Source organism: Molothrus ater, chromosome 3 (assembly GCF_012460135.2).
Source record: "Molothrus ater isolate BHLD 08-10-18 breed brown headed cowbird chromosome 3, BPBGC_Mater_1.1, whole genome shotgun sequence".
In the NCBI taxonomy this organism is placed as follows: Eukaryota; Metazoa; Chordata; class Aves; order Passeriformes; family Icteridae; genus Molothrus; species Molothrus ater.
The window spans coordinates 9929093-9998612 of NC_050480.2; the positions used below are offsets into that span (position 1 = coordinate 9929093).

At 51.6% G+C, this 69520-nt stretch overlaps 2 protein-coding genes across 4 annotated transcripts; one reads left to right on the forward strand and one right to left on the reverse strand.

Moving 5' to 3' along the window:
- The first annotated feature begins 4767 nt into the window (after positions 1-4767).
- DSTN (destrin, actin depolymerizing factor) lies at positions 4768-16318 on the forward strand. Its single transcript, XM_036381083.2, has 4 exons — positions 4768-4902; positions 13276-13583; positions 13825-13901; positions 14966-16318. The coding sequence occupies exons 1-4, from the start codon at positions 4900-4902 to the stop codon at positions 15073-15075; spliced, it is 498 nt and encodes a 165-aa protein (XP_036236976.1). The 5' UTR covers positions 4768-4899; the 3' UTR covers positions 15076-16318.
- A 4180-nt stretch (positions 16319-20498) lies between these two features.
- RRBP1 (ribosome binding protein 1) lies at positions 20499-37402 on the reverse strand. 3 transcript variants are annotated; one of them, XM_036380959.2, is made up of 21 exons: positions 36721-37402; positions 33783-33931; positions 33452-33574; positions 32522-32674; positions 31914-32032; positions 31000-31153; positions 29221-29359; positions 28709-28896; positions 28508-28545; positions 27302-27392; positions 26653-26745; positions 26220-26312; positions 26037-26117; positions 25851-25940; positions 25328-25420; positions 24344-24415; positions 24111-24206; positions 23573-23656; positions 22010-22093; positions 21459-21557; positions 20499-20618 (listed from the first exon to the last, which is right to left on the reverse strand). In XM_036380959.2, exons 1-21 carry the CDS (start codon positions 37400-37402, stop codon positions 20580-20582), a joined length of 2760 nt encoding a protein of 919 aa, XP_036236852.1. In that variant the 3' UTR covers positions 20499-20579. The 3 variants fall into 3 exon arrangements, with proteins under 3 accessions (XP_036236852.1, XP_036236853.1, XP_036236854.1); XM_036380960.2 differs by lacking the exon at positions 24344-24415; XM_036380961.2 differs by lacking the exon at positions 22010-22093.
- Positions 37403-69520: the final 32118 nt, after the last annotated feature.

Below are 69520 nucleotides of genomic sequence, written 5' to 3' on the forward strand. Positions count from 1 at the left end.
GTTATTTCCTCCTTTGTCTTTCTAGTGGAGAAAATGCCCCGGGGGTAATGAAGCACTGAGCTAACTTCCCCATCCCACTCAATCCAGACCAATTCTGATGAGGCTGAAAAAATTCACCCAGTTTTACAGCAGCAAGCAGGGTCAAATTTTAGTCTGGCTGCTTATGGCCTGCAGTTCTTATCATGCAGAAGTCAGAAGGACTGCAACCTGCAGCAGTTGTGGAGGTTGACAGCAAATTAAAGGGAATACGAGTTCTGGCATTCATCTGAAGCAATTTAGGAACAGCCTTTTCATTACTGTAAAAATAGGAAGTATTGATAAGCAACATCTAGCTCTGATCTGCACTAAATCTCAAATTGTAATACCATAAAAAACAGGAGACTGATGCAAAGGGGAAAAGCAGCTTGTCCAGACTCACGCCATGGGCTAGGACAGGGCTTTGGACCAAATACCAGGCTCTGGTTCCTGCATCCTGTCTGCTGCACCACCTCCTCAGAAAAGGGATGGAGAATCACAGCAGTGATTTCTGGAAATCACCCTTAGATTCTCCTGTCCCCAAATTTCCCTTGAAATTTTTACTCCAGTGCACCTGCTAAGCAGAATGTTTCAGCAATGCACAGCCATGGGGGTTTTCCTGCCAGTGAAATAGCTATGACTGTAAGGTTTACAGAGACTTTCTGTTCCTGTCTAAAATTATCTTTGCTGATCCTTGCGACGCCAAGACCGCAGAGCCAATATTCCACAAGCCCTGAGAAAAAGGCACTGTATTTCAGGCACACTCAGCTAGTGTTGGTACAGCAGCATCCATCAGCCACGACCAAAGCTCCGGGTCACCACCGTGCACCAGGGGACACTGCCTGCTCCTTTGCGGCATCAGCAGCACAGAGAGTCAGGGTCTGGGTGCTCTGTGGTTCTTCAGCCAAACAGGAGCCTCTGCGATCCCTGCTCAGGGTGAAAGTGGATGAAAAGACGGCAGGTGGAGGCAGGCAGATGGGGGAAGCGGGGCTAAGAGGGAGACAACAGCAATTAGCATAAGCAGCGGCAGCCTCAGCTCACCAGCTGCTTTGCCGATTGTCTGCCTCCCCGATTTCCAACAGCAAAGCAGCAATTTGCCGACGAGCACAGTCAGTAGCCAAGGCTGCCCCTCAGGACTGAAACTATCAGGGAAAACAAACGATTTCCATGGTACAAAACCATGGCTTGCAGGGCTTTGATGTAGGAGTTTGCCTAAGTAAGGCATGGAGCATGCAGCTCAAAACAGACACTAAATACTTCAGAGTGAAAGGCTAAAAAAGGAAGGTTTTAGAGGAGGAAATGAGTCAGTAGCTTGGAGGACGGGAGGGGGAGTTCAAATAGCTGAGGCATATAAAGTAAGCAAGTAGTCACCATCTCAAAAGCTACAAAGTCAGCAAAGTGGATGTATTGATCTCAGGTTTTTGTTGATGTCGGGTCTCATTCGAAAATGGAGACCACGGGTGACTTCTTTTATTGACCATGATGGATTTTGAAGCCATCCTTCATTGGGCAGACATTTGCCAGCTGCAGTTCACACTGGTGTTTCTGACAGGAACCTAAGTGGTCACCAGCAGCTGCAGGATTGCTGGAATCTCTCTGGATCTCCCCCCTGGCTGAGGGATGGATTTTTGGGGGGCAATGTGTGTGAGGGGGAAGTTTCAGGCTGATTGCAAATACCATTTGCCTTAAGAGCAGAAGGGGGATTCACCTTTCATGATGGTTCATCCAAACGTGCAGCCTGAGCTTCCAGTCTAGATGATGTATAGTACTAATACTATGGAAAAAAGGGCAAAGCTGGTTCACTGTTGAAAAGCAGAAGAGCTAGTAAAAAAACCTTCTTCTCCACAATGTATTCACAGCATTCCTGTCTGTCATTGTGACTAGCTCGTATTGCACTGAGAGGCTGGGGACAAAGGGGTCTCACCCCGAGGTGGCTTTAGCCTCGCTCACCACACACCAGAGGGTGAACAGGCTGTGCAACACACTAAGCCAGAGGTGTTGGTGTCGGAGGGGCAGCAACTTCCTCACCTCTGCTGGGTCCTGGTCCCACCCAAGGGCTGGCACTGATAGAGAGGGGAACTCGGAAACAAAATTTCCTCCTGCCCTCCCCAAACCAGGGAGCTCCCCCTGGGCTCAGGCACCAAGGCAAGAGCGACACAACAGCTTTGACAGGAGCCTGCTGCAAGCCTGGGCTGAGGGAAGGCCAGCACTACACAGGGTCAGGGTGATGCTGAGGGCACATGAGGAGAGAGAGGGCTGTCAGGCCAGGGAGAGCACAGGGCTGGAGAGGCCGGCTCCCTTTTCCTGCAGAAGCAGCAGCAGAGGATTGGCATGCAGCAGGGGTTCCCAGCCATGTGTGCCATGCACATTGCTCATCCCCAGCAGGCAGCTTTGGGGCAGGGCTGGAGCTCCCAGTGCTGGAACAGCAGGGCAGGGGCTGTGGAGCCCTGGGCTAAGGCAGGCACCACCATAAGCACACACTTGTCCGTGTATTTTGGTGCACAGATCCTGCCTCTCCTCAGTGAGCTATGCTCTTTTGTCTTCTGGGGAATGAAACATTTCAAAAAGCCGTTGTGGTGGTTGGTGAGTGAGTGCCCTTCCCAGAGCAGGCTCATCTTTCTCACCAGGCAGATTAAAAGTGAGAGTTTTCTCTTACTTTCCTGGTGAAGGAGTTCTTGTCCCCGCTGAATTTCCTTTAACTGGTTAGATACTTTCTCAACCTACTGCAACATTTCCAAAACCACCTCTCAGAGCAGGCTGAGCCAAGAGGCCAGTTCCACCTCATTTGCCCTTATAAGTACACAGCATGAAATAGCCCCAGCCCTGTTCTCATGGCCTTGCATCATCTCCTCCCCTCCTCCCCAGGATGTCTCACTTCTGTACCCCTCTGTCACAGTGAAACCCATCTAAGAAGAGCAAGCCTGGAGCAGTAACAGACTGATTACCCACATCAATTTTGATTAGAAAGCACGGCTGCCCCAGGTTTCTGCCACCCACCACCAGAGAGGGAGGTCTGCTGTGGCACTGCCACAGGGCTCTGACCACCACTGCCTTGATTTCCTCTGCAAGCCACAATCACAGCTTGTGGAGGCAGGACCAGAAGTTGTCCAGAGAAACTTACTGACAGGACTGAAGCTCTCCCTACAACACAGGCACTTTATCTGACTTGTTTTAGAACTACATTTCAAAATGGAAAAACAATTATCAAACACGTTCCTGTTCATTTCTTGGTAATAATTCCAAAGTAAGTCAAGATTTGGGGTCAAATTTAAGCATCCCTTGATTAAATGAATGAGAAAGTGGCCTAGGGAAGAAGTATCCTCTCAGGCCAATTAAAGTCTGAGTTGTGCTGGCTGGTCTTTTTGCTAGTTTCATTACAAATCTGATGCAAGAGCTTTTGCAAAAAAAGGAACCCCTGGCAGGCCTAAGTCACCCAGCACAAGAGCCTAACGAAACAGGATGGCTTTTTCAATGCACCCATCTTCAGCATGGGGTCTTTCAGCAACTTCTCTCTCATGTGAACATCTACAAAGAGCATCTACTGAGGTAGCCTCGAAAGAGGGGATAAATCAAATAAAAATTAAACCCTTTTAACTAGAACAGCAATATGGATGAAAACTGTAAGGTGTGTAAGCATTGCCCGCACCTTTAATAGTGAAGCTTCGTGATAGTTGTAATGAAGTACTGTTCCCTCATACCCCAGCCCTGAAAACGCCGCCATCGAGGCTTGTTTTTGTTTCCTTCTTACAGGAAGGCACATACACAACAAATAAGCTTTTGATGCTGGGGGCTTTTTGCTCATGGACTCAAGCCGGGAACATCACTGCAGTCAGGATTCGGTGATAAAAACCTAACTTCCTATCTATACATTTTGTACCATCAGCAGATGCCTTTGTACTCTGATTACAAGCAGCCCGAGCTTTGCCGGCCAGGAACATTAAGGAATGAGTACTTTCGTCAGTCAGGGCGAGCAGGACTGCCATGAACACGGAGCAGCAGCTTCTCGGAGCTGCCCCGGCCTCGGCAGCAGTGTTTCCTCAGGGCCGCCTTTGTTCCGAGGACAAGCCGCCCGTTGTTCCGGCGCGGGGATGAAGCGGTGCCGGGATCCGGGATGCGCGGGTGCCGGCGGGAAGCGCCGGGCTCTGCCGCAGCAGCGGCCCGAGCCAATCAGCACCGCCTGCCTGAGATCGCACCAAAGTAGGTAGTGAAAAACCCTCGGAGGAAGAAAAAAAAAAAAAAAAAAAAAAGAAAAAAAAAAGAGAGAAAAACTCCCACACTTCCGCCTGGCTGCCCGCCCCTCGCCGCTCCTGCTGCTGCTGCGGCCGCCTCCTCCCGCAGGCTCCCCGCCCGCCCCACGTCCGCTCCCCGCTGCCCTCACGGCCGCCCCAGTCCGTTCCAGCCGCGCTCCCAGCAGCCCAAATCCCGCTCGTGCCCCCCGCGCTGTCCCTCACGGCTCCCCGAGCCCCCCAGCTCTGCCCTCAGGACCATCCCCGCACCCCACCCGGCACACCTTCGAGCAGGTAACCCCGCCCACCCGGCCGAGCGCGCGCGCCATTGGCCGGCTGGCACGTCAATCAGACGCGCTCTCCCTGTGATTGGTGTACTCCTCAGGGGCGGGGCCCTGCGTGGCGACGGGGTTGCCGCCCCCCGCCCCGCCCGCGCGTGCGCACGGGGCTGGGGCGTCGCCACGCGGGGCTCCCGCCATAGCAACCGCTTCCTCCTCCTCCGGGCACGGCGGCCGTGACGTCGACAGCGCTTCCGCCCGGCTCGCGCCCTCGCAGCTTCTCTTCCTGCCGCCGGAGCCCGCGCCGCGCCCAGACAGCCGAGGGAGCCGCCGCCGCCGCACCGCGCTCCGCCGCCCGCCCGCCGCGCCCCGCCGACGCCATGGTAGGCACCGCGCGCCGCCGGACGGGCCTTGGGCTTCTCCGTCTCCCGCCTCCGCCTTCATCCCTGGGGGAAAAAGGGGGAGGGGGGCGGCGGTACCGCCCGCCGCATCCCGGCCGGTGCTCTGGCTGGCGGCGCCGCTGTGCCTGGCCGTATCGTGCCCCCTTTTTCTTCTTCCCTTTCTCCCGGTCCTTCCCGTTCGCCTTTGAACTTGACGCGGCGGATCCGTTCTCCTCCCTTCCCCCCCGCCCCCATCCCGCCATGAGGCGACGGAAGGTTACTCCCACCCCTCCTTGAAGCGATGGAACTGTCCTCCCTCCCTTTCCTCCCCCCCACCGTAAGGTAATGGTACGCTCCGCGTCGCACACAGGCGCTGGGGGCGGGCGCGTCCATTCGGCCCTGGGAGGGGGGGGTTGGTGAGGAGCGAGGGCGCGGCGGGAAAAGGCCGGGTGGGAAGGGGGGGGGCTGTGCGCGGCACCTCCCCGCGCCGCAGGGCGCGGCCGGGAGGGGACCGGGAGGCGGCGACCCCGCCGCTCCCCACGGGGGGCTGGCTGGCTGCGAGGGGGTGGCAGCCCCGCAGGAAGGCACCGGGCGGTGTCGGTGGGAGGCCGGGGGCTGCCCTGCTCGGGAGGAAGCGCGGCCGCCGCCGCCTCGGTCCCGGCGGGAGCCATCTTCGCACGGCCCCGGGGTTCGGGCCGGGCCTGGCCTAGAAACCGGCGGCGGCTCCGCAGGGCCAGCACGGGCCCGGCCAGGGCCGCCCCCCGCCGCCCGGCCCGGCCGGAGCCCGCAGCGCTGGCGGCGGACAAAAGGGGGAAGCGGAACCCGCGGAGGGGAATCGCTGAGTGTAAAAAACAGGGTGTCGCAGCGGCCGCTCGAGGAAGCTGAAATTTTGAGGCAGTTGCTGCAAGGACTTGGTTTTGTTTTTTGTTTTTTTTGTTTTGTTTTGCTTCTCCGCACAGTGTTGCAAACCTTTATCCAAGGTATAACGCTGGAAGCAAAGAAACAAAAAAGTATAAGGATCCGCAGTGATTTGCTTGTGCTTCCTGGCTTCCAAAAGAAAAAAGTGTTAGGGCTCTCCTTGCATAAATGGGGCAGAATAGACCAAACGTGTGTTCAGTCTCACGTTGGCTCATTCTGTTTGCTTTGCCCGTGCTTAGAGTTTGCATCCCCGTTTGACTCAGGAGATGGAATTGATGGCAAATTTGCCTCAATTATTAGCTCATGCAGTTTTAACTGCTGCCCTGTTTTTGCTTGAGTCATGCACAAACACTTGTCCAGCAACACACACCTGCCTGAGTTATTTACCTGTATTAGAGGTGTTAAATATTGAGGCCTTCCCTTGGTATTTACCAGTAGTTCATTGACCGTGTGATATATCCAGGGAAATAAATTTTTGGTCCGTAGGGTGGCAGACGGGATGTACCACTAATGTCCCTGCTTTCTCCAACACCCAAGCCCTGGAGCATCTGTGGCTGGTCTGCAGCGTGGAGCAGAGCTGATGGGAGCTGCAGATGAAGCTGCTAAAAAGTCTGATGAGACTCGCAGCTCTTGTTTAAAAGAGGCTTGTCTCAACAAGCCAGCTACCACCTCTGCAGTATGCAAACCTAGTTAAGTGTGACTACTCAGTGTGTCAGGCTTCATCTTGCTTTGCAACCCAGGGAATTCCCAAGTCAGTCAAAACTACTATTTCTCATAGTGATCTCCTTTTTGCAACAGGGTTTAGGTTGGCTTTTTTGAGAGGCTGCAAATGAACTTGGTTTTGGGCAGAGCGGAGGCCCTCTGGCAAAGTTTGGTAGTGCCAGCAGGAGGGCATCCTTTGCTATCAAAAGAGCTTGGATTTCCAGCTTTTGTGCCTTGCCACAATGTTCAGTTTCTTTGCTACTGGATTAAATGAGTCCAAGGTCTTTGGAGTACCGTGCAAATGATTTTTCTTGGTTGTTAGTCAGTGCTATTCCCAGATCTGTGTAATTACAAGGTACATATGCCTCATATACAAGATAACAGCCTCATGACAATTGGTGCTGTTGATGTCTGGCATGTTCCTACTCGCCTTGGCAGAATCACTGTCAAGAGGCTCCTGCTGGGTGCAAGGGCTGACCTAAGCAATCCCATGTGAGAGTGCCTGACTACAACCAGGACTTGTTGTGAAGCTGTTCTCAGCCTTTTCCTCACCTGGCTGTTCAGTATTCACAGCAGTCTCCTCGTGAGAGGAGGGTCCCTCAGTAAGAGGTATCAAGGATGCCCAGAGCTGGCCTTCAAAGCCTCATTTTGAGGGTGCCATTTAAGCTTTAGGTTGCTGTAGGTGCCTGGAGGGCCACAAGAAAATTCTTACAGGCATTTAGGCTCATAGCAGCTGATCTGTGTGCTGAATGTGTTTCTGAGAAGCTTTGATTTTCTGCAAGAGTCCTGTTACACACCAGCTTCCACCTGCATTACCTTAAAAACTTACATTTCAACACAGGAATGGGTGCTGCTCAAAACTTCTGCCCTGCTGCTACTGGCCACTGCAGTTCCTGTTTTTCAGTGCTGTTGCTGGGATTGCCTTTTGTGGGTATTGCTTGTTCTGTCTACCTTGATAATTAAATTGGGAGTGAACTTTGTGGTGGTTCAGAGAAGGAGATAATTTCCTCTTTGGCTAAAAGCTGAAGAAATGACCTTCAGGAATTTGAAGGATAGTATTTTCTTTTTTTTTTTTTTAATAATTGTTTTTATACTCATCTCATCTTGTCAATAACCTTTCTTCTTGGGGGTTGGGGCAGGAAATAAAAGCTGAATAGAGTTTCAGTTCTTTCCCTCACACCTTCCCCCTGCCAAAAGAGACCAAATAATGCAAAATAAAAACTTGAGTCTAGCTAGCAAGATCTTTCTACAAGTGATATGCAGATGACTCTGTACTTCTTGCTGGTTTATGGTGTGCAAATAATGGCTTCTTATACAACAGTAGTAAAAGGTTGCTAGTTCTGTTTCCTGTCAGGCTTCAGATCAGAGTTGAAACCTTGGCCTCTCAGATGTACAGGCTGTCCCCTGTAAATGGAGGTGTCTCTCTGACCAGCTGTAGGTAAGCAGGTGATGTGGGCTTTTCCAGTCTCCTGAAGTCACTGGTGTTCCCACACTGTTGCTGGTCTCTGGGATGAAGTTAAAGTAGCTGCTCCTTTATTTCCTCCTTGCATTGCTGCCTCTCCTGCTCAGTAAAGGGGGGATGTTAACACCAGATGTGTTTTCTTGAGTGCTCAGATAACAGATTGGAAGCCAAGCAGTATTTAATATCTTTATGGTTTTGACTGCCTGCGTTTTCAGTTGGCTTGTTGGCCTTAGGTGGTGACACCTTTCCAGAGGCCTGATTTGGCAAAACTTCCTTTCAGCCAGGCTGTTACTCTCCCTTTCTGCTAAGTGCTCCCACAACTACCTTGGCTTAGTTTTCCCCTCAAGTTTCTGCTGATGGCCCAGGAGACTCCACTGTGGCAGTGCAGGGGACAGCTCTGTCCCTGAAGGGTGCTCTCCCAGACCAATTGGGTGGAAATAAGTTTAATTGAAAAAGTATTTATTGCAGAGATGTACTATGACACATGAGTGAGTCAGAAGGAAATGCCACATGGCTCCACAGGCAGCTCTGGCAGTGGCAGGGAATTTCAGAGGTAGATAGGAGGGAGGGTAAGCCAGGCATGAGGGAAACAGGGTTTGCTGAAGAAACTAAGAACCAAATACATGCCAATAATGTGACCAGCAAACATGGGAGCACAGTGTTCTCACATCTGCCCTTGCAATTAAACAAGGCGTGCTTTAATACATTCTTGGTGTCAGATTCTGGAAAAAATTGATGATACTTTTCCAAGAAGCAAAAGTTTCCACTTGAGTAGTTGTGGATAGTTCACCCTGATGTGTACAATGTTTGTGAGTGGTTCCCAGACAAAACAAGTCAAGAGCTGTATCTTGGAATGTCTCTGGAGATAATGCATGCCCAGGCACCACTGTGGAGAGTTCTTGGGCTCTAATCACAGGAGAGAAAACCAACAATCTGAAATTCTCAAGACTTAAACTCAAATTTAGTCCTTCAAACTTGTCTTGAGGCAAACTAAATCATAAGTTTAAGGTCTTAGCTGTCTTAGAGTTGGGGAAAACAAAGACTCTTCTTAGGTAAAGTATTTTAAGTATTCAAGAAAAATACTGGTGCCCACAGTATTCACTTCCTAACAAAAGAGATGTGGAATTTCATTGTGTCAAAGTTGTGTTTTAGTGCAGGCTTGCTGTGAATCCAGTTTATCAGATGTCTGGCGTGTCTCTCACTCCTGAAATGGCTTTTCTGTATGTGGGGATTTTCTTCAGAAAGCTTTGGGTTATTCTTCAGTCTTCCCCAATTTAGATTAAATTTCAGTTTGGTACTCAGCAATGGAGGCAAAATGCTGGGAGCTCTTAGCGGAGGCAGCTGGGTCTGGTTCCTGCAGTGGAAGCTGGCTGGACACAAGGCTCCCTCTTTGGGCTGCCTGGTGCAGGGAGGGCATTGTGCTGTCTCTCCCAAGACTTGTGCAGAGCTTTGCACTTGAGGCAGGAGCGAGGCTCTGAACAAGAGCTGCTGTGTTCCTGCAGTGCCTGCTGACAAGGCAGCGAATGCAGTCCCTGCCTCAGGTGACATCCAGTGGGGACACTGCCACGAGTGCCACGGGGTAATGGGTGAGGGGCTCAGCCCCCAGCATGTGCTGTGTCTGCAGCAGCTGCGTGGAGGTGCTGGGGGCAACTCAGTTGTGCTGATTGCGTCAGAGAAACTTGTTCTGCCTCTTCTTTCCTGAATGTCTCTCTGAATGTGCTGTCCTGGCATGATTTTCCCATCTGGTAATTAGGTGGCTTGCCTGCTTGCTGCTGCCTTGTTGCAATTAAGGGTCTGTCCCCTACAGTGAAATGTCACCAGCTGGCTGATGGTCGTGGATCCCACAAGTGCCTGCAGTATGTGCTGCTCACTGAACCAACCCCCTTGTGCCAGTCCAGAGCTGGATAACTGCTGCCATCCTGGAAAAGGAGCAGGACCAGGCTGGCTGCTGGAGCTCTACAGCATTCAAGCCACAATGCACAAAATAATAACCAATGTGCTGCACTGAGTCCTCAGAGAAGAACCATATCTGGCCAAAGAGGGAAAATCCAGACTAACGAGTGTTTACTCTGTCATTACTGGGAGGGTGGAGGCTTCTCACCAGCTCTTCTGCTGGACAAGGCAGCAGACACGAGGTTAAAATGTCACTTGAGGACACATTTTTAGAGTCTGGAGTTTCTCCCTGTTCCAGTGCTCTTAGCAGTTATCCTGTTGTTGTTCTACACAGAGTGCTTGCAGCTACCTTAAAACAAAAGCTGCCTGGGGTTTGAGTTTTTTCCTTTTTAAGTATGTTTGTGAGGCCATTTGTGGCTGGTGCAGGCCCAGGGTTGCAGAGGGAGCCCTGCAGTTAGGACAGCAGATCCTGTTTTCAGAGGGAATTGGTTTGTTGCACTGTCTCATCTCAGCCCATACTGTAACACAGCTATAGGGTGTTCTCAGATGGAACAAATCTGCATTGTCCCTGGCAGCACAATGGCTGCTAATGTCAGCTTGTGATGAATCCAGGGGTTGTACAGCAGCTGTGAAAAGGAGCAACACCAGCTGCTAACAGCCTTTTGCTTTGGAAAGCTACAAAATCCAGTTGTCACTGTTGGCCCTTCAGATTCTGGTCAGTCCTAGTTATCAGCTGAAGTTTTACAGTGAATTTTGAGTTTCCAGACTAAATACTTTCTACATTTTTGGAATCTGAACTGACTTGCCAGCAGTGTTCAGTTTCTTTTTAAAGAAACAACTTGTCTCCTGACTTGGAGACATGTTTCTGGCTGTGTAGTAGCACAAGCAAATGCACATGACTGCACAGTCTGCATCAATCTGCAGCTCTATTGCTGCTGCTTCTGGCTCTAAGCTGAGCACTAACCTGTGCTTTCAAAGTTAATATGACTTGATGCAAGGGAATTATTTGTTGTAGTGTTTGAGCAAAGCTCAAGAGTTGACAAAGGTAGAGGTAGGTGACATGCACTGCATTTTCATTATAAATAGCCTCATTTCCATGGCAGTGCTGGACTTTCTGTGCATTTTCTAAGAACCTTGCCGGGCTTTGTGACTAAAACCTGAGTCTTGCCACCCATTGCCAGCTATTGAGGTACCATTAGTTAGAAAATAAACCTTGGGGAGGAGAAGGCTTCTCTTGAATTCACTGTGGATTTGTCCTTAATGAATGATGAAATAGCTGCAGTTGCTGCACTGTTTCCTTTATTAGGTTAACTTTGTGTTATTTAAAGTCTTCCCAAAGAGGCTCTTGCCCACACCAAACACAGGGACAGGAGAAGACCTTTATTCCTCATTAGCTCTCAGTCACACTCAGTGCAGCGTCTCTGTATGGAGGAGGTGACACTGGAATGAGTCACTTTGAGTCCATGTTTGCACTGTAGCTTGAATTTGTCCTGAAATAGGCTTTCTCCATGTATTTCCCTCACCTTATTGGTGATATGCAGAAGGATGGCTGCCTGCCACACAGCTGAGGCACAGTGACTGAGTTGCTGTTCTCCTGTCCCAAAGTGCAAGCAATTCTGCATAGGTTACCACTTACAGACTGACCATGCATTGTAAATCTAGAGGGAGATCCCATTGTATTTAGGTAAACCCTGAGAAAGCACTGCTCTCCACCCTAAAGAAAAGCTGTCTCAGAATGCTGGTGTATGAGATTGTCCTGGTTTTCTGTGGCCAGCACTTGGATACCAAACTCCATGGCAGTAGATTCTGCCAGCTGTGCCACCTCTCCTCACTGGGTTAGCTGGCTGTGCCTGCCACCCAGAGTTATAGGAGGAGGGATGTTGGAAGAAAGAGGAGAATCTGGGCTTATCTGAGGTCCTCTGTGGTAGGCGCTGGTCAAGGCTTTAGAAAACCCCCACACATTAAAGTAGGTGTCCATTCCATAACCATCTCTCAAGGACAGCCTGAGCACTGCACCTCGGTCCCCCTGGTTTTGCAGCTGAACTCTGCTCTTCCTTCAAAATGCAAAAGAAATCCCTTGAGCTCACATTTTGAGGCTGAAGATAAATTTTAAAAAAATGAAGAGCAGCCTTTATCCTTTTTGAGTTGTGTGTCTCACCTGCTGCTGTACCCGACTGTTGGTTCTGCTGACTGTGCTCGCAGCAGTGACGTGTCGTGGTTTGCACAGAGGGAGGAAGGCAGCTTTCCTTCTGATAGATGGATATGAGTAATGTCATTTGAATGTGGAAGACACAAAAGCAGTGAGGGAGGAAGCAGGATTCTAAAGGAATCTCATTGTTTATACTGTGTGTAGCATTTTGAACAGATAGAGTTGTTCAGTACTGGGCAGGCTTCAGTTTGGCCTTTACTGCTCTGGCCATGATGTCCTTCCAGCAGTGCCTGCTGGCTTCCCACATTTGCAATATTCAGTCTTGCACAGCTGCCTTTAAACTCTCCAGCTTGGTGCAGTCTGAGAACAAAACTCAAATGTAAATGCTTCTACTTCCCACTTTTTTTTGTCTCATTCCAGAAAAGCATCAGACTGAAAATGCAGTTCAGCCTTTTGTCATTCTTGCTAGGTCTTGTCCTCTTTATTCTGTGCAGCTGCTTTTAACATCAGATTGATAATGCTGCATGTGCACCTCTTGTTCCAGCTTACACAGGGGAACACGATACCACTCACTACAATTTCCCAGTTGACTCCAAGGTAGGGAAGAAATGTTGAGAAGGGTTGAGCTTGCTTTAAAAACTGCTGGAGTAGGTGTGAGAAGAAGAGACTTTTAAGACTTGCAAATTCTCTGTTTGAAATACTGAATTCAGAGCAACTTCCCAAAGTTGGTTTGTTCAGCTAAAAGCTACCACTGCAATCCCAGTACCCCACTACATTTCCCTTGATCTCTAAACTAAGTCCATGTGACAAGTGTGGAATTTGGCCAGTTTTACCTCTGTTCCTAAAGCTCCTAGCAAGCATGCTGGAAATGGCTGGGAAACTTTGAACAGAAGATCCTTGTGGGCTTGTCCAGCCAGCCTGAAACGGGGAAGAAAATTAAGCTGCTCTAATGCCAAAGGATCTGCCACAACTGAATCTCAGAGAACAAGGGGTTGGCATGCCTGTAAAACTCCCCCAAAACAATGTTCCAATGGTGGAAGTGGGATTGTGCCTTCTTTGGAATAGTTTTTGGGTTGGCAGCCAGCTGTGGGCAGCAGCCAGACTCCAGATTCTTTACTTGGCTTTGGAAAAGAGGGGCTGCAGTGACTATTGCAAGAATCTGTTGTCTCCTAGGCTTGTCTTTAAGGCAGTGCCATGTTGTAGCTGGAACAGGAGGGTGGAGGGCTGAAGGTGTTTGCTGTGGTCTCTGCAGGCCTCCGGAGTACAAGTGGCCGATGAGGTGTGCCGTATCTTCTACGACATGAAAGTGCGGAAGTGCTCCACGCCGGAGGAGATCAAGAAGAGGAAGAAGGCTGTCATCTTCTGCCTCAGTCCAGACAAAAAGTGCATTATTGTGGAGGAAGGCAAAGAGATTCTGGTGGGAGATGTCGGAGTGACAGTGACCGACCCTTTCAAGCACTTTGTGCAGATGCTTCCCGAGAAGGATTGCCGCTATGCCTTGTATGATGCAAGCTTCGAGACCAAGGAATCCAAAAAAGAAGAGCTGATGTTTTTCTTGTGGTAAGCCAGCTTCCCAACTCTCTCATTCCTAGCATGCAGTCCAGGCTCTGTGGGTGAGGTCTCTGAGTGTTTGTACTGCCCAGGCTGGGAAAATGGCAGGCTTAAATTGAGCTGGGCAGCCTGATGCCTGTATTCTGGAGCCATGAGATGTTCCACTTGTCCCTGGTGGGTAGGATACTGCTTCTGTCTGGGGTGGATAATCAGTGTCACTAATTTCACTCTCTGTGGTGTCTCCCACTAGGGCACCAGAACAAGCACCTCTCAAAAGTAAGATGATCTACGCAAGCTCCAAGGATGCAATCAAAAAGAAGTTTCAAGGTATGTAATACAACTAATGTTCCTAACTCTGCTGTGTCCCTGGAGTGCACAGCAAGGCTGAATTGGGGGTTTTTTGTTGATTTTTTGAGATACTAGTGAGAAGTGAAGTGTCATGTGACAGAGCTAAAATGAGCTCTAGCACAAATTTACATTATCTGACAAAATTTCAGAGGCACTAGGACAGTGCTCAGGACCAAGAGCAGGTTTTGCAATGTGTGATGGACCTTATGGAGCAGCACATTGTACCATACAGGCTAGAAACCATAAGATTCATAACACAACACTGGGTTTTGTGCAGAGCTGCCTCAGTGGCAGAGCACTTTCATCCCTGTGTCTGTTAAAATGCAGACTCATAAACTTACTATGCTGTAGTAAGCCAGTCTGGCTGATAGCCAGGTAGCACTCTTCAGCTCCTCAGGCTGCACCGGGCCAAAATCTTGCACTGTGCAAGACTGACAGGATCTTTGTGCAGCAGTGCCAGCCTTCAGAGGATAGCTTGCCCAGGGACTGGAACTGCCATGGGAAACTCCTGTGTGCTGAGAAAAAGAAATCCCAAGGAAATTCTGCTTTTCACCATGTAAAGCAGACATGGTTTAGGCTCTCCAGCCCTAAAAAGGAAAGCAAGCACTGTTGGTTGGGTAGCCCAGCTCTCAGTCTCTGCCTCTCAGGTTTGCAGGGTGATGCTTTCAGCCACCTCTGCAGAGGCAGTGGGAGCTGAGCCAGCCCTCTCCATGGGCTTGCCTGGAGCTCCCTCCCCTGCTGTATCCAGGGCAGCACAAGAAATGAATGAGGGATTTGCTCTAGGAGCCTGCTATGAAAGGCCAACAGCCTGAGCACTGAGCTAGTGACAGATTTCTGCTTCGTGTCCCTTCAGTGACATTTGGTGTGCAGCCAGATGTCTCCTGGGACCAGGCAGGGAAAAACCATCAAATTCCCTAAGCTAAGGCTTAGTCTGCTTGAGTGACTGGATTGCTTCTTCTAATATTACTACCAGGTATGTTTCTTTGATTGCTTACCAGCATGTTGAAATACTGCATTATTGAGTGTTTTGCCTCTTTTTTTAGGCATAAAGCATGAATGCCAAGCAAATGGGCCAGAGGACCTGAACCGAGCTTGCATTGCTGAGAAGCTAGGAGGCTCCCTAGTCGTAGCTTTTGAAGGAAGTCCCGTGTAGATGTCATACAGTGCCACAACTCTACAAGCATTCCATGTTTTAATAGATCAGTTATATAAAGCAAACATTCTAGGCAAGGGTTTCACTAACAGTAGGGAAGCTGTCTTGTAGAATAAAGTAGACTTTGGAGATGTAGCTCATATGTACAAATGACCCTAAATAAATCAAATTAAGGATTTATCTTGGTGTATTAATATTTGCATTGGTTGTCCAGCCCAGTACTGTCCCCAATGGATTAACACTAAAGGTCTCTAAAAATTGGAGCAGTGTATCATGAAAGGTGGAGAGGTGAGAATGATCTGGTTCCTGTTCTTGCTTTTCCAAATAGTAACAAGCAAAATTCAAAAACTTTCCCCTGTAACCATTTAAGACAAAACTTAAAACCTGTAGTTTAACTTCAGCTGAAACAACCTGTGAGCACCAAAACTGGGTTAAATTCTTAGTGCTTGCAGTTGCAGAGCTGTACTAAAAAAGCCTAATTATGAAGCTAGACATAAAACAGACACACTTTTTCTGGAGAAGTAGTCCTAATCCACTCTCTTGTAAAATCACAGTGAAGTAATAATATTTAAAGGTTCACTTGTTCTGTAGGTTCAATTTTCTCGTTATGAAGTGTCTTGAGGTCTCTTTCCTCCTGAGTGATTCTATAGAAATTGCTTTTTCTGTTGACACAGTTTAATTTAGAACTGCCTTTCTCTAATATACACTTACTAGTGGATCAGATGCTTCTGAGGCTTTTATAAATGCAGATTCTTATATCAGAGCTCTCCAGTTATGGGTAGTAAAATGAAAAGGAACCACAACTTTAAAAATGGTATTTTCAACCCCAGTCTTTGGTCACTTGGTCCATTTGTCCATAATTACTATTGATTTAACTTAGTAGAACCAATCAGCCTGACTAATATGGCTTGATCTGGGCTTTTTGTCTGTTAGCTTCTTTAATTCTGTAGAAATGCATGGAAATATCACCTACTAGAAAGTTTGACCTGAAATGCCTTTTGTATGGGGGGTAGAGAACATTCCTGTGCCAGCTACAGAGAATCTTAAAAGCTTCCATGTTTCATCAGTGGTTGATTAAAGCTGTTTCCTTTGTGTAATGTGTACATGGGAGTTGCATAGAGTTTTCTTGTATGTCTGTAGAGAAAAAGAAAAAAAAAACCAAAACCCTTAGCCTCCAGTGCATTACTGTGATATGTTCTGTGCGTGCCAAATTTGAACAGCCTAAATAAATGGGCTTTCCCTCCCCTGGGTCAGTGACTGATTGCTCTCCAGCCTCGGGATCAGCCCTCCTGCAGGGGGCTGGCTCTGCTGGATCTGGGTAAGCACTTAGGGACCTGCTGTGCCTTCTGCAGCGCCTGCCCTGCTCTGCTCTGGGAGCTGGAGTGGGGGAAACAGGCTGGAAGGAAGAGCTGGTGAAGCTGGAGGGATCTGGGGGAAAGCAGGTTTGTCCCTGCAGTGTGTTCCCCTCTTTGGCTCTGCTTGCTGCAGGCTCCCAAACCTCTCTCTGCCTTTAGGCTTTGGGTGCAAATTCCCATCGGCTGGGCCTGTCCTGGGGGCAATTCCTGTTTGCAGTCTGAGCCCAGGAGCCCAGCCATGTGTTGGGTGTTGTGCACTGCCTGCCCCGTGAGGACTGAGGGAGCTTTCTCTGGCCAGGCCCATGGAGCCAGGGCAGAGAAAGGCCCTTCCCCCTGAGCTGTTGCCAGCTGTGCAGGGACAGAGAGCTGTGGTGTCCCCTCAGCTCCTGGCAGAGCAGTGCCAGCGCTGTGCTGGGGGCCAGGGCAATAATGGGCCATTACCTAACGCAGCTTGTGCCCTCTCTGGCCAGGCTGAGTGGGTCAAACCCTTCATTAAAGACAGGCATTGACTGACTGCTCTGACTTGGCACCCACACGGGTCACAGGGCTGGGAGCACAAGCTTCTCTGGTGCAAAGGGACCCACTGGAGTGCAGCTTCCTGATTCTGACCAAAGCAAGCTGGCCTGGATTCTGCTGGGGCTTCCAGCCTGTCTTTCAGTCATCTGGGGCCTCACCCAAGTGTGTAATGATCCTCATAAACAGCTCCTCCTTGCCCAGGTGTCTGCAGTTCTGATCCCTGTCCAAAGTCCACCTGGAGATAAGGAAACCACTGTGACACACTGGGAGTGGTGCTGCCTGACAAACAGGCAGCTCCTAGCCAAGATCCAGCTGATAGCTGGTGCCTCCAGGCTGCAGGCATCTTTATCTAGCCCAGGTGATGCTGTGGACACTTCTGCCTGGGCTTTCCTTCCTTGGTCAGAAAATGGAGCGGGAGACACTGCAAAAGAGGAAGGATGTCAGACCTGTAAGGTAGGAGAGCATTTCCCCCATTGTGAAAGCCCTTGGGTTAGGGATTTGGGTTCAAAGTACCTTAGTCCCAGGAGTGAGTGATAAGAAGTGACACACTGGGCCTTGGCTGGGTGTGGTGCTGTAGCTTCAGCCCACTGGAGAGCTTTTAGGGCCCTCACAAGAAGTCCCAAAGTGATCCTTGTGCTGCAGAACTAACAGTAACTTTTAATCCTCAGAGCTGCAGTGCTGTGGGCTTGTCCACATCGTGGGGTTTGTGGCCAGACTTCCCCTCTCAGGGTTGTTCTGCTTTTTGAGGGGATGAAACTCTTGTGACTGTTTTTAAGATTTCTCCCAAGTCACCCAGACCTTCTGAAAAGGCAAGACAAGAAGGGATAGACAGCATGAATGCTTCCTATAACTTGGCTGGTTGCTGGTGGGAGTAATCCCTTCCTGGCAGGGGCACATGAAGAAAAAGGGGAAGGAGTTGAGGTGAGGGAGGCAGCTCAGTCACACTTGCTCAGGTAGTGTGAACATTTTGAAGTACACATGCAGGCAAGGGTTTCCCAAAAGCCATTTTTGGTCATTTGGCCTGTGAGAAAATGAGAACAGGAAATAGAGACTGATAATTCAAGCCTAAGTGTAAACAGCAGGCAGTGTAAATGTAATTTACAAGGAGGGTTAAATTGAGTCTCTTCAACTGTATCTTGATAAGCCCAGGTACCCAGGCTGAAAGGTAATTCCAGGCATGGCTGAATCAGCAGAAGGATCCAGTGTTCTTATTCCAAGTCACTCCAGCTGAGCAACTTGTTGATCTTTATCAATAAAGGTACCTGCCTGCAGTGCTGGGGCTGCTCTGAGTCATGGGCTGACAAGCACCAAGCCTGGGTGGCTCTCCTGGAGGAAAGGAGGTGACTCTGGGTGGGCACATGGCAAAATCCCAAATCCCACCAGCTGGGGGGAAAGAGGGGCCGGCCAGGCCTCAGCTCCGTGTGCTCTTGGGCAAGGTGTGGCTTTCTCTGGCCCCTCAGGAGGTCCTTCCCCTTCCATCAAGGTGCCAAGGGAATTAAAACATGGCAACAGTACCATTCCAGGTGTAAAAAACTGACGAATGTCTTTCCCCAAAAAGAGTTCTTTTATTTGAGCTTTGTTTCAGAGGAACAGTGCTCCTCTCTGTGTTCCTAAAACAGGCAGCTGGGTGTTGTGTGCCAGCAGGGCGTGGTGTGCCCTGGGGCTGGGGACACTGGGACAGCCCCCACTGGAGCCAGCCTGCTCCGTGGTGGCACTTGGAGCACGACTGCCCTTCCTGCCCTGGCTGTGCTGGCTCTGTCACTGCTTCTGTGCGAGGCCTGGGCCTCTGCTCTCTGTGCACAGCAGCTCACAAGAAAGGAAAGAATTGTTGCAAAAGCCAAAAACTGCAAAAACCAAAGGAACTGCGTCACTTCCCGGCACCTGCAGCTGGCAGGGCCCTTCCTCCCCGTGGCTCTTGGGGGTGAGAGCCACCCTGCTATGCTCCACAGCTCCCTCCTGCCTGTGGCTTGGGTGGGGGTTTTGTGCAATCCAGGCATTGCCTCGCTTTTGGGGAGCTTCCATCCAGCAGGTCAGGCATGCTGGGCTGGGGCAAGTGACAGCGCTGGCAGGCTGAGGTCACCAGTGGCCCTTGATTCGTGTGTTCCTCCACATGTGACACAAAGTCCAGGACGATAAACCACAGGCTCACCCTGGCTCTGGGGCAAAAGTCTGCTTCCTTTGTGGCTCCAGGATGGGGAGAGCAGTCCCCTGTGCCACCTGTGCTGGGACAGGGAGTGGGGGGACACACACAGGGGTGGCTCTCAGCTCCCCATTTCCTTGGCCCTTGTTCTTACCTGGTCCCAGCTGAGCCACACACAGCCCTCCCCCAGCTTTCATCACGGCCCCAAAAGCTGCAGTGCTGAGGGAGGGACAGGATGTCCCAGGCCTGTGGAGTCTCAGGGGTGCAGTACAGGGGTTGGTCACACACTGGCCATCCCCAGGAACAAAATGGAAGCAGCTCTGCCCCTCATCCTCCTTCCTGGCCCTGGCTCTCTGTAGGCACTGGAGGGACTGAGGGGCCTTTTTTCCTCCCTCTCTCAAAGCCTGCTGATGTCAGCACTGGGCTCAGCAGCTTTATTGTGGGGAGACAGCACCAAGCTGTCACGTGGCCTCTGCCATTTCCTAAGAAACCAGCTTGAAAATGAAAAAGAAAGGAAAAAAAAAAAGAATAATAAAAGAACAATAAAAAAAAAAAAAGGAAAAAAAATTAAAAAGGAAAGCAACAAGAAGGGAGAGCAGAGGACTAGAGAGCCTGACAGTAACCCAGGGCCACCACCACCACACAGCACACAGGGACAGATTACAGGGGAGCACTAAGGTTTAAAGCAAGTAGGAGGAATGGTCCTGTCCCCACCATGCCCCTAGTGCCATGGCAAAAGTGTCAATCCCACTGCCAATCCCACACAGGGAGGCCAGCCCTGGACCAGCAGCGGGAAACAGTGGGAATGAAGTTTCTCTCCTTTGCTTGTAGTGAATAAAAACCAGGGGATGGCTTCTGTGACACAGCTCCTGGCCAAAGCAAAGTCCTTCTTCAGGGACCCCCAAAGACCTACCTGGCTTGCAAACTTAAAAAAACCCAACACAAACAAACCTCCAAGAAAAATAAAGCAAGGACAAGCTCTCTCCACTACGTCATTTTAATTGCATCGACACCCAGAAATAAACGTGCCAAGAGCCACCCAGCCAAGAGGCATCCTTCCATGGTGGGTCTTACTTTCACACTCCTTTCACTCAAAAAAAAAAAAAGAAAAAAGAAAATAAAAGGAAAAAAAAAAAGGAAAAAATATATAATTATAATTGCACTGGTTGATGTACAAGCACAGTCTCTTCCCTTTTCACACACTGGTGGGTTCTGCTGGAACAGGAGGGTGAAGCCCCAGCGTGGCCACAGCAGCTCCCCAGGAAATGAAGAGTTGTACAAAACAGTATGAAGATTTTCTTACAAACTGCAGTGTTTACTGGTTGGTTTTTTGGATTTTTTTTTTTTATGTTTTCTTGTAAGTTTCAAAACTAGGTTTTGGGTCACTAATGGCCTGTATCTTTTATCTACAGTAAATTTAGCATAAATTTTTATTTTTAGGAATGTGTAAGGCATTTTGGTAAGTTAACTGTAAGGTCCAGGGTGAAGACTCATCAAACTGAAGTCCCTTCCTTTGAACTGTCCTCTTGCCCCTGGAGAACAAAAAAAGAAGTGGGTTACTCAGCTGGCCTCACCCTTATTCTCATGGCAGCTAAAGGCCCAAAGCATTTCACAGATGGGCCAGGTCCTTGACCAGCATCTCGTGTGGTCTCAGCCTTTCCCAAAAGCCACCCAAAAATGGTTTCTGGCAGCAAGGACCACCTTGCCTCCACTCTTAAACCCCTGCCTGCTGCACACTGCCCCAGGGCCTCCACCAGCACCAAGGGGAGGGACATGGCCACCACCAGTACCATTTCATGAAGCTGTTCTTTCAACTTCTTCACCATTTCTCTCTCTTTGGCCAGTTGGTCCTGGGAAACCTTCAGTAGCTCCTGTAGCTTGGTTGCTGCCTGGCCCAGGTCCTTTGTTAATTTTTTCTCTTTTTCAAGTCTTTCCTACATGGCAGTCAAAAGAAGGCACCTGCCTGAGCCTCCCTTTGCCACCTGGTGACCTTCCCCATTTCAAAACACCTCAGGTCTGCATCAAGCTGTCTCAGTGACCATAGGCCAGAGGAACACCCAGTTCCCACCTCAGCAGGGAGAACAGGCACCTCCAGAGCTCTCTCTGGCTCCCTGGAGATGCTGTGGGCCAGGACTGGATGGTTTCCCAGTGTGTGGAAAGCCCAGCCTGTGACTGTTTGCTCAGAGCACCACACTGATCTCAGCCTGCAGGGATGCAGTGGCCCTGCTGTCCTTCTGCCACACTGGAGCTCTCAGCCCTCTCCTGCAGGGTGACCATGGGATGGGCCTCACTCCCCAGTCCTCAGAAATGATCAATCATGCCCATAGTCCTGCTCACACGTGACTTTTGCTGTGGTGGCACAGCCAGCTCACCTTGAGATGCTGGGCCTCCTCCTTGTCTGAAGCTGCTGCATGTTCAGCCAGTCTCAGCTTTTCCAGCTCTGCTTGCAAGCTGCGTGCCAAGCTCTGGGCCTGCAAAGGGACACACTCAGTGAGCACAGAAGCCAACAGTGCCAGCATCTCCCACACACCCAGCTCCAGCCACCCCAAGTGCCTGTGCATGTGTCCTGCTGAGGAGCTGGGTGCTGCAGACACACAGAGCATTGCTTCCAGCAGGGAGATGGCATTTCTCACTTGGAGCAGCAGGAAACCCAGCTCAAGCCCGTAACCCTCCAAGGAAAAAGCTGGCACAAGACATGGGGGGGTTGGGAGAGCTGAATTTGAGGGGCCAGTGATGCCACATGGCTTTAGCACAGCTGCTGTAAGAAGTCCTTCAGATGTGGGAGGGAACGTCTCACAGGGATGTCTGAGGTGTGGACAGTGATGGGGAAAAGCCTTCAGATTAATCCTTCAAATTAATTCTTGGGCTTCATTAGCAGCCAAGAAGGCTTTGCACACCCTGGTATCCTCTCACCCACACCCACCTCCTCCAGCTCCCGTGCCAGCTTTTGCCGCAGCATTTGCTCCTTCTCTGCCAGCGTTTCGTTCTGCTCCAGCTGGGTTTTCAACTGTGTTGAGAAGAGGGGAAAACACCCAGAAATAGCATTTAAAAAAGATTCAAGAAATGAGCTAGCAGGGACAAGAGAGCTGGGCTGGACACAAGAAATAAAACCAGAAGCTTTCCCCACAGCTCCAAAGGGCAATAGGTACAAGCATCCCCCCTCTCTGCAGGAAGATTGCTGATGGCAAGCCTGGGGCCTGGCTTAGCACTGCTCAGTTTTGCTTGCTCCTCAGGCAGCACCAGCTGGGATGTGGGATGAGAGGCATCCCATAGAGAAAATGTGCCTGGCAGACCCCCATGCCTGGGAGAAGGCTCCACAGCTAACAGGATTAAAGGAGAAAGAGCCCTGCCACTGGTGAGAGGTGTCAGCCATGAAGGGAACAAGCTGCTGCTGATGCCCTCAGCCCAGCTGCAGCAGGATTTATGGAGCCTCTGTAACCCTAATCCTCCCTGGCAGGGAAGGGATCCTGGCACAGCACTGTCAGGGGTGTGTCCCCTTCCTCTGAGGAGACTCTGAGCCCCACAGGGCACTGTCACCATCCCCCAAAGCTTGCCAGAGGGCTCCCAAAGGGAACAGCCTGCTGAAAACCAACTGCTATGGGAAAGGACACATGGTTAATGCATTCCCAGCATCCAGGATTCCAACAGGGGGGTGCTGGGCTGGCTGCCCCCCAGCACAGGATGGGACACAACACAGCTGAGAGAGCCCTGAGCAGAGCTGTGTGCAGCTCTCCATGCGGTGAGACGGTGACACAGGACATGGGACATGGGTTAGGGTCAGAGCCTGCCCAGGAGTGGCCTCAGCACCCTAACCTCGAGGGGTGCAGCCTCACTTGGCTCACATGGTGACCCCACCACTCCTCCCTCCTGTAGTCAGCTGCTGCCTGACCTGAGGGATGAGCAGCAAGCCTGGCTCAGTGACACATCCCTGTGCCACAGCCTTCCCACGAGCCTACAGATAAAGCCTGCCAGATTTTTGGCTTGCACACCAGCTGGAATGCTTGAGAAACCACCTCAGTTTCTGCCAGAGCAGGACAGTGGTATCTGAGCTGGGCAGCTGCAGGCTCAACAGCTCCCAGGGGTGCAGAGCAAATGATTCTACCTGGATGGATGGATGGATGGATGGATGGATGGATGGATGGATGGATGGATGGATGGATACCCAAACCCCTTCCCCAGGGTGGTGTTGTGGTGACCAGTGTCCAGTGGTGGGGCAGCTGGGTTTTTCTGCTACACACCAGCTTGAGCAAACCTTGCTGCTCTCCCTTCCCACCCCATCACAGGAGGAAAGACAAGCAAATAAAAATCTCCTCCTGGGTCCCAGCAAGCCCCTCTGAACATGTGGTCCCCAGCAGCACCAGGTGTGCCCATGCAGAGGCTGTGATTTCCTGCACTCCCTCAGCCCACAGGAAGGGCGCTGGCCCCAGAGCTGCTTTGCAGGCCAGCCCCAAGGACCCAGCAGGGCATTCCCAAAGTCCCTCCTTACCAGGGCCAGCTCCTTGCTCTGCTTCTGTGTTTCAGTCTTTGCTGCCTCCAGCTGCTCCTGGGACTCTGACAAGAGCAGCCTCAACTGCCAAAGAAAGGAAAAGAACCCAACTCCTTTTATGCACTTGGTTTAGGAACTCTTTGGCCCAAGGAAGCTTTTTTATGATGCAACATCTTCCCAAAGAGGTCATGGTGTCATCACATGCTGACGTGCCTGCTCAAGCAAATACAGCCATGGGACAGGTCTGTCTCACCTGAGCCACAGAAACCACACAGGCCACCCAGGAGCAGCAGACAGCACCTCCACAGAGATCTGTGCTGTGTTCCTGACCCATCACCGTGCCCATGATTCTTGGCTTTAGGAGTCTACAACCCAGACTGGACCAACCACCTCCATCTGTTTTCCTCTTTCTTTGCAAAGCTGCAGATCCCTGGGGCACCTCCCAGATGCCCAGGGCACTCCTCAAATCCTCAAAACGTGCATGGATGGGGAGTCAGGGTCAGAAAAAGCCAAAGAAGGCAGCAGCCTCCACACTTACAGCTTCAACTTCTTTTGTGTAGTTCTGGCGCTCGGAGCTGGCTGTCTCCAAGTGATTTTCCAGTTGTGTTTCCAGAAGAGAGGTGTATTCCTTTAGCTGGAAAGAGAGGAAAGCAGGAGGGGGTTGATTGTGTGAGGTCCAACACATCCCAAACATCCTGTGGCTAAAGGCAAGTCAGGAGATGGGGCCTGAATCAACCCGTGCAGAGACCTCCCCTCCCCAAAAATCCTCACCTGATCTGTGCTCTGCAGATCTGCTTTCAACTTCTCCACCACACCTTCCAGGGATTTCAGCTGCAGGTGTGACTGAAGCAGAAAGGATCGGAGAAGGACACTGAGCACCTTTGGCTCAATCAAAAACTGGCTGCTATGTGATTCCCACCTTTCCCACTTCATCCTGTACCCATTCAAGGGGAGCTCCATGGAAGAGCTCTCCTTCCCAGGGAGGACAAGTCTAACACACACAGGCCATAAATGGTGGAGAAAGGCAACAGCTGTTGCCTGCAGCACTTCAGGTGGCTGCAGTCAGGTTTCAACACCCGAGAAACCATCATGAGACTCAGCACAAGCTTCCTGCTGAAAGCACTTTTTGGTCTGGAAGCAGCAATTTTCCAATGAGGTGGCATGGACTTGGTTATTAAGAGAGGCCAAGCTGCCAGAAAAAGCACTTAAACCCAGGCTGGTTTTTGAAGAGGACTCTGCAGAAATGTTTGGAAAGGAGGAATTCCTTTCCTCTCCACCGGGAGGCAGGATTGCTCTGGGAGCTGCCCTAGGCACCAGACATTCTTCCCATCAGGAACAGCACCAGCAGCCACGTCACCCTGTGCAATCCCACAGCAGCCCTCAGCAGTGCTGGCACTGCAGGAGCCAGCAGTGGGCTGAGAAATCAAACATCTCTTGTACAACAGCCTCCCCCAGCTCCCTGCAGTCCCAGTTCACTCCAAAACCCCACGTGATGGATGGGGAGCAGCCAGACCATGGAAAACAGTTCAGTCTCAGTTCTCCATTCAGGAGGGAAGATTCTACATGAGGTGGGCTTTTTGTCAGCTGGCTTGGTGGCAGGAGGAGTAGATTTGGGGAGAAAAGGAAGCTCCTGTGTCTCAGTGTTCACAGCTGACAGACCACTGAGGGCTACCAACCAATTTACAGCCAACAGATCCCCTTCTCCTGGAAGTCCTGCTCCAGGAGCACCAAACCCAGCTGTGTAGCAACACACACCTTTTGGAGCTCCTCTTCAGAGGCTGTGAGCTTTGCCTTCCACACCTGCTCCTCCTCCTCCACGCTCTTCTGCAGGTTTCGCAGCATCCCCTCCTGTGGGCAGAGCCTCAGCTGAGCCCTGCAGGGGCTGAGCTCCTGCAGCCCCAGCAGGCTGAGCAGCCTAAGGGCTGGAAGCCTCAAAAGCCTCTCCAAGGATTTGGGCCAAACAACAGGGGACAGAATTAGAATCAGGTGGGGCTGGGGGCTCCTAATCCCCATTCTGGCTCAAGCAGCTCATCAGAGCCCTTGCTGTGTCTCATTCCATCACAACCAGCAAGGTTTCCAACACAATCAGGCTGAAGAAGAGCTCTAGAAATTCACCTTTATCCTGTTCCTCTGTCTCACTGACAAATACTCCACCACACAGCAGCTCCCCCAACACACCATGCCCACCCTGAGCTCATGGGCAGCCTGGGCTGACAGGAGACCTCTCCAGAGGGGTTTCCAGTGGGAAGCCAACACAGTGCAAAGGGCAGGAACTTACAGTCTCTGCGAGGATCGTTCTGTACTGCTCACACTCTGCCTGTAAAGTGCTTTGCGCTTCCTCTGCTTCTTTTAATTTAAGAGCTGAATCCTAAATGGAGAGGGAAAGGAAGAAGAGAGAGATGAAAAGAAGAAACATGTGACCCTCCAGCACACCCTCACCCCTCCACTTTCAGCCATCACTTACTGGTGGCTCTGTTGTGATCATCTGCTGCTTTAGCACACCCACGGTCTTCTCCTTAAACTCCTGTAGCCACGTGTCATAGTCCTGAGTTTGGGAAAAAAGAGAACAAGAGAGAAGGAGGATGCTTAGACCTCTCTCCTTGCCATGAGGAGAGGCTCTGGGGAGGGCTGGGGAAGGCTGTCCCACCTGCTGTGAGGACACAGTGACTCCTGGCAGGGCAGAGAGCAGCGTCTGCTTGGTCCGCGTCTGGAGCGCGTCCAGCTGTTGGGCCAGCTCTTCCTGAAACAGGGACAAACTGCAATGGATGGAGCTCCTGGGCACTGCTGGCCAGGCTGACAACACTGGCCCTGCTTTTCTGTGCCTACAGGGCTGGGGAAACCAGCCAACACAGAAAACTGCTGGTGCTGGGAACCACTAGAGCATCACTTCCAGTTCAACCATGTCCCTGGTTCCCCAACCATGACCAGTACCAGGGATGCACAAGAAAAATCTTGGAGAAGCTTGCTGAAGAGTTGGACCAGCACTCTTCCTAAGCAGGCAGGAAACCCAGGGCAGGCCTCCCTGGTGGCTTGGGAAGCTGAATGCCTCCCTTCCAACACCAGGGCAATGCCAGGCTCACCTTTGCTTTGGTAGCAGCAAGCAGCTTTTCCTCACACGCCTTCTCCACCGTGGTCAGCGCTTCCACCGCCTTCCAGTTCTTTTCCCGAAGGTCCTGTGGAGACACCACCCACAGAGGGCAATGAGCCACACAAAGCTGCTTGCTGGCACTGCAGGGGATTTATTTCCAAGCCACTGCTTAGGGCTTTGGTCAAGAGTCTGTCCATAAGCATTCCTTTCTCCCCAGTCTTTCCAGTGGCTCCACACACCCCATTGCTCTGGCAGTGCCCTGGATGGGACAGGAGCTGCAGAAGCAAGCTCAGGATGCCTGCAGGGGACACAGGCCAAGTGCAGGGATGCAAGGTGGCCTCCACAAAAGTGACACCACCTTGCAGTAGAGGGATAAGGAGCAGAGGAGCAGGAAAGTGTGAAGGAGCCTCCTCAGAGATTGCCTTGGCCCTACCAGGGTAGGAGCTCTCTGGCTTAGCAGGTCCTAAACCTTGCAGGAGAGCAAGGGACTGACATGTCACCTCAGACTGCCCACCAGGGGTATTCCTGCTCTCTGGCAGATGAGGCAAGGCCTCCAGGGCTCCAAGGGGCTGGAAGAGCCTCTGGCCACACCCTAGAGCCATCAGTAGGTGACCACGATGAGCTGTCTGTCATTCACTCACGTTGTTTTTCACCTTCTGTTGCTCCACTGCCTCCCGCAGCTGTGTGGCTTCCCTTTCCAAGGCTGAGAGCTGGTCTGTCTTCTCCTGGAGTCTGGAAGGGCAGGATGCAGGAGTGAGCCTGAGCAGTCACCCCCCTCACGGGCAGCAAGCTCCCGAGATGGAGACACAGCCCTTCCTATCCTGGTCTGCTCTGGCATCTACACACAGCAGGAGGAAGAGGGAGCAGGACTAAAAACCACAGCCATGGCAATACTGGAGTGGGATCTGGTTTTCTACCCCCTTACCAGCAATAAAATGCAATCACTTAACATGCTGGCTGTACACACACAAAAAGAGGAAGAAGCAACCTGATGCAAAGGCCAGGAATCCTGGCTTGCACCACTGGGGCTGCTCCTATCTGTGGCTCATTAGGCTGAGAGAGCCCACAGCTCTGCATTTTGAAAGTATCATCCCACTGTCTTGAGTAACCCTAAATCAGGGCTGCCAACCAGAGAGCAGACAGCTGCAGGTTCCCTCCACACCCTCAGATCCCCCATGTGCCCTGAAGGGACCCTCAGCTTGAGCAAACCAAGGTCCTTGAGAAGAACTACACACATCTCCTGGGGTCTCAGGACAACTCAACAGCTGCCTTCTTTAGAGAGATGCTGGATGCTTGCTGGCAATGGGGGCATCTGAGAAATCCTCCCCCCATGCAGAGCCTTCTTGGAGGTGGCCAGCACATGGACAAGGAATAACAGGCAGGACTCATGACATGGGAAACTCCAGTTAAACGCCAGGAAACGTTTCTGTGCTAGGGGGTGGGGGAAGAGGTTATCAAACACTGGAACGGGAACCCAGAGTGGTGATGAATCTCCATCCCTGGAGATACCTGGGAACATCTTTAAAAATCTTCCTCTGGTTGGCCCAGCCTTGAGCAGGGACTTGCACCAGAGACATCCCACACCCAGCACCAACACCAGCAGAACCTCCTGTTCTGTAGGAGTGGTCAGACTCCATGTGCCTGCCAGCAATTCAGTCCTGCTTCAGAATGGACTGGCTGTTACATGGGGCCAGCACCAGAGCTAATTAATATTTTAATTGAAAATAAAGCCCCAAGCTTCCCTGGAAGGCAGAAAGCCCTCAGCCACAGGCTCAGTGCCCAAGGAAGCCTGGGACACATGGACAGCAAGCTGGAAGTGCCACTACTAGATGTGCACCTGGACCCACCTGGACTGCAGCTGCTTCATTTCTGCTTCATTGGCTGCCTGGAAGAGAGAAAGCACTTTGATGACCTGCCCCAGGGATGTGACACAGGTCAGCCCTTTCTGTGGCATCCCAGAGAGGATGCCAGAGCAAAGACAACTCAGGGATTGTGTAAGCAGTGTCACCCACTCCCCTCCTCCCACCCCAATTAAACGAGCACACAACCTGCAGGTCTCTGTCTTTTTCTGCCTCCCGCATCTGGCCTGCCTCCAGCAGAGCTTCAATGGACTTGATCCTCTCCAGAAGCTTTGCATTCTCTGAGCTGGCATCCTGCAGCTTCCCTTTCACACTGTCCAACTCCAGCAGCTTACTTTTAACCTCTGCCTCGGAGCTCAGCAGCTTGGCCTGCAGCTCTGTTGGAGGGAAGCGTGACAAACACAGTAGGGCAGGTGCAAACAAACCTGGACACTCCCCACCCTGCTCTGCCCACGCAGGATCTTAGCCAAAGAAGCCTTTCTTGGCCAAGGATGCTTTGGGGAGGCACAGAAAGGGCAGGCAGGGATGCAGGCCAGCACAGGAGAGGGACAGAACCACGGACCAGCCCATGTCTCGCTCACACCAACACCAGGCAGCCTAACTCATCCCTGGATCTATCTCCTGCCCCAAGTGGTTCCTCCAAGCTCTCAAAGTCTCCAGTCTGCCCTACAGCCCTGCCCATGCTGATCCCAGTTCCTCACCAGCAATGCTCTGCTGCTGCCCTTTGGTCTTTTCTGCATCTGCCAAGAGGCTCTTGTAGCTGCTCTGGGTTTTGCGGAGCTCGTCGCTGACCTCATCCAGCCTCTTCTGCAGCATCACCTCTGCCTCCCGTTGGTAAGCCTGCAGGGCAGGAAGAGAAGGCTTCCTGGAGCGTGACAGACACCCCAGCCAGTTTGAAGCAAAGCTTCATGTGTCACATAATCTTATTTTTAAGCTGTGTTTTGGAGGATTAAAGTCATCTTCCCACCACGCTCCCCCTGCGCATGGAGCACCCTGCGTTGTGCTCACATTTCATCCCGTGCCAGCCCTCACATTGGGAAGCAGACAATACCCAAATGTCTCAGTCCTGAGCCAATTCCATGGCCAACCTCTCCTCTGGAGAGCTCTGAAAAACCTCCCAGAGCCCCGGTTCAAACCGCCCCAGCCCAGCAGGGAGAGGTGCTGGCACGGGGCTTTGCAGAGCACAGACACCCAACCACACTTCCACAGGAGGAGGAACTGTCTGTGCCATTTGGGCCAGGGAATACTTTTTATTTTCCATCATGGAAAGCAGCAAGGAAGAGGCTGGCAAGGGCAGGAGTTTTGAGAGGGAAGGCAAAGGGAGAAGGATGAGTTGCAGCTTTACAGGTACAAGTGGCACTCTTGCAGAGGGAGAAAAATCACTTTGCATGGAGGGGACAGGAAAAGGTAAACCAGCAGGCCTGTCTCTGTCCAAGGGATGCTTTCAGCACCACCAGGAAAGCAGAGCTGCTCTGGTTTTTGAGGATTTGACTCAGCTCAGAGCTCCATGTGTTACTGTGGAACACATTCTCCCTAGCACCTTAAGCACATCCCTGACTTAAGAGTCAGCTAGTGTGATTTATTTAATCAGCATTAACGTGTGCAGTGAGCTGACATCCCTGGAGTTCTCCCAAAAGTATGCCTAGGAGCTCCTGCTTTGAGCAGAGAAGCAGCTCCTGCCTTCATACCAGCTGTGAGCTCACATCACCCTCCTTGCTCCTCAGCTGCAAAAGCAGCAGGAGCCAAATGCAGCCCACCAAAATGAGAGCCACATCTTCAGGCACACAAAAAATTAAGAGCAAGGATATGGAAGTTCCCCTTCCTCTAGGAACTCCTCTACAAAACTATTTTGGCACATGCAGATAAAGGTCTCTTCCACCACAGCCCCTTCTTGAAGAGGCCAGAGCAATTCAGAGACATCCCTCACCCTGTCTGCTACACAGGGATTAATGCTCCCAGCACACAGCTTAGCAACATCCCAGCAGGATCCCAGCAGGAGCACTGTCAACATCCCAAGGAGATGCTCTTCCCTGTGGGAGCACAGCCTGCCAGCAACACACCTCTGTATGCTCACAGGCTCTGCTTGGGAGGTGTCCTTTCAACACCCCTAAAAACCCCCAAACCCAGCCACTCCCTGCTGGCAACTAAAAAAGCCACAAGCTCCATCTCCTCCACCAGGGAGAGGGAGATGGTTTTAAGCCACAAGCTCAAAACATCTGAGTTTGAGAGAGAGAGCACCTGCAGAAGAATGGCCTCAACCAGGGCATGCTGCTCCCTGGGCTCTGACAGTGATGTTACACAAGGGCCACAGGGAATGTGACAAGCTAATGGGGGGCAGAGCAACTGGGAAGCCTGCCAGGCAGCTTCCTTCCCAACCATGGACATTTCTGTCCTTCCCAGCCCTTCCCATGGCCAAGTGCATGGATCCATTCAGCCACCCAGCCCTGCAAGGGGAGAGGGTTTGCCAGGGCCTGCCTGACCTGCAGCTGCTCGATTTGCTTCTCCGAGGCCGTCGCTTTGATCTCCCAGCTCTTCCTCTGCTGCTCCTCTTGCTGCAGCACCTCTGACTTCTCAGACAGCTCTTTCATCAGCTTGCTGCACTCCTGCCTCAACTTGGCCAGCTCAGCATTTTGCCTGCAGCAACAGAAGCAGGGTTATTTCAGCCCACAGGCCAGCCAAGCCTCCCTGGTGTTGGTCGGGGGAAACACATCCTCCCGTGGGCCTGATACAGGACTTGAAATGGTGAACTTTGTTTGCCTGTTTCTAGGACACTCCTGGTCCTTCAGGGAGGGGGTGGAAAGAGCCAACAAATCACTTTTTAAAAGCCCTGTTTCAGTCACAGGAGACATTCCTTTCTTATGAAGTAGAGGACACATGGATCTGTGTTCCCAGACACAAGAGGAAGCACTACAGCTGGAGTCCACTCTGTAATTATTTGCCTGCTGTTAATCACCAGTCATTTCAGACTGTCTATAAAAAGGAGTGTGAAATTCTTCTACCTAGCTCCTATTTGTCCTGTTCTCTGTAGCATCACTCCCATCAATGAGCTGGCAGCATTTCTTCTCAAGTTTGAGGGTATGAGCTTCCCTATGGGGGAAAAACACCACAGTGCCTTCTGATGCCTTCTCTCCCCCCCTCCACTGCCTGTTGGATCTGGCATCAGCACAGGTGACCCCAAAGGAGAGAGGGATTCCCTGCCCTTTCACTTGGGAAGAACACCCTTGTTTCTCCTGGTGCACCCTCAAGAGCCATGTGGCAAAGCTCTTCCTCCCTCATTCCCTCCTCCACCTCCAGCTAGTTGGGGTGTCTGCAGGAGTACCTTTGGGAAAGGGGGTGGCCAAGCCAAGGTCTGCCAGAGGGCAGCCCCAGGCTCTGCCCCTCCTCCCAGCCTTACTTGCTTTCCATCTGGCTGGTGGCCTGGTTGAGGGCATCCCTGAGGATGGAGTTCTCCTGCTGCAGGCGAGCCAGCTGCGTGTTGGGGCCATTCTCCAGCTGTTCCTGCAGGGTCCGGATCTAGAGGAGCCCAACAGGGGTTAATGCCACCACCAGCCCTTCTGCTGCCCCTGTCAAAGCCCAGGAGATGAGCAGGAGGGACTGGCAATGCAGGGAAGTGTGTGCTGATGCTGACAGCCCTCAGGGGTGCGACATCCCATGAAGATGCTCCAACGTGCCTCTTCTCCAAAGAGGTTTGGAGTGGCTTTAAGGGATTGGGGGGGTATTTAGGGAGTGTGGGGGGTACCAAGTGGCTCTTAGAGGGGTGTGGGGGGACCTGAAGGGGTTTGGGAAGGGATCTGAGGGAGTTTAAGGGGCGTTTAGGGGGGGCCTTAAAGGGGTTTTGGGGGAAATTCGGCACCATGGCCCAGAAGCACCGCGGGCTCCTGCCCCTTCCTGAGGCTCTCGCCCCCTCGCACGGCTCAGCCTTCTCCAGAATGTCACACAGGTGCCACCAGCAGCCACCTGGCAGAGGAAGGAGGCAAGTGCAGGGCTCACTCTAGAGCTCACCTTGCCCTGGAGCTGCTGGGTCTCGCTGACATGGTCCTGGTAGCTGGCCTGCATCCGTGCCTGCACGGCCACGATCTCCCGCTCGCGGGCCAGCAGCTGCTCCTTCAGCCTGCCCTCCACGGCCCCCGCCTTGGCCCGCTCGGCTGCCAGCTCCTTCCAGGAAAGGAGGCTCCCAGTTAGTCCTCAGAGCACAGGTCTCCCCATTTGAAGAGGATGTGGCCTCCTAGCTCAGCAGACTACAAAGTTTAGCCCTTTTGTTGCTGCCCCCATGCCCAGGTACATTTAGCACTTACATTTCCTCCTGCATTTTGTTTTGGGCTCTGTGGCCACTGGATGCCACTGTTGTTCCATGTTGGGCCAGCTAAGAGAAAGGAGTAAGACAGCCTGGAATTTTATTTTCCTCCCCCAGGATAAATAACATCACACAACGTTCGGGGCAAAGAAGAAAAATTAAGCAGATGGACTTGACAGCCACAAGTTCAGTGTGGCAGGGATCTGTTCTGCCTTCAACACCCAAAAAGAGGTGGGGGCAGGGGGCTGAGTCAGGGAAGGGCACTGTAAATAGGATCAGGTTCCTTACAAAGGCACCATCTCAGCTCAGGGGAGCTGAAATGAGGGAGGATTTGCTTTTCTCCCTGAAGAAGAAAGCTGCAATCTCTCACAGAAAGGGTTTTCCACTGCTTCTCCCATGGCTGCCAATGGGCACTACCCTGAGGTTCTTTGGGCTGGCACCTCCCCAGACTGGAGCAGCCCCAACAGAGGAGGGCAGGGGGGGAGATCTCCTCTGCTTTTTGGGAAGAAAACAGCCAACAGGGGAAGGGTCCAAAGAGCCCCATCAGGGGGCTGAGATGTGGGGAGCAGGAGGCACGTGGAGAGCCACCATGAGCAGAGGCCACAGCAGGGATGGCAGGAGGGGCACCCAGGGCTTACCTTGCTCAGCTCCCGCAGTTTGTTCCTGGCAGCAGCTGCATCCTCCTGCTCAGCTGAGAGCTGCTTCTCCTTCTCCTCCAGCTGCCGCTTCAGGACAGCTACAGGGTCACCCTTCTGCGTGGCCTGCCAGCATGGGGTGGCACATCAGTGGGGACCAACACCTTCAGAGCCATCCCCCCCACCCCACACACACAGGGGACATCCTGCCCTCTGCTCCAGGGGAAAATTCAGCTCCCTTCTCCCAGACACCCTCAGGGCCTCAGCCTCAGCCTGCCTGAAAATAGGGTGCTTCCCGTGCCCCTGCACTTCCTGAGGCTCAGCAGAGCCCTACCGTGTGCCAGGTGTCCTGGATGATTCCTGCTTTCTCCGTCAGGATCTCGATGAGCTGCTGGGCCTCCCCCTCACTGAACACCATGCTGCTGACTGTGGACACCAGTGTCTTGTAGGGCAGGTACAGGGCCCCATCTGAATCTGCAGGAGCTGGGGAGGAGAGAGGAGAGATTGGGACTTCTGGGGACAACAGCAAAAATATTGTATCATCTCAGCAGGCTTCAAGCCCACAGCTGCCATCTCAAACAGTCATCCAACCCAGATTTCCAGTCACATTTGGTATCTGTGAGTGAGAACAGTAAGAAAAGCACTGGAGATGGCACCACACACATGCTCCTTGAGTCACCTGTCACCTCTTCCTGGCTCAACAACTGGTCCCAGCACCTGCCATCATCCTCTACCAAACTGAGAGACTCTCACCAGGAGCTGGGAGTGCTTTGCCAGTGCCAGGGGGCTCAGACATGTCAGGCATCAGAAGCTGGACCACACCAAAATACAACCTTGCTGAAGGATGTCACTCCATGCATCCTTCACAGTGGTGCCAGTGACAGCAAGGTCATCTCCCACCTTTCACCTGCCAAGCCTGTTCCAGCTCTTTGCTAAGGGAGCAACATGACTCCAACCCTTCCCCTGCTAACCTGGGAAAGCCAAGGAGCACCAGGGACCATGATGCTGTTGTAGGACCTTAGTGCACATGGTCACAATACACAGAGGCAGTGGTTTAGGGGTTCCTGCATGTATCTGTGGCCCTGTGGGCTCCTCTTCCTAGAAAACCACAGAAGGAAAAGCAGTCTGGAGTCCAGTAGCTCCAGAGTCCCTGAAGTCATTAACACCAGAGTCTCTTGAATACAAAGCTTTGGATGCCCCAGACAGCAAGGTTCAAAGAAGAAGGAGGAGGAGGAGGTGCTGCAGGTATTGGAGCAGAGATTCTCCTCTAGAGAATGGACCCCATGCTGGACAAGGTTCCTCCGAAAGGACCATGGAAGGCCCCACACTGGAGCAGGGGAAAGGTGTGAAGAGGAAAAAGCTGGCAGAGGGTGGCTGTAACAAACTGACCATGCTCCCCATCCTCCTGCACCACTCAGGGATGGGAGGTAGAGGAGTCAGGAGGGAAGGAGTGAAGTTGAGCCTGGCAATAAGCACAGGAGGTGGTGGGGAAGGCATTGTTTTCACTTTAAAAAAAATCTCTGTTTCTCATCTATTTTACTGAGGAATAAATTAGTTTTCCCCAGGTTGAGTCTGTCTGGCCAGTGACAGTAACTGAGTGATCCCTGGTAGATCCATCTGGAACAGCAGTGCCAAGCCCTGGCAGCAGCCGTGTCTGTGTCCCCAGCCACAGCCACTTCCCAGCAGTGCAGCCAGAGCAGCTCCACCCCCGTGTGCCACCAGGGCCCGAGGCTTGGCTCATACTTTACTCATGCTGGCAAGTGCAGGGCTGCAGGACAGCACATGGCATCCCCTGGCTCTGCCCTGCTGCTGCAGGGACACACCACGTGGAGTTCCGCCCCTCTCCTGGTGGAGTCGCAGGAGAAAAACACCCCAAGCCACTCCTGTCAGGTTTGCCATCTGTTTCAGTGCTTAGGATGTGTCCTTGAGCACTCTGAACACCCATTTTTATCTGCCACAGAATAATTTGTTCCTTTGCATTTGATGAGGAGAGATCGCAGCTGCTGAAAACACGTTGGTCAAACTGCAGTTGGCTTCATGGCACAAATCTACCCAGAACTTTCCTTTGCAAAATCCCACATCACTCTTCACTTTCAGGACATGCAGGACTGGCACTTCATACCCAAGGGAATCTAAGTTTGGAGCACCCAAAAACCTCCCAACTTAACAAATGCTACAAGGTCATCTCCCAGCCACATTCCCTCAGCCGTTACAGCTTGGATTTAGGAATTTAGGGCTTGGATTTGTGTGTTTTTCACATGGGTGCACACAACAAACCAGTCACCTCCAGTTTCCCCAAGCCCACCACCCCTGCAATACCCTCCAGGAGCAGCTTCTCCAGTCATTCCAAACCCCATCACCGTGTGGAGATTTAGTAAAATCCTTCCCTCAGAAGAGCAGATTCAAGGGGTTTAACCCCTCTTTGAAACCCAGCAGCTGCAAATGCCCTGCTGAGTAGCAGGCCCTCTTCCAAAATGTGGGTGTGGAAACTGCCAGGCTGCACAGCAGGTTTGGATGTGCTGCAGAAGGGCAGCAAGAAGGGATGTCTTTTAGTTTGGTGGGTTGTTTGGTTTTTTTGGTAAGAAAGAAAGAAATCTATGCACATCACATGAATTCTTTGAGAACATCTGAGAGGCTTCTGCCATGTGTCCACATGGGAACCCTTCCACAGGTCTGAAAGCACTCACATTTTTAGTGTCTGTAATTATCACTTAACCAAAAATAAATCCCAAACTGTTCCCAGTGGTAAAATGAGAGGCCAGAATCCACCAAGAGATCTGATTTTCCCCTCCCTACACCTTTTTTATACTCTGCAGAGTTCAGGACCACCTGATCTTTTCCATCTCTAAGTCAATCAAGTAAGGCACGACTTATGATGGTTAAGTTTTCCCTTCCCTGTGAGAGACCCAAAGTCACTTCCCTCTAATTTCTCTACAATCAATCCCCTGCAGTCTGAAACTCCATCAATCCTCTCTGCTTGAAGAATCCTTCTTCACCTCCACCAAAGGAGGAGGAAACGCTAGCAGTGACCAAGTGTGGGAGAGCTCCTCTGTGCTTTTTAACAGTCAGGGTTCTATGGGGAAAACACCTCATCCTGCCCTTCCAACCAGATGTGCAGCACCTTGGCAGCTGTCCCTCTCCCAGGACAGGGACATGCAGCTCTCATTCACTCCCATCTGCAGAGCCCACAACACAGAGCCCAGAGGAACCTGTCACTCTCCAACACCCGTGTGCTGGAGCAGAGGGATACAGGCAGAGGAATTTGGCCTCACCTGGCTCGCTCTTCTTCTTGGATGCAGCCTTCTTCTTGGCAGGTCCATCATGCTTCTGGTCCTCCTGGGCTGGGGGAGCCTCGCTTTTCTTGACAGCGACAGAGCTGATGACAGGAGCACTTTGCTGGGTGCCAACTGGGGGCACTGCCACAACAGGCACCTCCTTGGGGGCCACCTCCCGCACGGGAGAACTTTTGGGGACGCTGACAGGGGGCGGAGCCAGCACCGGGCTAGGAGCAGGCTCCACCTTTGCCACCTTCTTCTCCTTCTTCCTCTTCTCCTTAGGTGATGGGACGGGTTTCTCCTTTTCCTGGGGGACAACAGCCACTGCTGCAATTGGAGTCTCGACTGCTACAGGCTCGGGCACCCCAGCAGGCTCGGGGAGCACCTCCTTGGGAGGGTCCGTCACTTCCTGAGTAAGCTGCTGCTCTGGGATCTTTCCATTCGGTTTCTCTTCCTTTTTCTTCGCTTTTCCCTTTTTCTCAACCGTTTTCTCTTTCTTCTTTTTCTCTAATTTCTGCTGCTGGCTCTTCTCAAGCTCCTTGCGTTGCTTGGCCAAGGCTTCCTCGTAAGATGTCTCCTTCATGGAGAAGGTGGACACCAGGAAGATCCCGATGGCTGAGATCACCATGAAGCCTCCAAAGACCATAACACCCAGCGTCTGAGGGTCGTACACATCCATCCTGCCTCGCTCCTCTGTGCCTGCAAGACACCAGGACAACAGTTAAGGGCAGCAGGGGAGGAAAGAAATGCAATGGCTTTCCTGAGAAGGATCCTCACACGGGCATCTGTGACTTCCACTGGGAAGAGGAGCACTCCAGGTTCACATGGCTCAGCCTGACCTGCCTGCACACCCCTGAATTTGTGCTCCTCTGCTACACTGCCCACGCACAGGGGTCCAGTTGTACATCAGTGACTAAATTTCATCTCCAGAAGAACCAAAGAGAAGGAAATGAAACCAGGGATGGAGCCAGAGACAGCCACGAGCCTCATTCTATGTCCAATGGGGTGGCTTTGTACAACCCTAAGCCATACCTGCAGCACTAAGAGAGCCCACCTTCAGACTGCTGGGAGCAGGTTGGCCAAAATCTGGGCTTTCCCTGGAGCACCTGGCTTTTTCACTGCCCCCAGATACATATCCAGGTGTTATCTTTGGGATAAAATATCCCCCTGGGAGGAGAAAGCTTTGCAGCAGCCCTTCCCTCTTCCCTTTCCCTGCTGAGCAGCAGCAGAGACCACACTGCCTGCTCTGAGCTCTGGCCAGCAGGGTTGAGCCACACGTGGGGAAAGATGCTGCTATCTCCACTCCTCCTAATGGCTACTTGAACCTATCCTGGTTTCAAATCCAATTTTTGCTGGCCCATCCACGTGTTTCATCCACCAGGGCATCACTTCCATGTGGCTCTGAGGTGGCTCCCCGCCCCCCAGATGCTGCTGTCAGGCAGGTAATGTGGGAAGGGACATTTTCCAGCAGTTGCCATGGCTGTGGTTCCTCATCACTGTTACTCAAAACAGAACAAGCAAAATGCAGGAAGTCCTCAGCTACCAGGAGCTCTCATCCCCACAATTAACTGCTGACATTATCAAATTTCCTCTTTAAGGGGGTGTAGGTCAAGGAGGGAGGGAGGGAGGGACGGGCTGGAAGGGGAGGAGGCAAAAATAAGACTAAAACTAAGGAGATCAGCATCTTTTCAAACCTCAGTGCTTGCAGGGAGACATCTCAGAGGCCCTTCCTTTCTAAGAGCTGGAGCAGCAAACTTGAACCTGCGGCTCAAAGATGCTCGAGGTGGGGACAGTGCAGTGCAAACTCATCTCCAGCACCCAAGCAGGGGGTGCAGAGTTGGCAGGAGCTGCAATCTCCCACTGGAGATACCCAATCTGCCTGGGAAAGGATGTTCTAACCAGCTCTCCCTGCCCACCTCTCCAAGGTAAAGCAGCAGAGAGAGAAGCTGGCAGGCAGGAGGGCTCTCCATGCCAGCTGGAACCAGCCAGCCCTGTCAGGGCCAATTTTCTACCCCAGGGCACTGCTGGAGATCCCAGCTGATACTGCAGGCATCCCTCATTACTATTTCACATCTACCCTGGCCATTTGGCACTTGAACGGCCTCAGCCCGCTCTGTCCCAGCACATCTGGTGCCAAGCCATTACCTCCTGACTAAGGAGCATTGCTTTGGGATGTCCCAACCAGGACAGACAGGTAATTCCTAACCACAGTGTGAAAAGGACTGGAATTCCTCTCCCTGACAGTAAATAAAAAGCAGGGCTGGAGAACACATACCCCCAGTCTTGGGCTGGGTATAGGGCTATACCAAAGCACCCAGGAGCTGTTTTAGGGCCAGAACAATGTGACCTACATTCCTCACCCAGCAACCCCCAACCTATTTGTAAAAATAAGCCCTTCCTGATCTCACAGCATCACAGTTTCAAATCTAGATAAAAATCCACTGCTCCACCTTGGGGCAAGGGCTTCCCCAAGTGCTGATAAACACACTCCAACCCCACCAGCTGGTACTGCCACCCTCCAAAGCAGCTTGATGGAGCCCACAGGGGATGGGAATGGGGCAAGAAATCCTAAGCTCCACTAGGGAGGATGGATGAGAGGACAGGGGTGGTGAGGTGGGTGAGATGGCAGCGCTGGATGTGGCATCATGGCACCAGAGCCCTGTGCCTGCCCATCCTTACCCCACAGGACTGTCCCCAAAGCCCTTCCAGAGCCCCATACCCTCTGTCCCTTGCAGAGAGCCTCACCCAGCTCCATGGGCTGCAGTAAAAGCTGCCTGTACCTTGCCTCCTGCTCTAAAGCCAGGCTGAGATAAGGATGTAAATGAGCACTAAAGTCCTTCCTATCACACAAAAGCACCCCAGCAACCCCCTCCAGACCAAAAACAACACAGGAACAATGCAGTTGAGAGCACCGAGGAGCTGTGGACCTGCAAAAGAGCCCTGGCAGCTGCCAGAGCTCCTGAGAGCAGCCGAGATGCTCAGAGGGGCCATCCAAGCTCCCACTGCTCGAGCAGGGGAACCCCCCCATGCTGTTCCTGAGGACAGATGTGCCAGCAGGAGATCCACAGGAAGGAGAGAGAGGTGCCAGCCAGGAAATGATCCCTGCCAGCAGCAAACCTTGCTGCTGTCCCAGCACTCCTGCCCCGCAGCCCCGAGGGAGGAGCGAGTTCTACCTGTAGGGCTCCTCCTGTGGTTGGGACTTGGCATGGCCAGCCCAGCAACTTGTTCAGAGAAGAGCCCATCTCTCCAACGGGGCACAGACAGGCTTAAACCAAGCCAGGCTGGCCTTGGCATTTGGGGGATAAGGAAAAATCTTCCTGCTGGAACTTCCTGGTGCAGAGATGCCAGAAGCATTTATGCCATGGTGTTAGCAGCCAGGAGAGAAGCTCTGCTTTGACATTCCCTGGCCTTGCCACCTTTGCCCTTCCAAGGGCTGGAAGTTTGCTCCTGGATTTGCAGAGCAAGACACCATGCCCCTCACAAGCACGTGTTCCCCTCTGTGCTTCCCACCTGGACAAAGTCTTAGCCAGGACACGGCAAAATGGGGCACCAAAGGTAGTCTCACATGTTCAGCCTGACAGCCACGCTTTGGAGAGGCTCAAAGACTTCAGGATCCTCCCTCCTGTAGCTCCTGGTCCTTCACAGGGCATCACTCCTGTGATGGCATTGTTCCACCTGGCTGGGAGAGAGCTGTGTGCCCAAAAAGTGAGTGGACACCAGCAGTCATGGACTCCATGCTCAAAATATCAAGTTCACATCCAACACTGAGCATATTTACTTCCACGACTTTTCTGAAGTATCCTCCCCTCCTCTCCCAGCCAGAACAGCAGAAATCATCTAATATCTCTATACACAAACTCCTTCCCCAAAACAGCTGGTCCAGGTAAAGCCTTTCTCCACATCAGAACAGGAATACAGTGAACAACTTCACTTGGTGTTCACTTGGCCTTCTCATGTAGAGGAGCTGGCTGAAATGCTGTGCTCTGACTCTTCCACTCCTGTGGCTTTTTCCTGTTATCCATCAAGCTTCCCAAAATCCCAGATAACAGCCCAAGAGACCTGACCTCCCTCACCCCCCTGCACATACAGCCACCTCTGTTTGACCTGAGCCAAAGTCCAACTCTGCCCTAAGGAAGCAGAACCAGAAAAGCACTCAGCCCTGCTGGTTTTTCAGCACTAAACAATTTCCAGGATGAACCAGCCCACAGACATGTGACACAACAGCACCAGGGCCGTGCTCAGTGTCTTGTGGTCACATTTGTCACTGACAGCTGTGTCAAAAACCAGGCTGGAACCGTGCCACCTGCTCAGCCTGTCCTCCCCTCTGTGACCATACATGAAATCCATGGGAATTCAGCATCTTTATGACCCAGCCCCTCCACCCACCCTCATTTAAATCACCCAGGCCACACAACAGGTGGGCAGGAGCAATGGAAGAGTCAGGTTGTGCAGTAACTACAGAGATCTTATTTCTTCCCACAGCCAAAGGAAAACACACATTATCTCCTCCTGGTGTCGACAGGTGCTGCAGACAGGAAAAGATGCTCCTGGCCAGCAGGACACTGACCCCCTGCACCCTAAGGCTTCCACTTTGCCATGGTGTGAAGGTGGCATCTCAGTTTAGAGCAAGGCAGCAGGGGTGATGAGGGGCCAGAGAGAAAACTGGGTTCACACAGACAGGCTCTGCATAACCCACAGCAATGCCTGCCAGCGAAGCTCCTGCAGCATCCCTTCCTCTACATATCCTAGCAGCTAAAAAAAAAAAGGAGGGAAAGGGCAAGGACGAGGGAACTGGGAGGCCAGTTCAGCAACAGCACTGCCAGCAGATAAAAAAAACAATCACCAGATACCTCTCCTGGAGTTTTTCTCTCCACCCTGTTGCAATAGAGACAAAAATTAAAAACAAACGAGAAAAGCCTGCATGCCGTGAGCAGATCCTGCCCACGTTGCCAGCAGCCTCTGTTTAAGTACATTTTCTGTGTAAGTGACTGTGCACTTCCAGCCTCCCAGCAGCATGTGCTACTCCACACAGCAACTCCAGATCAGCCCATCATCAACAGTTACAGCTCGGCTTAATTGAACGTGTCTTAGTGCTCCATTAGCTCTGGCAGCAGCAGCCAGCTGGCTTGTACTTGCCAGCAGTGCTGCCAGCTCCCTTCCTCAGCCCAGGAGTGAGAAAATAGGCAGAAAATACATGTGTATATAGGAGAAGAGTGTAACAGCACCACAACACAGCTGCAGCTTGACTAAACTCTGCAGCGGCTATTAGAAATTCTCTCTCCCCTCCCTGGCCCGAAGAGGCATTTCACCGCCGGTCCTCATCCAGCTCCTCTCTGGGGCTCACATCCCAGGCAGCCTCGACTCCTTGCAGCCCTTTCCCGCCGGTGCAGGGCTTCGACGAAGGTGAGAGCTGGCACTCCGGGCGCGGACGCTTCTCCATGCCCTCAGCCACGTGTGCAGCACACGCTCTTCCGCTGGAGCGCGTCCCCGGCGGGGCGAGGAGAGGAGCGGGGCAGCCCCGCGGGAAGGCTGCTCCTGTGCCGGCTGCAGGGAGCCCACGGCGGCCGAGGGTCTCCGCCTGGGGGGTCGATGCCTCTGTCTAATAAAAGCTCCGCGCTGCCGGGGGTCTCCGGGTGCCAGCAGAGTTTCGTCGGGGGGGCTTAGTTAAGGAAAGAAAAGGGACAAGGGACAGCGGCCCGAGCGCCGGGACCTTCCTTCAGCGAGTTAATCAGATTAGCAATTGTCATCCGGCCGGCGCTGGAGCCGGGGGCAGCGCGGGGCCCGGACCTCGCCCTGCCCGCACACGCCGCCATTCCGCGCTCAGGGCCATTCATCCGCCCGGCCCCGCCGCACGGACCGGACCCCGCGCCGGGACCGCCGCCGCCGCTGCCCGCCCCACACGGCTCCGCGCCGGGGCTGCCGCCGCTGCCCGCCCCACACGGCTCCGCGCCGGGGCTGCCGCGCCTCGGAGCTCCCGCCCCGCTCCGAGCGCCGGGGCCGGGTGGTCCCGCAGGCAGCGCGGGGGGATCGCGGAAGCGCTGGCCGGGGAAGGGGCCGGGGGAAGGAAGGGCTGCCCTGCCGCTGCCCCTACCCACCCGTGCCGGGTCGCGGTCCCTGTTCTCCGCCGCGGCCGTGTGGAGTCGTGGCACTTTCCGCCGCTGTCTCGCCGGGCTCGGCCGCCGCGTCCCGCCCCGCCCCGTGGCGTCCCGCCCGCCGCTCCGCTCCGCGCCGCGGGGCCCACTCAGCGCCGGGCCGGGCCGGGCGGGGCGGGGCGGGGCGGCCGCGGGGCCCTCCCCTGGGGGAGAGACGCTGCCCCGCCGTCCCTCACGGTGCCTCCGCCGTCCCGCCGCTCCGCCTGGGCTGCGTTGGGGCCGGGGGAGCCCCGGGGAGCTTTGCCCCCGGGCTGAGCCGCCGGGGATCGGTGTGCGCCGGGCGTGGCTGCCCGCCGGCCTTGCCCCGGGTGTCGGCCTCATCCCTGGGGCACAGCGGGGAGAGCGTGGTGCGGGATCTGGGCATCTCCCGGCCGGCGGTAGGGGTGCTGCTCCGTGCTCCTCAAGGGCTAGGTGTGAGCACCAAGGGAGCAGATGGGACCCGAAAGGTGCCCGGCCCCTGCGGGAGCCTTTTTTCTGGGTTTGCAAATGTTGTGCGGTTAAACAGCGCTGGGACTGGTCCATCACCCAGCAGCTTGCAGGTCCAAGGATAGGGAGAAAGCCGTGGCCACGATGGCCAGTGCCATGCAGGATAGTGGCTGTCCTCTTGGCACATGCCTTCTGTGTGTCTCCCGGCCTCCCATGGCAAGATTTATCAATCAAGTGCCTATTCACACCAGAGGGAGTTTTCTATCTGGAAGTGGGTCAGAAGGGACTCCATTCACGTCAGAAGCAACTGCCAGGCTGAACCACTGGAGACGAGCCAGAGCATCTTCAGGAGATGCTGCACCCTGCCAGCCTGTAATAAAAATATGAGAGCCATCTCCCCAGGAACAACACCCTGACACCCAACCAAGCGGGAGGGTGAGGGTTGGCAAGAAGGGTTGGTCTGAAAGGGCAGAGGTTTGCTGCCTACTCTAACACACGTGGCATTGCCTACACTTTTTATCCCAAAACAGACAAAATATCTGGTCTTGAGTACGAGTATGTCTCCTATGCCTCCATACCATCAGCCAAGCTCAGAGTTGTCTCTTTCCCTACCCTGCATTCTCCTTGGCCATGTTTGAACCAAGCTTCTGCACTGGCTGTGGAGTAGGAAAGGAATATATTAAAAAGTGTCTGTGAGGGAGTGATAAATCACCATCACAGCACGGGCTGTGGGGACCTTCCAGCCTCCTGGCTTGGCACATCAACATTATTGTGTTTCAGTGGCCAGACCTGCTCAGGGGGTGCCACCTGGGGCTGCTCTCAGTGGTGTTCCTGGGATTTACATCAGCTGCCGCTGGATTGTCACCCCCTGCACGGAGAACAAGCCGTGCTATTGAGGCCAGGCTGGGGAGGGCAGCAGCTCCTGCCCACAGCCTGGTACATCTCGACACAAGGGCAAGGGGAGAATAAGTGACTGTTTCATGAGGGCTGATGTGGTGGCAGAAGAGGAAAAATATGCTAATGGAGAAATGTTTCAACTAATTATGATAACACAGCTTCTGCAAGGGGACCTGAAATGGACACAAACACTTCTGGCACTCATGAGGACTTGGAGGCTCTTTTGGGTTTTCTTTTGGGGCAGGGCAGGGCTCCCCACTTCGAGCAGGACCTGCACTGGGAAAACCCACGATGGCCATGATGCCTCCAGGCAAAGCCATAGAAGTTTGGGATCCATCCCTGCCTCAGTCCACCTGGGACCATCAGCTCATTAGACTCCCCAGGGACCTTCTCCAAACCAAAGCACTTGGATGCAGGAACACAGGGGCTGAACAGCACCCATGTCCCCAGCCCTGAGTCCCCATTTCCCTGGCTACTTGAGTGGTGGAGCATGCAGCCAGGCACCCCTTCCAGCCCCCTGCCATGCCATCAGCGTCCTGGGAGGCCATGGGTGCTCTCTCATGCCTGCTGAGTGTAAGAGACCCGAGGCTGGGCTCTCTCAAGCTCTCTTAGCAAGGCACTGAGCACTTCACTGGGGCAGGGACGGGCAGGCACAGCCCCAGCCAAGGGGGCCATGGGGAGCTGGGCCCGTTCTCACCCCCTCCAGCCAAAGGAACAAGTGAGTGTCTGCTTCAGCATGGAACAGTAATGAGGGCAGGGCAGTGGGGAAATGCACAGTGAGGGGTAAAACCCCAGGCAGACAGAGCTGAGATGTGAGCCTGGGTGTCCTCTGCCACCATGGCACAGATGTGCTCAGGGGAGCACTCCCTCTGCTCCTTCCCCAGCTGTGTTTGGGGTCTGTAGACAGATGTCTGAAACCCCTTGATTGCCCTCAGTTCCCTAGCCCCTGTGTGGCTGGGAGCTGTCTCATTCCAGAGTGTTCTCAGCACCCACAGGCCCTGTTGGTCTATTCTTGGGTCTTTCCCCTCACTTTATAAGACATCAAGTGGATACCTCCCATCATGGTGCTTCCCTCTGCACGTATGCTGTTCATCCAGACCACTGGGATAACATATTATCAGTGTAATTTGATTTCACCTTCATAATGAAGGCATTCTCCTTAAATACTAAATTTTCCTTAAATTCTCCCAGCTCCTGCCCAGAGGCAGAATCCAGCCTAAATCCAGAGGTCTGTGTACCCTGTTGTTAAAAAAACCAAAGTGCTGACAATTTTCCACGGTCGTCTTCACTACTAGAAAAGTTTTTTTTGGGTTCAGTTTGAAAATCGCTTGCTCCAGCTGAAGTTTTTCAGTTTCTAGTTATTTTTGCATCCACAAGTCTTTGGCTGTTGGTGAAGAAGCTGTTGTTTAGCCCTGGAATGGCTCCAAATCTTTCCACTGGGTGTATTAGTTATCCTGAACTCCTAACCATAGCTGGGGTATTTTTAGCTCTGCACAGCAGTCATCAAACAAACACTGCCACAAGGTCTGCAGGACTCCCTGAGGTCCACTGCAGCCCAGCTCCTTCTGAAGCCCCAGGCTCAGTTGTGCAGAGATGACCATGAAATCCCACCTGGGGAGCCACCCAGGACTGTGACCAAGGGCTTTGTGCCACCCCCATGAGATCCACATCCAGGCTGTGGCCGAGCACACGGACAGGCACAGCTCGTGCTTTCTTCCAGGAGAGCAGGGAGCTCTGCCTGGCCTTGGTGGTGCCTTTGTGGAGGTCTGGAGGTGTAGAGGTGTTTGCCTCCCCTCACTCCCACCATGGAAGTCTTCCTGCTGCAGAAATGCACCAAAAATCCAGTAGGAACAAGAGCAGGGCAGCCCCTTGCTCCAGACTCGGCTGCTGCCTGCTCTGTGGACGTGATGCTGCGTTGTCTCCTGGTCAGGCTGATCCTCCAAGCAGTACCACATCCACACTTGATCTTTTTGCAGACTCTGGAAGCAGCCTCCCCTTTTTCATGAAAGAAGGAATCAGTCTGTCTGGCCTCCCCCTGGCTCCCTGGCAGTTCCTCCCAGCCTGCGTGCCTTGCCAAGCCCTTGCTGGTCTGGGTTTAATAAGCAGCAGCTCTGCTCCAGGGATGGAAATTAGAGGTGGATGCTGCAGCAGAGCAAAGTGCAGGGATGTGGTGGCAAGAGTTTCTGGATCCCTCCTCACCCCTGTTTCTGCCATGGCACAGCTGAGGCCTGGCTTAGAAAATGCACTGTGCCACAGCTGGATTTGCTTCTGTACCTCCTGCATGGCCTCCTTGTTTTTCCACCTAACTCCACATGGGATTGGAAAATACCACTGAAATATGAAATATGAACCAGGACCTGCAGGATGACCCCACGTCAGTGGGCTGGCAGCCAGAGCCCAGTGGGACAGCCCAGTTCCCAGCAGACACTAAATCCCTGTGTCTCTGCAGCTGGGCTTTGCCCTGGGTGTTTGTAAAATAACACTTTTCCAGGAGAACTCCTGGTGTTCGTGCCTTAGATCTCTGTTCTGCTGTTCCCCTACCCTGACAGCTCTGCTCTGTGAGGTGCCCCAAATGCTGGCAGGAGGAGTGCAAATCAGGCAGTCACCAGAAGCCAAAAGTTCAATGAGTTCATCTTTGGGTCCACCGACAGTGGAAGTGTTGTTAGAGAAGTAGATTGGTAAGGAGCTTGGAGTTCAATCAGCTGATGAAGGGTTTAAGAAGGGAACCTCTTTTTTTCCTCCCCACCTACTTCCCATGTTGCCCACTGGCCTCATTGTGGCATCCTTGCTTCTGCCCTCCTGGCATAACTGAGCTCCCATTCAGGTGGAAAACCCATCTGAAATTGGTGGAATATTGCACTGGGCCATCTCAAGGCATGAAAAACAAATGTGGTTTGTAATGGGGCAAAGTTAAATATCCATATGCTTCATCTGTTCCTCCATCCCTCATTGGAGATGTTTTAAGCAGAATTTAAACCTGTTCTCTGGGAGGATTCACTTAAACAGCTTCATCTCCACAGAGGGAGGGTTGTGAAGCTACACCACCCCTGTAGCTCAGCCAGCAATGAAGGAGTGTTAAAACCATCTGATTTCAGACCCCCAGATGTATCTGCTGTGGATAAGGCTTGACACCAAAGAGACCTCCCAACCAGTAGCTTCATGCAAGCAGCTCCTGCCCTCTGTGGCACTCAAGAGCCATTAAATCAGGGCCCTGATTATTTTGATTATTTTCTCTGTGTGTGTGTATCTGTCTTGTTGGCACATGGAAAATGTTTTGCATTCTCCTGTTAATCCTTTCCCAGAACTTTGCATTGTTTCAGCTGAGAACAATTCCTGGCAGGAGGAAAGCAGGACCAGGTGAGTGACTGGTCAAGGATGTGCTGGACAGGCTCAGACCCCATTTAGGATGGCTTGAGGTACCAGGGATGTGCACCCCAGCCTGTGCCAGAAGTTAACATTCCCTCTGCCACGATGACAGGCATGGGGATGCACCCGTGTCCTGTCTGCTGCTGGTCTCCATCCAGCACATACCATGGTCCCCCCAACCTCACAAAAAAATTTTTGGGCTGTTTGGGGTTTTCTATGCACTGGTGGCCTGCAGGGCTGTAGGACCAGCTCTCTGTAGCCTCAGCATCAGCCCAAGGTTACTCAGAAAGGGCAGCTGGTGGACTGAGTGTGGCTGGATCTGTCCAGATGTGAGCTGTGATGCTGCAGTGGAAAACTGTATCCCTGTGCCAGGGCAGGCTTGTAACAGGAAAAGCCAGCCTGAGGGCAAAGCAGGAACACGAGCTAATTTGGGAACACAATGGTTATGCTAATCAAAACACCTTCCAGAGGAGAAGGGAAGGAAATTACCTAATCCTTCACTGTGCAGAGTGGTGTCCCTGTGCCCAGGCTGAAGAACCAGGGCTATGCACAGCTTGGACCAAGGGCATTTCCATCTGGGCAAGGAAAAAACCCTGGGACCTATTCCCTCCAGAGCCTCTCCATCCACACTGGATGGAGGAGAGTCCTCCCCTTCCCATCCCCAAACTGGCTTTAGGTCCTGAAAAATTCAGGCTTCTCTTGAAAGTTTGACTGGACACAAACTTACTGACTCAGGAGCTTAGCAAGAAACTTCATCAGAATTTGGCAAATCAGCTGAGAAGGGGTGAAGCAGTTCAGGGAAGTGCAGCCTGCCTTGCTCCACTGCCAGCAGACTGGGATGGGGCAATCACTGGCTCTGTCAAGGGAACCCTTCCCACTTCCTATGGATGATCTTAGCAGGGGTCATGCTCATTGCCTGACTCAACATCTGGAAATTGTAATCCAACTGAAAGCCGCCCAGGAAGGCTCTCCTAACAAGCCAGGAACAAGCACAGCTCCCAGCTTTGAGAAATCCTGGACCATGGCCCCAGATAGAGAATTTAAGGTATTTTGGGGATGCCAGTGCTACAGAGCCTGAGTAGAGGACAACAGAGCACTTTCAGCTTTCAGTAACAAGCCACAAAGTGCCTCTGGCTTAGAAGAAACACTCCTCAGCTGAGGACAGGCTTTCCTGGCTGAGGCTCTCCCACATTCCCAAAGCTCCTCTGCCTACTGCCCCCACACCTCCAGGTAAAACCTGTGCAATGCCTTTTCTCACCTGGCTGAACCCAGGAGCCAACAGGGAAAAAGTGTGAGCCACGTCCAGAGTCAGAGGTTTGGATGCACTTGGAGAGACTGCAAAATACAGGCACAGGAGCCATGAAGGGAAAGCCAAGAGCTGAAGGGGTTTTTCTTCTGCTCCATGAAAAAATACACTCTGTAAGTGGAATATTTTTCCATGAGAAAAGGCCCTTCATAGAATATGGATTTTTCTTCTCCCTTCATCACTCCAAATTTTATGTGGGGCAAAAAAGAATTAACTTGCTTTTTTTTTTTTTTTTCCCCTTTGTCCTGTTTGAGTCTCTCTCCAGCCCACAGACACCAAAGGGACACCCATGGAAGGTGGCACTGATCTGTGAGAGAGCAGTGGAGGGGAGATGGGAAGCCATCCCTCTGGTCTGATGGTGGGGGGGACAGGAACCTTCACTGTGTGAGCTCAACACCACCTGGGCTAACACAGCTCCCACCCCACTGCTCATTCCTCTGCTCCTGTGCAGCAGCAGAAAGCAGCCAAGCCCTCCACCTGCATTTTGTTAAATCCCTTTTTTATTTCCATGTCACTTTAAGCCCTCTCTGCTCCACATGAATCTTAGAGTGAATTTCTCTTGCTGGGTACAGGCATCCAACACACACCCACTGTTGCAAAGAGGACTTTGCAAAGGGCCAACAGCCCCTTTCTGTGTCTGCAGAAAAAAAAAAAAAAACTTATTTTGAATCTCCTGGGATTTGCCACATCAGCATTGAAATGTGTCAGAAGGTCTCTAAAACAAACATACCTAGGAACAGTTATTTACCCAGAGAAGTAAGAGAAAAAGAAGAAAAAAAAGAAGATAAGAAAGAAAAGGATAAAAAATTTTTAATTGTAATTTTTTAAGTAGTTTCTCTTCCAAAAAATGTAGCTGGAAACCTCAGGCTTGGGGTTAAATCTGTGTGTGAGGTGGCACTGAATAATGCCAAGGTAAATCCTAGCTCTGAATTAGTCTCCTTAGAGCAGAGTCGTGTACCTGCACATTGCTGTCCAAGAACATGCTGTGCTCTCTGGCTGCACACAACACTTTGTACTCAGAATCCTGTCTCTGAGCAGAAAAGGGATTTTTATATTAGCAAATAAAATATATATATATATATATATATAAATAAAACAACTCCTGTCCAAGTACATCTACAATTACACCCAGGTGCCAGGCTGGCATTTTGGCCAGGTGAGGGGCTTGAACCTATTTCTGAATGTGGGTCAAAGCAAGCCCCAAATCTTGCTGCAGCAGCACAATGTGAACACAATGTCAAAATGCAGTGTTTGGGACTTGGGGAAGGTCTCAGGGTGTGCAGGGGGAAGCTGCAAGTTGTGTGGTGAATTCAAAGTCCAGGTTCAGGTTTGCCAGAGGTGTCTCTGTTGTCCCCCCACCGTGGCACAGGAGACTGGTGTGGAATTGACACTCCAGGGTGGCTGCTTGTGCCACCCCTGTGCTTGGCTCACTTGTTGCTCCCATTTTAAGCTCCCTGGATACTCCTGCACCACCTCACACACCAGCCTGGCCTGACACCTCGCTGCCATCTCCTTGTTTTTCAGGTTTGCTGGAACCAAACCTGCCCTGGAGGGGAAGGCACATCCCCAGCCACTCACACTCGGGCTCTGCTCTCCCACCTGGCCCTGAGCACTGGAAAACCTTCAGCTCACATTCAAAGAGGACTTTTGGCCAGCACTCGCCTTGGCAAGGGGCAGTGTTATTTGGTGTTTGACAAGGGCCTTAAAAGTAAAACTGGAGCAAAGGAGGTTGAATGGGAAGGCTGGGAACCAGGTCACCATGACTCTGGTCAGTTGGAAGTGCTCTGACACAGCAGAGCAGTGCTGTGGACAATGGCCTTTGGCATGCTCATTCCTCCTGGGAGCTGAGCATGGATCCCTCCCAGGCAGCAGGAGTGCTTCCCTTTTCCACTGCCAGGGGCAGAGGCTCCTGTAAATCTCTTCATGCAGCCTAATTAACCCCTGGGAATGGCTTATAAAGAACAACATGTTGTAAAATCCAAACATTTAGATGTGCCACAAGTGCCAAGATTATCTTTAAAAGCCCCTGCAGTGAATCCTTTCAAATGACACATTTTAGGGTCTCTCTGACATTGCAGCACATGCTTAAAAGTTAACAAAGGGCAGGGAGTTACACTTCTCAGACTTTTTCTCTGCTGTCCTGGTTAGACACACACATGTATATTTATACTGCAAGCTGTACTTTGGCTCTGTGTACTCAAGAGAAATACAATGTAAAGCTTGTCTGCATTGCTGCCTCCACTCCTATTTGTATTTTAAAGACCTGTTTTGACTCCTGGATGAGATGCGTTCTCCTAAAAGTGTAATGTTTCCATCAATGCCTAAAAAATCAAGAGTGGTACTTGCCAGCCTGCCCTAGGTCGAGTGGAAAAGCAAGTCACAGATTTTTTCCAATACTCAAGTGTGTAGGTATTACTGAGGGCACTCTCCTGACCATCAAAGCCTTGCTCAGCCATCAGCACCTGTGCTGCTGGGTGGAAGGTTGGTGTTTCCAGTGGTGGCTCTCCACCCAAGGAGGAGGATCCACAGGCTCCACAGTGGCTCAGACCTATCCCTGCACCAGCCTCTGCTCTCCAAACTGCCCCTCACTTTAGGTTCCTCTGTTTTTAAATGTTAGGCCACATTCTTCTGTTCTTCAGAAGGTGCTGAACAGCCACAACCAGGGCTTTCACTAGAAAATTTTCCACGTTTAATAACAGCCAACCAGAACATTTGATTTACCCATGCTTATTTATTCATTGAGAGTATTGATGAGGCTACATTCAGCCAGCTGAATTTTCTGCTCTCCTCATGTGACCAAACAAATAAAGAGGGAATAAACTCAGAGCAAACATCTCTTCCAGGGAGCCCATGTCTTTGTGAGAGGCTGTCTGAGACTCAAAAAGAAAGGAAAAATATTAATAACGCTGCCGGATGCTGCTGAACCTTCCCCAGCTGCACCAAATAATTTGCAAGGGGCAAGTCCACAGTGAATCTTGTGAAGTTTTAAGACTGAACTGGGGCCAGCTGGAGAAGGGGACACCCAGGGACGTGCACAGCCCACTTTGAGGGAGCGCCGCCGCTCCCGTACCGGCGGCTGCCGGGAACAAAACGTTTTTGCAATCGGAGTTAAAGAAGAAAGCAGCCTGGCAGTAAATATACTTAGCAAATTCAAACAGTGAAAGAGTTCCAGGAAACTGAGATAACCCTGCAGGCACAAAGATCCTGATCCAAAGCCCACGGAAGTTGGTGGCAAAGAAAATCCTGTTCGTTTTTAGATGAAGCCCAAAGAAAGTGAAATAAGAGGTCTGGTCCCAATGAGTCTGTAATTCTCCCCAGTGAAACAGCCACCCAAATCTCACACACCTTCCCTGGCAGCTCCTCTCTCACAGCTTGGCCCCCACAGTGGGAATTTGTACTCATGTATGTACCCATACATACATTTTTTACTCACAAACTGCTCTTGGATCCTGCTCCCCTGGCAGCTCTCTGGTGTCTGCGACCTTGTCACAAGACTGAGAAGCTGGTGCTTCTCCTTGAGCTTCCTGTAGTTCCAAGGGTATTTAAAGATTTCCAAAGGCAGGAAAAAAGCCCCTGAGCAGCCCCAAGAGCAGCACATTTCCATGTAACCCCACAGTGCTCAAAACCAGGGTATGGGATCCATGGGTCACTCAGTGGGGACCAGCATCCCACAGCACAGGGGACACAGGACAGGAGCAGCCAGGGAGTTGCCAGGCTGAAGAAGTCACACTTTGCACCAGGGTGCAAACCCCTGGCTTAAGTAGGATCATGTTTTGGCTGCTCTGCAGCCAGCGGACCTGGCTGAGCACTTTACTTTTAAAATAAAATGTGGGGGTTTTACTTCGCTCCTTTTAACTGCAATTGCCTGGAATAAAAATTAGCAGTTACACAGTGCCTGCTCCAGAGACCACTGACATCAACAGCAAATTGTTCCTGCCTTCAGTGGGCTTTGAATCAGATCCTAAAAATGCAGCCCAGCCCATGCACATCTGCAATACCACAGTCAGAAACGAGTTCAAGCATCCTAGTAATCCAGGGAGGTGGGGGAAAAGAAACCCCCAAGGTGACATCTAGGAAAAGAAATGTGCCACGAGCCAGCAGCTGCCCTGGAGCTCTGAAGGGGGATCAGGAGAATGGGAGGGGATTGTTTGGCATGGCCAAGTTAGAAAGACAATTGCCCTCTTAATACCAACATTATCCAGCTCCAGCTTGGCCACTCAGTTTCTCCATGCTGACAAGTATTGCTGTCCCTGGGCTGTCAGGGCAAAGCTAAGCAATGGTTCTCCAACAGAAAGACCCCTGTCAAAGAAGAAAGTGTCTTCCTGAGAAGAATATGTTTATATGAGAAAATACAGACATTTGCTTTTTAAGCGTCCCCTTCCTCCTCTGGATTTATAGCATTGAAATTAATCATAGAAAAGATAAGACTGCTGGGGTTTTAATTACAGTCTTTATCAAAAACCAGCTTTTATGACACTGGAAAGGAAAACAAGCTGAGACTTTGGACAACTTTTCCTGGAAACAACTCCTTTTTTTTTTCTTTTCTAGTGTGATTTCTTAAGGCCATTAAAACTAAAGGTAGAGCTGCATCTGCTCAGCATTTCCCCTCTTTTAACATTTTATCCCCCTGAGCCCTTTCAAACAGATTTTTCAAAGAGTGATAGAGTTTTCTGGGGAAAGGCCTCTGAAGAAGAGCTCCTACAAAGCCTTCCCTTCCAACCAGAGAGGCAGCTGGGCTGGGAGGGCATCCAGCTTGGCTTCCACGAGACCCAGTGCAAGGCCAGTGTGGGACCAAGGACAAAAGTGAAGCCTGCTTCAAGGTAGAGGTGCCTCAGGTTTTCCATGGCTACCAGAGGCTCTCTGGAGCTCAGGTCCCCAGGGAATGAGGCAGGCAGTGGTTTGCAAGCCACCTGCTTCCCACCCATCACCTCCTAGCAGAGCCAGTCTCACCCTGCTTGCTCATATTTGCCCATCATGGAAAGCATTCCCTGCTGGCAGCAGGAAAGCCCTGGCAGATGCTCTGCCCTGGCTGGGGGCAGCCACTCCTGGCTGCTGAAATGAAGAGGATGTGAGCTACAGCTCATCTGAGGAGACAAGCCCTGCTGCAGACTCACCTGCCTCCTTCCCACTGTTTTTCCCCCACCACAGTTCACCCCTCACCAAACCAGAGGCAGCAGATCAGATCTTACCTGCTCTGGCCATGTGTCAGTGCTCCCTGGTCTCTCTGCACTCAAAGCTCTCCATCAGCACACATGGATATCAGCAAGGCTGCTCTTTGTCACCCACCTCAGCACTGGCTCAGACCCTGTGCCTGCCAGAGCTTCTCTGAAAGCCAAGAGCAAAGGGTCCCATCCCTGAAGGAGATTATTACAATTCCTTGCCAGCAGAGCTGACCATGGCATCTCCTCCAGCTTTCCAGGCTCATATTTTCTATTTTAACCGCCCCAGAGGCAGCTCACATTTAACAGATGTTCAGCTTTGATGCTGCCTTGGGGGGTCCTGGGCTCACTCTTGATTTTTGAGCACTTTCCTGCCTGAACACAAAGGTTTCCAGCTGCTTGCAGCCTCTCAGGGAGCCACACCAGAAAGTGCTAAAATCCTGGGCCAGACCACCTGCAGCTGCATCTCTGCCTCTCTGTAAGCTGATGTGCTTCTGCTCATCCACCAGATCACTGAGGAGGGCCTGCTCTGCTTTTTTTTTCTTACAATTATTTCCTCTTTCCCACAGGATTTTGAAGCATCAGGAGTTTGTTTTTTTTCCTGTTGCTTTTCCCCCATCTTTGGGCAGCTCAACACCTAAGAGTAATCCCTTTTCAGAAGTCTTGTGGGTTAAATTATGTGGTGTCTGTTCTGATTTTTAAGGCCATTAAAACCAAAACTAGAGCTGCATCTGCTCAGCATTTCCCATCTTTTAACATTTTATCCCCCTGAGCCCTTTCAAACTGATTTTTTAAAGAGTGATAGAGTTTTCCAATATTATTAATAATACTGGATTATTATTGTCCTTAATATGTCCCTATGGAGATTCCCATTCCCTGGGGCTCTCTGCTGAACTCATGTGCTCACAATTTCCTACTGGAAAAATCAGGATAGGGATGTAAAAAAGGTCTGAGAGAAACATCCTTTCCTCCTTGCCAGCTAACCAAGAGGAGTTGGCAATAAAGAGCAGTTATGGCTGCTCCCCAGTGTCCCATTTCATTTGTGTTTCCAGCATGTGGAAGGAGACTTTTGGGGGGCACAGATGTATTTTGAAAGGCTGAGCTTACAGCCCATCAAGCAGGCACTGCTCAGAGTTTAAACAGAAATATCAGGGGCCACCCAGAGTATACAAAAGGGAGGGACTGACTGAGGTCAGGCTGCAGCACAGAGCTTAAGATGGGGAAGAAGAAGGAGAAGAAGGAGAAGAGAAGGAGAAGAAGGAGAAGGAGAAGGAGAATTGGTCATCTGTGGGCTTCACCTTGCTGTGTTAAATTACATTATTTGAGCTGTTGTCTGAGACCAATCACATCCAAAGGGCCTGTTGCAGGTTTTCCTCACTTGTGTCCAGCTGTTCATGCAGATACACCAGGAAACACTGCAGAGCATTTCTGCCCCTTTCTCTGACAAGTTCCCCTATTAAAAATAAATCCTGGGGAAAGGATGCACCTTCTGGGCTTGGGAAGGGTGTTTGTATGAAAGCAGCACCTCAACAACAGAGCATAAAACCAGCTGAATTCTCCTCAGCACTGCCAAAAGCCTTGACCACCAGAAATGTGTTAGCACTGTTGCTGCTAATTCCCAAGTGGCACATAAAAAATCAAGAGCCTTCACATAATCACACAGCCAGCCCAAATCCTGGCCTCTGTCCATATCACTGACAGCTCAGTGACAGCAATTTGCCTTTCTGGAAAGAGGAAACAGGAGCTGACACAAGAACTGCATCACTACTGGTACCTGCAGCCATCAGCAGCTGCAGAGCCCATTCCCTTTCTCTGCCTCAAAGGAAAATGCACACCCAGAGTGGCCAAGAAAGCCAGACCAAGTTCAGATAAGCCTGTGAGCAAGCAGGTTACCAAATCAGCAAGGCCACCCTGCAGAGGAGCTGTGGCACCCTGCCCAGGAGCAAGAGCACGTCAGGCTGGGGAAGGGAGCCCTGAGCTAGGAAGAAGAGAGCTCTGGGATAAGGGAAAGCTTCCTCAGAAAGACAGAAAAAGATATTATCAGGAAATAGTCCAGTCAGCAGTGCAGCATTTAGGCAGTGAAAAGCACAGAAATGCTGCTGCCCAAATAGCCATAAGCTGGGAGTGTTGCCATAATTAATAGGAACTGCAAGTTACACTTGATGAACTCCAAAGGAAACAAACACACTCCCACTGAGAAGCCACTGCTGAGAAAAGCCTGTCCTGTACCTCACCACAGCCTGTGCAGAGTGGGGCCACATCCCTGAGGTGTGGAAGCCTCAAACTCCCCTTCTAAAAGCACAGAAATCTGTCTGCAGGGCAGCCACCTCTCAGAAAAAGGGACCCTTACTGTGACAGTTCCACCCCAAATCCCCCCTGAGGGGCAAGCAAGATGTCTGAAGGGAACTGAGGTGTTCACACAAAGACATTTGTGCTTTTCTTTCATTGGCATGGCAAAGATGACTTTGGCTTCAGTAAGGAGAGCCCAGCCTCTGCTTGCTTGCAGAAAGGGGGTGTCCCCAGCAGGGATCGACCACTGCTCCCCACAGGTGCTCAGAGTGACAGCCACTTCTGCAGCTGGCAGCAGGGATGGCCAGGCCTGGAGCATCCAGAGGTTTCCCTGGCACCTCCTTTCCTCAAAACAAATCTTCTGGAAGGAAGGAGTGCTGGTGAAAGCCTTGTCCCCAGGAGAGGGGTGGGCAAGGAGCTCTTCCATCCTGCCCTGCTCTTGGCCCATACTGGAAGTCCAAGTGGCTGCCAGCAAAGCTGCAGCCAAAATCATGCCCATGATGGGAAATTCTGAAGGTCACAGATGCAAACAAATATTTGATGTGTTGATAAAATGCAGCCTTGACCAGTGCATGCCCAGCATCAGGAGGACCCCCCTGAGCCATGGCTGAGTGTGAATGCCCTGCAGCAAACCACCCACGCTGTGTTTGAGCTGCCCTGCTGTGTGCACACCTCTTGCTTTGTTAATGTTTAGACTTCCCCCAGAAGGCCTGTCTGGGCTCAATGAGCAGCAATCAGCAACACGAATTACCAGGAGACAAAGTGTCCCCAAATGCTGCTGTTGTCTCTCTGCCCTCGGTGCAGGAGCCACGTCCCTCCTGGCCTTGTCTAGGTGACCTTTCCCTTCTCAGCTCACCTTCCCCTGGGATCATCTGACCCACATTTCACCCACTCTGGCCACCTTCTTTCCAGCCCTTCCTCCAAGCCTGGGCAGCCACAGCCCAGCTCCTGCAAGAATCTGAAGGGCACTGAGGAGAAAAGGGGATCAGCCCCACTGTGATGAATCTGCAGTGCTGCTGCACGTGTGACTTTGTCCTCAGCATGCAAGGGACTGCTCACAGATGCACGAGGGTCCAGAGCAGTGTCAGGGTTGTACTTGAACCACTGCTGCTGAAAAACATGGATTTTGTCCCTGTAAAGTCGTGCAAGATGCCAGGAAACCTGATTTTGGCTCAGTAACCTGTAACCTCAGTCTCTCCTCATACCCAGCTCTCTGCCTCTCTCCATCTTTGCTTTCCTCTTCCCTCCCTTATCTCCTTCCCATTCCAGTGGCATTTCTTTCAGCCCAACTCCAAGGACAAGCAGCAGTCTTGGATGCTGATGCAGGAATATCATCGCTTTGGGCATGCCTTTTACCTGCAAGAGGGGGAAGTTTCCTCCCCCCTAAATTTTGTTGTGGGAAGCCTATAAATTATATGTCACAATGTTCTCACATGAGGGAAACCTCCTTTGTGACATGAAGAAGAAGAAGAAGAAAGCATTTTCCTGAAAGAAGAGGCTTGGTGGGATGGAGTTTATATCTTGTTTCCTGACTCTGAAAACTTGGGTGAACCCAAGTGTGGATGTGCCTCAAGCAACTGCTTGCTCTGCTGGGAGTTTTGTGGAAAGTTAGGAGGGGGAAGTTTTATGGTTGCTTTTCTTCCTGTTCCTTGTAAATTTTCATATAGAAAAATAAGCCTGGCCATCCCACAGGCCCTCCAGCCAAATTTCCTGCCCCTTCACAGTGTGGAGATAATGAGACCCACCAGCTTCCTCCAGCACAGCTCATCCAACCACAGCACAGACTCAGGGTTCTGCTATCCTGAGGAAAGCCCAGTTTAAAGGAATTTAGAGGATGCTATAACATTTTTAGTGGATTAGTTTAACTGATATCTGTACCTCAGACAGCAACAAGCCCCAGTGCTGGTTGAAGCACTGAAATACCCCTTGCTGCAGCACCTAGACATTTATTCTCACCATATCCCCCCAAACCCTCCTCAGCACGGAGATGCAAAAGCAACAAAATGCCCTTGGACCATTTTTTCCCCTGGCCCTGCCTCATCTTCCCAACAAACCAGGTTTGCAACAGATTGTGTTTGAATTCTCCAGCTACATGGCTTTTTCTTTTTTAATGCCTGGCTGCCCAAGCACAGCTGTGGGGCTCAGTAAAGCAGGCTTGACTTTCAGCCTTTGAGGTGGTTTTAGACATAAACCACCAAAAATTCTGGTGCTAAAAATACACCTTGGCACTTTCAAGAAATGAAAAAAGTGGCTAGTAGTTGTGTTAATTCACCTGCTGCCTGGCTTCAGCATCCCCATATATCTCAGGGAGCTATTTCCCATTCTGAAGGGGGTGTACTCTTGTATCTTTTTTCACTTTTGGTATTAGTTTGCAATCTGTGATGGAGGGGCCTCTAAAAAATCATCTTGCTCTTCTGCAGCAGTTTCAGGTGATCCAGCTTCTCCAAGCCATGCAGCTGCATGGGTTTCTGGGCAGAGGCCTGTGTATCAGAAATATTTTTATTTAAAGCTTCTCAAAAATGCCAATGGGCAGCTCAGCATCAGGATTTCCAGGCTGGTAAATGGGTGTGATCCCAACCTGGCAGCTCAAGCACTCTGGGGCTGGTGCCTCCCATCTGGGTTTGGAGCAAGCCTTTCACTTATGGACCCTGTCCAGCCCAAAACCATCTGACTGAGCTGAGAATTAATTCCCAGGTTTCCCTCTATGTAACAACCTGCCAATGCTGCCTGCTCCAGCCAAGGCTTGGTGCACCCAGCTGCAGGGCACAAGGAGGATGTGAAACCTGGATTTGTGAGCAGGAGAATCCCAGCCTGCAGGTCACCAGCACCTCCCACACCCACCTGGGCACCAGCTCAGCACCAGCAGCCTCTGCACGGCTGCTGTTGTCACACAAGTCTTGTCACAGCACTTGGCAGCCCTGTCTCCAGGGTCACTGACATGCCTGGAAGCCAAATTATTCAGTCTCAGTTGTTTCTACACATTTAGGCCAAGCTGATCACTCCAGGACTTGTGCCATGGGAATGCCCTGCAGTTACTGAGCTGATGGAGCACCAAAATTGGAGTTGTGCATCAAGGGCACTGGCCTGGCTGCAAACAGTGCTTTAACATTCTTGTAGAGGGATTCAAGCAAAATTAGACAACAGCTGCAGAAGGGACATTTCTCAGCCCTACTCTGCAATAAACCCCACCACCAGGTGGGAATCACCCCAGCATGGTGCAGCAGGAATGTGGGGTAATTCCTCTCCTGGAGACCCCCTGGCAAGGTGGGTCTCAGCCTGTGCCTCTGTGGCCCCACTCTGGTGCTGGGCTTAGGTCTCAGGTGGCCTCCAGAGGCAGCTGAGCTGCAGAAGCTGTCTCTGTGTTTGATCACCCTGGAAAAACAGCAGCAGATGTCTGTCTGCTGAGCTGAGGCAGGGATTAACGTGCTCAGGGCCAGGGGAAGGCAGCAAGGGGGACTCTGGCCACTGGGTTTCCCAGCAACATGCCTTGCATGAACATGTGCACCCTGTGACAGCAGCAGAGAGCTGAGAACGTCCCCTGCTCTCGTTAGCCACTGATGGAAACGTGTGAGAAAAGGGTGAGAAGCCATTTAGCTCAAGCAAAGTGAAAACTGATATTTTGAGAGACAAATGGTAAAAGCAAGGGTTGTCCTGCAGTTGTCCCTGTGAGTGAGAGAGGAGGAGGCAGCTGCAGAGGGTTTGGTGGGGTTTTTTTTAACGCGAAACCAAGCGGAGGAAGTGTGAATGAAAACCTTGCAGAGCCCAGATTTTGCATATTTACACAGAATTGCAGTACACACAAGGTGTGCCTCTCCAAGTATTCCCCCACTTTTCCTGGGACCTCTGACACCAGCTTGCAAGAGCCTTCAGCAGCCAACAATGCCTGTGGTGACTCTAAGTGACATCCAGGGACCACCATCAACTCAGGGCTCAGTCAGATCCCTGGCACACCCTCAGGGCACCTCCCTCCCCTCTGGATTGATGAGAATCAGCCACCCTGGGGGCTTGCTTCCCTGTCCTGGCTCTTAGCAGTCCCAATCCTTTCGAGGGACCCTGCCAGCAGGGCTGCTCCCCACCTCCTGCCCGGCTTCTCCTCCGCCTCACCAGCCACAAAGGCGGGCCTGTGCAGGAGCTGGGGCTCATGCTGTGCTGAGAGGAGTCATAAAGCTCCTTTTAAGATGTCCAGCACAAAGCTGAGCCTGTTCAGCTGCAGGTTGGGGGCTGCTGCCTCCCCTCCCTGCCTCTGCCAGGCACTGAGTCACTGCCCTGCCATGGGGCTGCCAGCCCAGCGCTGCAGAGAGGGACAGGGCTGGTGGCAAAGCTGCCACAGCCAGAACCTGGGCCTCAAAACACTGCTTCTTCCCAGAGCTGCAAATGGGAAATAGGATGGAAGAGACCTGGGGAAAGGGGCAGTGACATGGAAGGGGGGGTTTGTGTTTCCTGGGGTTTGTGTTTTCCACCACAAATGGCTCTCGATGCTCTTTGTGACACAAGGAAGGACACTTAGGTTTCTACCTGTGTCCTTTCACAAGGCAAGAGAGGGAAATTTGGAGATATTTTCCAGCTTGCAAGACTCATGGCTCTTGTGGTGTGGGCTTCTTCCTCAAAGACCAGAGCCAGGATTGCAAAACATCCCTGATGTTGTCTGAGGCAGCACAAGAGACACACAATCTTCTGCCCACAGAGAAAAATAAAATGGTTAAAAGGTGGATCTCAGCACTCTTCCAAGTTTTTAAAGCACTTTCTTGGCTCTGTCATTTTTATGACACTCTGAGCTGGCAGGAAATCTCACAGGTCAAGGATTTTACTGGTGCCCAAGGAACTGAGGTGCTGGTTCTTCAGCTCTCTCAAAAAGTAAAGTCTGGTTCCTTAAGGGTAGATGGAGACCTCTGTAGAGATGTGATGCCTATCATGAGCAGAGAGGAAGCAGAGCTAGAGATACACATTGTCACTTCAATCTGCTGTTAAATCACAGAAATCCAAAAAATAAATAAAAGGCAGGATAAGGCTGGGGGAAGGGTCCTGCTCAGGGCCAGCAATTCGAGATGTGTTGGAGAAATGCACTCCTGACTCCTTTACCCTCCCATGCCTGCAATCCTGGTACTCACTCCCTTAAAGACCAGTTAGAAACAGCAGGAAAGTGCAGCAGCCAATTTAAATTAGAGGGAAATAAGAGACTTGGAGAGAAAAAAAACCCCAAAAAACAACTCCTTGAGCACCTCACCTGTGCCCAGCTGTGCTGCTGCAGCAGCTGGGAGCCTTGGGCACTCACTGTGGCAAGGGCTGAGTCACACTCCTGAGAAAGCCCCAACTGCCTGGTTCCACTGAGTAATTGCCCTTTCAGATCAAAGAATTGAAAGCAGGAGGTGAGGGGGGAGACAAGCCAAGCAGCTCAGATCTGCAAGCTGAGAGAAACGAACTTCAGCACAGCAAAAAGGGAGATCCATGTCAGGCAGGAGATTCATCCTCTCCATTCATGTTTGTCTTCCTGGTTCTGCTTTTCCTCTCTCTTTCTCTTCCAAGTTATTGAAGACAGGAGAGCCTCTGCCAGCATCACCTCAATGTCCTTCTGAGAATCACAAGGCAAGGCAAGCCCCAAGGACCAATTTATAAATTGGCATCAGTGCTGCATGAGCTGATGAAGGCTTCCCACACTCTGCCCTGCCTTGCATCCAAACCCACACCACTTCTGGGTTCACAGGTATCATGGGTGCTCTCTGACAAAGAAATGGGGGTTTGTCTGATGCCATGATCCTGACAGGACCCAAACACAGGTCCTGCTCTTCTTACAGGGATCTTCTCACAGATTTTAGTGTTGACCTCCCTGGTCACAAGAGGTAGATTGTCACAGACATCTTTTCTGAAAAGTCCTTTCCTTAGGATTTTTCCTCCTGAGAAGCTGAGAGGCCTCAGGAACAAGATGTAAACATTGATTATCTGCTGCTGTGGAATGCAACAGGTGGGTCTGTGATTGGCTCATGTGGATGTTTCTGATTAATGGCCAATCACAGCCCAGCTGGCTCAGGCCCTCTGTCTGAGCCACAAACCTTTGTTATCATTCTTTTTTTTTTTCTATTCTTAGCCAGCCTTCTGATGAAATCCTTTCTTCTATTCTTTTAGTATAGTTTTAATATAATATATACCATAAAATAATAAATCAAGCCTTCTGAAACATGGAGTCAGATCCTGGTCTCTTCCCTCATCCTAAGAGCCCTGTGAACATGGTCACAGTAGATAAGCCTTCACACACCCCCCTTCTTGTATTCTTAACCGAATTAACTGATTCTTAAGCGATTTTGCAGGGACACAGGCTGGAATAGGACTCACCACCAAAGCTATTTTAAACCAGGCTTTCCTCTGCTTCCCAGTGGTCAGCAATTCCCTCCTCCCAGGAGGATGCTCTGCCCACGCAGCCCACAATGCACTGGAGCACTGAGGCACGGTGGGGAGGGAGGGCTGGGAAGCCACTGGAGCATCCAGGACTTCCAGCAGCTCTTGGCTCAGCCCCCAGCTCCACTCTCTGCTCAGAGCCCTGGGGGTGCTGGCCCTGCCTGGGAATCTCAAGCCTGCCTGAAGATCCCTCAGCCCTTCCATCACAGCCAGCCAGGATTGGTCTCCCCTGAAACACATCTGGTGAATCCAAGCCGGATCCTTTCAGGTGGACCAAAGCTTGGATTTGCCATTGATTGAGCTCCTTTGACAGCACTGCACGGTGCTGCAGACAGTCAAGAGCAGAGCAACCAGCTGAGTCACTCCCTGCCACCCTCAGTGTGCCACAGGTCCAAATCAACCTCACTGCAGTCCTTCCCCCCTCTGCAGCTTCTGGAAGTCACTGCATCCTGCTCCCTGAGCCCTGGCATCCACCTCTGCCAGGCCTCCTCTCAAAGGGCATTTCCTTTCAAGGAAAAGCCCAGGCAAGCCACATCCTCTCCCTTCCCTTAAACACACTCCTCTTTAACTTCATCACCTTGTTGGGGCTCCACAGAAAATCCATGTGGGTATTCCCACGTGGGCTTCCTGATATCCCTCTGGGCAATGCTTCACCCAGCAGGAGATGTGTGAGGTTTTCTGGGGTGGTCTGTGCTACTTAGAGCCAGACACTTGGGAGGGAAGAGAGAAAGAGAGAGACAGGGGCAGAGGGTGGTTTCTCAGTTGGTTCCAGCTTGCTGCAAGTCAGCACCTGGCCATCAAGTTGACATTAAAAGCTACTTGATTTTGGTGGCAATCCTTTCCTTTCCCCAGCCATTAAAAGGGAAGCCAGCCCTGCTGCTCGTGGCAGTAACTTTGAACACCTTTCCTCAGAAAAGAGCTTGAGAATGTATTCCATCCCAGGCACACAATAAACACACAAATCAGACAGGAACCTGCTCAGGGAACCTCCAGGCACTGGTGTGCACAAAGTCCTGGCCTGGCTGAGCCCCCTTGTTAGGGCCTGACCTGCAGCCTCCATCCAGGAGCTGCAGGGAGCCCTGCCAAGCATCAGGAGCTGCTCCTCAGGGTGTCAGGACCAATTAGTGAGAGTGCAGCAGCCAGGGCACAGAGCACTGGGAGTATCTCTGCTCCCAAGGCTCCTGCAAAGGGACCAAGGCTCTGTGACCCTTGGGAGGGGCTCCAGCAGGGCCCTTCTGCAAGAAGACCCTGTCCTGTCACACCCCCTAAAAGCTGAACTTTGCCAGCAGGCAGTGAGCAAGGACTTGCAGCTTTGGCTCCCCACATGTGAGTGAGTTTTGCAGGGTAAGAGCCACCAACAGGCACAGGTCTGATTTGGAGGAACTGCAAAATTCCTGTTGAGGCACTGCAAGAGAATGAGGCCTTTGCAGAAGGTACAAGAGAATTGGCATTTGCAGAAGGTGCTGAGGTGGAGAGCTTAATTCCTACCCTAGAAAGGCAGCTAAGGAGTGACACTGCTCCACCCCCCTGCCTCCTCAGTTTCTCTTCAAGAGACTTTCCTGAAGCCCTTTCCCTAATATAAAGGTCCAAACAAAAGCAGCTCTGACTTCATGGATGAAGAAATTTGGTCTTCTGCATCTCACTCACTCAGAGAGTCACAGAAATTCTGTGACCAGAAATTCTGCCCAAGGGAGATAAGAAACTGCCACCCAAAGTGACAGAAACATTCTTCCAGATCCCCCTCCTCCACCCCCATATCAATTGTTTTCCTTCTTCCCACACTTTATCCCCTAACCTTCACTTTTCACACACTCTCAACCATGCTCACTAGGGATGCTCTGGCTAACCACTCCCATGGGAGGGGGAAACTCCACCTCAAACAGGAGCAGGATCTGAAAAGAAGCCACAAGCCCCCCACAGGGGTGCAAGAGCTCAGTGTTTTTCAGAGTAGCTGGTATGTGCTGCCTGATGAGGTTCCTTGGCCTACAGACACCTTCCTGCTCATCCCCTTGGACAAGGAAACCCTCCTGGAAATCCAGCTTTTGGGCAATGAGCAGAGCAGGGTGGACCTCTGTCCAGCTCTGACCCACTTGGGAGGGTGAGGCAGTGCTCCACCCACATGAGGGTGTGCCCCATGCTGCTCTCATTGCTGCCTGGGGATGGAAAGGCAGGACCACAGTGTCTGTCTGCCAGGGATCCTTCCCTTCCCATCACACTGACACTGGCAATCATCCTCAGCCCCTTTCCTCCTCCCTTCATTACTCTAATTTTCCCTACCTCCTTACCTTCATTTTCCCTACCTCCTTACCTTCATTTTCCCCACCTCCTTACCTTCATTTTCCCCACCTCCTTACCTTCATTTTCCTTTCACTTTTAAAGATTTTTCTCACCCCCCTCCCTGCCCTTCCTTCAAGCCCCAGATTGCCTCTGTGACTCACTGCTGGGTGCCAGAGGTGGCTTTTTTCTTTGTGGAGGTAATGTTGCCAACCAGCCCTCCCATGTGTTTTTGCAAGTGGCCAACAGGCACCAGCAAAGAGTGCAGTGGGTGCCTGCAGTCCTGGCCCAGAGAGGACAGCACAGAAGGATGGTAGAATATACTGAAAGAGCTCATTAAACTCACTTTGGTCACGCTCCAAAGCGTGTTGGAAGTCAGGAGAGAGTCCCCCGTTGACATGAACAGGGTTTGGATCAGGGTTAATTCCATTAACCAGGCTGTTTGGTAGCTGCTGAGCCCAGCTGAGTCCTGGGGTTATTACTGTGCATGTAAGCTGTCCCTAATAAAATAAGAGACAAACTGGCCACCTGTGTTTCATAATCTGAGCTGACTTATGAATCATCTGTGTTTGTTAAGACCCTTCTCGTACACAGACTCATCTTTCTCCTTCCAGCACCCAGCTTTCCTGCAGGAGGTGAATTCCTGTCAGAAATACATTTAATCTGCTGCAAGCTACCCCTTTAAATCCAGGCTTTTACATCCAGTTACTCCAGAGAATATGAGGAATGCCTCTGCTGGTTTTTCACTGAGCCTATTTAGCCTTTTTTGGACAGAAGGAAGCCTCTGAGAGGGAGGGTGCATTTTTCCCTCTTTAAATCACAGAAGGAACACCACAGCTCATTCCTTGTGTCCAGACTGCTTAACTCTTCCCACATCCTAGCAGTCCTCAGCTGCTGCTCTGGACTGGAGAGGCTCTGGAGCCCCTGGCTGTCCCTTTCTTTGCCTCCTGCTCTGAAAGCCTGGCACACAGCTCAGCCACCCTGGCACACAAAGGTGTGGGGGCTCTCCATCCTTTCAGGTCTGGAGCCAAGACACTTGTCCCCATCTTGATCCTGCCACTCCAGCCACAGCCTGACACGCAGCCCCGCAGTTCCTTGCACAGCAGGGCCCCAGGCAAGAGAGATTCTTCTCTCTCTGGAACAAGGGAAGAGTGTTTTTCCCTTCCCACTCGTTCATGCTCTGCCACAACAGCTGCTCTCCACGGGCTTACTGTAGAGCCCTCAGGCTTAGCTCGGTTTTCAAGAGCACTAAATTTGCATCCACACCACATGACCCAGGCTTTAAGCCTGCCCACATGGCTGGCACAGCTCCTGAGTTTAAGTTTGGCTGCAGGGACCGACTTTGTGATGACCATAGCATTACTAAGAGATTCCCTCACCCTCCTCTCCTCCTCACACTCCCATGGGACGGAGTGCCATGCCAGAATTCTGGGCTGGACAGCACAGGGAAGAGCACGAGCTGTGGGGCTCCCATTTTATGTATATAATATAATTGTAATTTTTTTTATTATATTATAATTGTAATATATTTTTATTATATATAATATATAAATATATATAATTTTTTTCCTAGTATTCGAGTAGATGTTAAATTATCCATACAAGCAAAATTAAGGGTGAAATGAAGCAGATCACATCTCTCTGCTGAGGCCTGAAGAGTGACAAAAGCTGGGCACATTCTATAATCATAGATTATGGGAGGGTTGTACACCATCCTTATGTTAAAGCATTCCCCAAGATGACTTCAGGTCAGCTTGCTTTTGTAACTGAGATGGTGACTGAGATGCTTGTTTGGTAAAAAACCCTGCTCTTAATAAATAGAAAATCCCACATGACAAAGCACTGACAACATGAAAATCTGACAGATGTGCCTGTTTGAAAGGCTTGCAAAGGAAAATTGTGGAGCAACAGTTTTACAGTGAAAGAAACAATTGATGTCACATGCTGCAAGCTGTAGGGACTTAAAGAATTCTCCCATCTCAGCTGTGCCACATCAGCATCTGCACCTGCACTCCCAGCAGTGGGGAAGACCCAGGGATGGAGCAGCAGTGAGACACGGTCACAACCAGGGTCCCATCCCAGCAGGCAGTGCCAGGACTCAGGGACAGCACCCAAGTGCCAGGGCTGACTGTCCTCCATCAGGAACACAGCACCTGTGCACCAGTCCACCCAACAGCATACATTCCATCTCAGTTTTGCACAAGCAGAACACCCAATTTCTACCCAATTAGCTGTGGTTCATGGAGTTTATGGTGCCTCTGTGCAGGAAAGCTGGCAAGCCACGGTGCAGTCAGTGGGACACAGAGACAGGCAGCTCCTGATGTGGCACAGAGCCTTCCAGGCAGCCAAAAATCTTCAACAAATCTGAACCAGAAAAAAGTGAGTTTGCATGGGTCATTAGTGCCTTGCATCACAGGGCTGGGGTATTTTCTGATGTGGTTCTCAGGAGCCTTGGGGAAGGAGCGTGGCAAAGGGCAGGAGGTGACACAGGATTCACCGTGTGACAAAACACCACAGCTGTCCTCACTTCATTCTGGAGGGCAGAGCCTTGGAATACAGTCAGGGGAGGACCACACAGATGAACAACCAAATTTCAGCTCCTCCAATGTGCTTCCAGAAGAGCCTGAGAAACTTAAAACAGTAAAAACACCAGCAGGAAAAAACACCCACAAGCTTAGAGATCCCCAAGATAGCAGGACAGTAAAACATTTCTAAGCTGACCAGACCTCTGCAGCTGTGATGGTTTCTGCAGGTGGCCAAAGGACAAGAACAGTCTGTGTCCCTTACCAGCTTCACCAGGCCAAGGCCAGGACTGCTCCTCTGAAGGGACACTCAGGTGTGGTGTGCTGAGGGAAGGGGCTTTCCCAGCACTTGCCCTTTCAGGAGTAAAACAGGTGTCCTATAAACACTGAGCCAGTGATGGGAGATGCAAGGACCCAACAGGTTTGTACCTCCCCAGTAGCCACCATTTGTCAAGGATGGGCACCCAGAGGAAATGTGACCTCCAGCATACTCTGGAATCTCCTCTGGAAGAGGGAAACCTGCTAGAGAACAGCAACAGCACTTCCAGCTCTCCTCAGGAGTTTCCACACTTCCTTAGGCTCTAAATAAAGAGAGGCTGGAGACCAGTCTCTGGCAAAGACGTGGCTGCAGCCGTGCCATGTTCCAGCAGGCAGGAATTGCCCTGAGCCCCCCACTGTGCTGCTGTGGCCCTGGTTACCCACTCCTCAAACCATGTGAGGGCTGCAGCCCTCCTTGCAAGCAGGTTTGCTTGCCCTGGTGTGGGGTGGCTGTCACCCTGTGGCTGTCACACACGTGTGCCACTCCCCGGCTGGGTGCCACCACCTCCAGCCTCACCCCAGCTGTGACTGGCAGAGCTCTGCTGGGCTTCACTGGGCTACAAACCCAAAGCCAGATGGGCAGCCAGGCTGGAGAAGGGCTGGCCTTGCCTTCTTTAGCTGGACATGCAGACCTGACCTTTCTCCCACAGGCCAGGCTGCCCCTGCTCACACTCAGGCAAAGAGAGCCAGTTCCTCACCTGGGTCATCCCAAGGTGAACCCGCCAGGAAGGTGACAAAAAGGGAGAACTAAAGGAAAAAATACCCTAAAAACTCTTCCTCCCAGGGCCCTGAGACAGGCAAAACTTATGGGCAGAGTGTGGCTGGACTTGCCAAGGCAGGGCCATCAGCTGTTCTGCACTGAGCAGAAAAAGGTGACCAGCCATTTCTGAAAGGGCAGCATCCCTCCTTCCAAGCCAGAAAAGCCATTAATAAAACCTCTTCTACACTAAATGAATGAGCACTTCCTGAGGAAGTGGGAATACAGTGTGTGAAAACATGCAAGTGGAGGAGGCAGAGACTTCCCAGCAAAAACACTGACTGCTCCTTGCCTCCTCACACAGACCTGCCCCTTCTGCTGCTGCCTTCCCCTTCTCTAGGTCAAAATAGAGTTTTTGACTCTGTGACAGTGTTATATCCCCCTAACCAGAACAAACAGCTTCCCAACAGGACAATCAGAAAATGGAACAGTGTCAGACTCCACCTGGTGCATCATTCACACTCATCTTGGCCAATTGTGGGTGTGAGAACCTGGCCAATTCTCCAGTTTAGGGATTGGAGCTTTTTTGCCCTGAGATATGCTGTCACTAGTTTCAAAAGCTGACATACAAATAGAGGCAGCTGCATATTTCTCCAAACCCTTTTCTGAAACCATGTTTGTGGCTTTTTAGGCAAAATATGCCTGTACCCAAAAGCCTAGAGCAGTTCTTATGAAGTCCACCTTATGTCTCTGGCCATGGCCACAATCTCTCAATGGACTGACATCCATTTCACCAGGTTAATTTTAGACTGGATCATTCCCCTGTTTCACTCCTGGCCTCACAATCTAATGTTGTGAATAAAAAGTGGGGCAAGAAGGAGTTAAGATTGTGTTGCTGCAAAGGGAAACATTTGGCAAATCTTTCCCAAAAAGCTTCTTTTGTTTGAGCAGGGAGAGGGTGGGCATTCCTGAACAGCACCAGGAAAAAGGCTGGAAATTAA

Coding starts and splice junctions, on each gene's coding strand:
- RRBP1 (XM_036380959.2), bottom strand. CDS start 37,402: ATGGATGTGTACGACCCTCAGACGCTGGGTGTTATGGTCTTTGGAGGC. Junction 33,932..36,720: donor CAAGAAGAAGAGCGAGCCAG/GTGAGGCCAAAT, acceptor TCTCCTCCCCAG/CTCCTGCAGATTCAGATGGG. Junction 33,575..33,782: donor TCCAGGACACCTGGCACACG/GTAGGGCTCTGC, acceptor CCATGCTGGCAG/GCCACGCAGAAGGGTGACCC.
- DSTN (XM_036381083.2), top strand. Junction 13,584..13,824: donor GAGCTGATGTTTTTCTTGTG/GTAAGCCAGCTT, acceptor GTCTCCCACTAG/GGCACCAGAACAAGCACCTC. Junction 13,902..14,965: donor AATCAAAAAGAAGTTTCAAG/GTATGTAATACA, acceptor CTCTTTTTTTAG/GCATAAAGCATGAATGCCAA.